The sequence below is a fragment of the Chiloscyllium plagiosum genome, unplaced genomic scaffold (genome assembly GCF_037043375.1).
Source record: "Chiloscyllium plagiosum isolate Xiang-an unplaced genomic scaffold, Cpla_swu_hap1 HiC_scaffold_35, whole genome shotgun sequence".
In the NCBI taxonomy this organism is placed as follows: Eukaryota; Metazoa; Chordata; class Chondrichthyes; order Orectolobiformes; family Hemiscylliidae; genus Chiloscyllium; species Chiloscyllium plagiosum.
In genome coordinates this window covers 64442139-64511063 of record NW_028270173.1, presented here as the reverse complement: position 1 = coordinate 64511063, position 68925 = coordinate 64442139, and the positions used below count along the sequence as shown (strand labels likewise).

Genomic DNA, 68925 nt, shown 5'->3' with positions numbered 1-68925 from the left:
TTGGGATCCTTGAGGGGGAGGGGGAGCAGCCCCAAGTCGTGGTCCACATTGACACCAACGACATAGGTCGGAAGAGAGATGGGGACTTGAGACAGAAATTCAGGGAGATAGGATGGAAGCTTAGAGATCGGACAAACAGAGTTGTTTTCTCTGGTTTGCTGCCCGTGCCATGTGCTAGTGAGGTGAGGAATAGGGAGAGAAAGGAGTTGAACATGTGGCTATTGGGATGGTGCAGGAGGGAGGGTTTCGGGTTTTTGGATAATTGGAGCTCTTTCTGGGGTAGATGGGACCTCTACAAGCAGGATGGTCTTCATCTAAACCAGAGGGGTACCAATATCCTGGGGGGGGAATTCGCTAAAGCTATTAAGGTGGATTGAAACTAATACAGCAGGGGGATGGGAACCAAAATGGAAGGACAGGTACAGAGAGGATGAGAATAGGGAGTTCCCAAATCAAGTATCTGACACTGGCAAGCGAGAACCTGGTTTGAAGTGTGTGTACTTCAACGCAAGGAGCATCCGAAATAAAGTGGGTGAACTGGCAGCGTGGGTTGGTACCTGGGACTTCGATGTTGTGGCCATTACGGAGACATGGATAGAGCGGGGACAGGAATGGCTGTTGCAGGTTCCAGGGTTCAGATGTTTCAGTAAGAACAGAGAAGGTGGTAAAAGAGGGGGAGGTGTGGCATTGTTGATCAGGGACAATATTACAGTTGTAGAAAGGATGTTCGGGGACTCGTTAACTGAGGTAGTATGGGCTGAGGTTAGAAACAGGAAAGGAGAAGTCACCATGCTGGGAGTTTTCCATAGGCCTCCGAATAGTCCCAGAGATGTAGAAGGATAGCAAAGATGATTCTCGATAGGAGTGAGAGAGGCAGGGTAGTTGTCATGGGGGACTTCAACTATCCAAATATCGTCTGGGATCACTACAGTACGAGTACTATAGATGAGTCAGTTTTTGTCCAGTGTGTGCAGGGGGGCTTCCTGACACAGTATGTAGACAGGCCTACAAGGGGCGAAGCCACTTTAGATTTAATACTGGCTAATGAGCCTGGCCAGGTGTTAGATTTGGAAGTAGGTGAGCACTTTGGAGACAGCGATCGCTATTCTGTCAGGTTTACTTTAGTGATGGAAAGGGGTAGGTGTACTCCACCGAGCAAGAGTTACAGCTGGGGGAAGGGAAACTATGATGCAATTAGGAAAGATTTAGGAAGTGTAGATTGGGGGAGGAAACTGCAGGGGATGAGCACATTAAAAATGTGGAGCTTATTCAAGGAAAAGCTCCAGTGTGTCCTAGATAAGTGTTAGACAGGGCGGACATTAGGCTGGGACATCGGAGGCTGAGGGGTGACCTTATAGAGGTTTACAAAATTATGAGAGGCATGGACAGGGTAAATAGGCAAAGTCTTTCCCTGGGGTCAGGGAGTCCAGGACTAGAGGGCATAGGTTTAGGGTGAGAGGGGAAAGATATAAAAGAGAGCTAAGGGGCAACTTTTTCACACAGAGGGTGGTACGTGTATGGAATGAGCTGCGAAGATGTGATGGAGGCTGGTACAATTTTAACATTTAAGAGGCATTTGGATGGGTATATGAATAGGAAGGGTTTGGAGGGATATGGGCCGGGTGCTGGCAGGTGGGACTAGATTGGGTTGGGATATCTGGTCGGCATGGACAGGTTGGACCGAAGGGTCTATTTCCGTGCTGTATATCTCTATGACTGTATGATTCTATAGAACGCATGAGCCGTGGTTTACTAAGAAAGTGGAATCTATGTTCAAGAAGAAGAAGGCGGCTTATGATAGGGCAAAATGTGATAACTCAGATAGAGCTTGAGGGTGACAAGGAAGCCAGGAAAGACCTAAAAAGGGAGCTCAGAAGAGCCAGGAGACATGAGAAGTTGTTGACAGATAGGATCTGGGTTAATCCTAAGGCTTTCCATAGGTATGTCAGGAATAAAAGAATGACGAGAGTTAAATTAGAGTCAATCAAGGATAGTAGTGGGAAGTTGTGTGTGGAGGCAGAGGAGATAGGGGAAGCACTAAATAAATATTTTTCAACAGTGTTCAACATAGAAAATGACAATGTTGGCGAGGAAGATACAGAGATACTTTCAGAGACTAGAAGAAATTGAGGTTCATAAGGAAGAGGTATTGGAATTATTACAGAATGTGAAGATAGACAAGTCCCCTGGGCCAGATGGGATTATCCTTCCCAGAATCCTCTGGGAAGCAAGGGAAGAGATTGCCGAGCCTTTGGCATTGATCTTCAAATCATCATTATCTACAGGAATAGTGCCTGAGGACTGGAGGATAGCAAATGTGGTTCCCTTGTTCAAAAAGGGTAGTAAAGACAACGCTGGTAATTACAGACCAGTGAGTCTCACTTCAGTTGTTGGTAAAGTGTTGGAAAAGGTTATAAGAGATAGGATTTATAACCATCTAGAAAAGAATAATCTGATCAGGGACAGTCAGCACGGTTTTGTGAAGGGTAGGTCGTGCCTAATGAATCTTATTGAGTTTTTTTGACAAAGTGACCAAATAGGTAGATGAGCGTAAACCGGTTGATGTGGTGTATATGGATTTCAGCAAGGCATTCAATAAGGTTCTCCACAGTAGGCTATTATACAAAATGCGGAGGAATGGGATTGTGGGAGACATAGCAGTTTGGATCAGTAATTGGCTTACTGAAAGAAAACAGAGGGTTGTAGTTGATGGAACATGTTCATCTTGGTGTCCAGTTACTAGTGGCATACCACATCAGTGTTAGGGTCAGTGTTAGGTCCACTGCTATTCGTCATTTTATAAATGACCTGGATGAGGGCATAGAAGGGTGGGTTAGCAAATTTGCAGACGACACTAAGGTAGGTGGAGTTGTGGATAGTGATGAAGGATGTAGTAGGTTGCAGAGAGACATAGATAGGATGCAGAGCTGGGCTGAGAGGTGGCAAATGGAATTTAACGTGAACAAGTGTGAGGTGATACACTTTGGACAGAGTAATCGGAATGCAAAGTACTGGGCTAATGGTAGGACTCTAGGGAGTGCACATGAGCAGAGGGATCTCTTTGTCCATGTACACAGATCCCTGAAAGTTGCCCCCCAGATTGACAGGGTTGTGAAGAAGGCATACGGTGTTTATTAGCTTTTATTAATAAAGGGATTGAGTTCCGGAACCAGGAGCTTATGCTGCAGCTGTACAAAGCTCTGGTACGGCCACACTTGGAGTACTGTGTACAGTTCTGGTCACTGCATTATAAGAAGGATATTGAAGCTTTGGAAAGGGTGCAGAGCAGATTTACTAGGATGTTGCCTGGTATGGAGGGAATGTCTTACGAGGAATGGCTGAGGGCCTTGAGGCTGTTCTCGCTAGAGAGAAGAAGGTTGAGAGGTGACTTAATAGAGACGGACAAGATAATCAGAGGGTTAGATAAGGTGGACAGGGAGAGCCTTTTTCCAAGTATGGTGACGGCAAACACGAGGGGATGCAACTTTAAAGTGAGGGGAGATAGGTATAAGACAGATGTCAGAGGTCGTTTCTTTACTCAGAGAGTCATAAGGATATGAAATGCATTGCCTGCAACGGTAGCAGATTCGCCAAGTTTAAGTGCATTTAAGTCGTCATTGGACAGGCATATGGACGTATATGGAATAGTGTCGGTGGGATGGGCTTCAGATTGGTATGACAGGGCGGCGCAACATCGAGGGCCGAAGGGCCTGAACTGCGCTGTTATGTTCTATGTTCTATGTCGCCAGCACACAGTCTTGGACCTTGGAATGTGCTAGTCTGCAACACCCAACCCAAGGACAAGTCTTGGCACTGATCGACTCAGGCTAAGCAAAGATCATTGTTCACCAGATTTTATTGAAGTTAAAATTAACTTCATTTCACTTTCAAATCTCTGACACATACAGGAGCAAATCAGCCAGCTACTGGGTGGGTAATCATGAGAGAAATGAAAAACCAGAAAATCTTGGGGGAATGCAGCAGCTCTGTGGAGAGACAAAGTTAACATTCCAAGTCCAGCGACCCTAATTCAACACTGATGGGTTTCGATTTGGAGATGCCGGTGTTGGACTGGGGTGTACAAAGTTAAAAATCACACAACACCAGGTTATAGTCCAACAGGTTTAATTGGAAGCACTAGCTTTCGGAGCGACGCTCCTTCATCAGGTGATAGTGGAGGGCTCGATCGTAACACAGAATTTATAGCAAAAATTTACAGTGTGATGTAACTGAAATTATACAATGATAAATTGATTGTTTGTTAAGCCTTTCATCTGTTAGAATACAGTGATAGTTTCACTTCTTTCATGTGTAAATCACAAAACCCTTTTTTTAAAAATTGCATTCTCGGGTTAGCTGATAACAATGGTGATAGCTAGACAATATGTTGAAATAAAAAGTGAGATAACAGAGTTTTACATAAATTCATGCAGTTCTGAGCTCAAAAACTGCATGAATTTATGTTATCTCACTTTTTAGATTGGAATCAATCTAAACATCAGGTCATAGACAGGGAACACAGGGGGCTAACACCTTCAACATGTTGTCTAGCTATCACCATTGTTAACAGCTAACCCGAGAATGCAACTTTATAAAAAGGGTTTTGTGATTTACACATGAAAGAAGTGAAACTATCACTGTATTCTAACAGATGAAAGGCTTAACAGACAATCAATTTTTCAATATATAATTTCAGTTACATCACACTGCAAATTTTTGCTATAAACTCTGTGTTAGGATTGAGCCCTCCACTACCACCTGATGAAGGAGCGTCGCTCCGAAAGCTAGTGTGCTTCCAATTAAACCTGTTGGACTATAACCTGGTGTTGTGTGATTTTTAACTGATGGGTTTGACATGATTAGATAATGAGGCAGGGTGAGATGAAACAAAAGGGAAAGTCAGGAATTTTGTGGGAGATAAGAAATCAAAGGTGCTATAGAACACGAGCCAAAAGGATTGGGAGTGGGTGCGGATTGCTCAGGTTACTGGGTAGTTGATGAGTGATGCCAAAACCAAGGGTTCAATTCCTGCACTGGCTGAGATTACCCTGAAGGTTTCTCTTTCTTATCCTCCCCTGAGGTGTGATAACACTCTGATTAAATGTGATTTATTGGTGAAACTGGCTGGTAAGCTGTGGGAGACACTTTGAAACGTATCATTGATTCTTAAATGTGAATGCAATTTGGTGCGGAGAGTCAGGGTGACTGTCCAATCTGTCCTTTATCCCTAATACTGAGGAGAATAGGCAAAAGCTATTCATTGGCTCACTTCTCAGGGCAATGCCTTGACTGATCCTGTGTATAAATGAACTTAATCAAAACTGAAAGAACTGTGGATGCTGTAGATAGAAATTGCTGGAAAAGCACAGCAGGCCTGTCAGCATCCGTGGAGAGAAATCAGAGTTAACGTTTTGGATTGAGTGATCTTTCCTCACAACTGAATGAACTTGTGCATGGTACTTGTTAGACCGCAGCTGGAGGGTGGTGTACAGTTGTGGGTGCCACACTATAAGAAGGATGTGAATACAGTGGAGAGGGAGGACAGAAGAGGTCTACGCGCATGGCTCCAGGGATGAGAAACTTCAGCGAGGAGGCAAGATTGAAGAAGTTGGGAGTTTTCTCCACGGAGAGACGAAAGCTGATTGGAGGCTTGATCGAGGTTTTCAAAACCATGAGCGTGATGGACAGAGTGGGGAAGAGAAACTGCTCATAAAAAGGAACATGAACACGGGGACTTAGATTTAAGGTTATATACAAATGAAGCAAAGCTGATGTGAGAAATGAAGGTTTTCCCACAGCAAAGAGTTAGGGTATGGAATGCACTGACTGGAAATGTGGAGGAGTCAGGTTTGACGAAGATATTCAAGAGGGCATCGATTAGTTATTTGAATACAAATGGGAAGAGGGCACTTGGTAATCGTGCTCATTTAATGAGCTGGTGCAGAGACACAATGGGCCAAATGGCTTCCTTCTGTGCCATAACAATCATGTGATTCTGTGAAAATAGAGTCAACTTGCCTGGTTTAAAATATAAACAAAGCTTGGTTGTTAACTGTCAGTCATCATTAACAGGTGTATTCTTCAGGGCAACACCTCTATCAATCAGAGTCCAATGGCCAACCAATCAGCACTGTCCTCTCAGTCAGTGTAGTTAGTAGCTTGATCTTCGAATTGGTCCTGATGAGTTTGAGTCGAAGAGTTCTGACACAGTGCGTCTTTTTCCAGCAATACTCACGTTCAGTACCACCAGGCGGTTGGTTATATCGAACACTGTAAACAAGTGGAATACTTTGATCTTGAGAACATCACCCAAGTCAGTCCTGTCTTGGCTCATCTACTGCTGAAGCCTTCATTTCGCGACCTCTGCACCTGACTATTCCCGCTGGCCTCCCACATGCTACCCTCTGTCACCTGGAGGTCATCCGAAACTCTGCTTCCCATGTCCTAACTCGCAGGAGATCCCAATTCCCAATGCCCCCTGTACTTGATTATCTACAATACAGCTCCCTCCCTCCTGGCGTAGGAAAAGAATCCTGACAGTGGGGAAACAGGCCCTTCGGCCGCACGACTCCACACCGACCCTCTGAAGAGTATCCCACCCAAACCCATTCCTCTACCCTATGATTCTACATTTTCCCCTGACTAATGCACACAACTCCGAACACTATGGGGCAATCTAGCATGGCCAATCCACCTGACCGGCACATCTTTGGACTGTGGGAGGAAACCGGAGCACCCGGAGGAAACCCACGCAGACACGGGGAGAACGTGCAAACTCCACACAGTCAGTCGCATGAGGCGGGAATTGAATCCAGGTCCCTGGCGCTGTGAGGCAGCAGTGCTAACCACTGTGCCATTGTACTGCCCCAGATTTTAAAATTCTCTTCCTTGTTTTCCAATTCTGGGATGCGGAGGTGAGGGAGAGAATGTCAGTAACATGGAGAACAGGCTTAACAATAACAATTTCGGCAATTATCGAACTCGGCATTGATACCCCAAGGATGATAAAGAGTCAAAGCAGAAAATGAGGTGTTGCTCCTCAAGTTGGGTTGTATTTCATTGTGACAATGCAGCAGGGCCAGGATACAAGATGGTGGCTGATAGGTGCTAATGATTGGGGGCATTAGCGGCACCAAGCAGCAGTGACACAGCCATGGCCAGGCTGGACAACTGCTTCCTGTTGGTGGACTGTATCCATGACAGACGTGGAGGTGGGGAAGGGTTGGGGATGGTTTGTCCATCACGTCCCTGAGGAGGAATGCGAGGATGGTCCCGTCCCACAGGGGATTTGATTGGGGCCTGGCCCCACACTGGCCTGGATCCACGGATAGCACCAGCTAGGGCAGAGCGGCCTCAGGAACAGCGTCGGCAGAGGAGGATCCCAGAACCAAGATGCAGTGAGATGTCCAGCAGTGGCAGGATGAGCATCAAGTAAGGAACAAGGAAAGGGAAAGGCCGGAATGGGGTATGTGAGGAGTGGGGTGTGTGAGGAGTGGGCGGTGTGTGGAGTGGGGTGTGTGAGGAGTGGGGTGTGTGAGGAGTGGGGTGTGTGAGGAATGGGGGATGTGTGGAGTGGGGTATGAGGAGTGGGGTGTGTGAGGAGTGGGGGTTGAGGAGTGGGGTGTGTGAGGAGTGGGGGGTGTGAGGAGTGGGGGGTGTGAGGAGTGGGGTGTGTGAGGAGTGGGGGTGCGAGGAGTGGGGTGTGTGAGGAGTGGGGGGTGAGGAGTGGGGTGTGTGAGGAGTGGGTGTGTGAGGAGTGGGGTGTGTGAGGAGTGGGGTGTGTGAGGAGTGGGGCGGTGTGTGGAGTGGGGTGTGTGAGGAGTGGGGTGTGTGAGGAGTGGGGTGTGTGAGGAGTGGGGGGTGTGAGGAGTGGGGTGTGTGAGGAGTGGGGTGTGTGAGGAATGGGGTGTGTGAGGAGTGGGGGGTGTGAGGAGTGGGGTGTGTGAGGAGTGGGGGTGTGAGGAGTGGGGTGTGTGAGGAGTGGGGGATGTGAGGAGTGGGGTGTGTGAGGAGTGGGGGCTGTGAGGAGTGGGGTGTGTGAGGAGTGGGGTGTCTGAGGAGTGGGGGGTGTGAGGAGTGTGGTGTGTGAGGAGTGGGGTGGGTGAGGAGTGGGGTGTGTGAGGAGTGGGGGTGTGAGGAGTGGGGTGTGAGGAGTGGGGGGGTGTGAGGAGTGGGGTGTGTGAGGAGTGGGGTGTGTGAGCAGTGGGGTGTGTGAGGAGTGGGGGGTGTGAGGAGTGGGGGGTGTGAGGAGTGTGGTGTGTGAGGAGTGGGGGATGTGAGGAGTCCGGGGTGTGAGGAGTGGGGGGTGTGAGGAGTGGGGTGTGTGAGGAGTGGGGTGTGTGAGGAGTGGGGGGTGTGAGGAGTGGGGGGTGTGAGGCGTGGGGAGTGTGAGGAGTGGGGGGTGTGAGGAGTGGGGGATGTGAGGAGTGGGGGTGTGTGAGGAGTGGGGGGTGTGAGGAGTGGGGTGTGTGAGGAGTGGGGGATGTGAGGAGTGGGGTGTGTGAGGAGTGGGGGGTGTGAGGAGTGGGGGATGTGAGGAGTGGGGGTGTGTGAGGAGTGGGGGGTGTGAGGAGTGGGGTGTGTGAGGAGTGGGGGTGTGAGGAGTGGGGGTGTGTAAGGAGTGGGGGGTGTGAGGAGTGGGGGATGTGAGGAGTGGGGGTGTGTGAGGAGTGGGGGGTGTGAGGAGTGGGGTGTGTGAGGAGTGGGGGTGTGAGGAGTGGGGGTGTGTAAGGAGTGGGGGGTGTGAGGAGTGGGGGATGTGAGGAGTGGGGTGTGTGAGGAGTGGGGGGTGTGAGGAGTGGGGGTGTGTGAGGAGTGGGGGGTGTGAGGAGTGGGGTGTGTGAGGGTTGCAGATAGCTGGGCGATCGGGAACTGAACCATTGGATACTGGAAAAAAACAACCCCCAGCTTTGCAGTTAATTTAAACAGAGTTCCAAATGTTGTCAGAGTGCGGCAACTCTGCAAATAGTGAACAAAACAACACTTTTCACTGTGTTTTGATCCATCTGATCGTAAATCAAGAACACGTCAGCATGAGAGCAAGGCAGTGTAATGGAACAAAGTTAAAAATCACACAACACCAGGTTATAGTCCAATAGGTTTAATTGGAAGCACACTAGCTTTCGAAGCGATGCTCCTTCATCAGATGATCACTAATGTACTTCCAATTAAACCTGTTGGACTATAACCTGGTGTTGTGTGATTTTTAACTTTGTACACCCCAGTCCAACACCGGCATCTCCAAATCATGATTGATATGATTTTGATTTCCTCCAATCGGCTGCCTATTCAGACTGCTGCCATGCTTCCTGTATTTAGTTGGTTGCATCTGCAAAACCTCTCGGCAAGCAGTTGATAGATTACCATCAGATTGTGAACTCTTGCATCATGACATTAGAACTACAAACTGGTTTCACTCGTGGCTGATTGTAAACAGTTTAGTTCCGCTTTAACCAAGGAAAGATAGACTGGTATTGGAGGCAGTCAGCTGGTCCTGGGTGGGGAGGGACTGTCTGATGAGGAGAGGTTGAGTAGATTGGAATCGATTCTGGGGTAGGGTGCTGGAAAAGCATAGCAGTTCAGGCAGCATCCGAGGAGCAGGAAAATCGACATTTCGGGCAAAAGCTTTTACCTAGATTGGAATTGAGAATTATGAGAGGCTACCTTATTAAAACACACAAGATTCTTGGAGGACTGTACAGACTAGATGTGCAAAGGTTGTTTCCCAGTGTGGAGCATCTAGGACCAGAGGGCATCATCTCAGAATAAGGAGTCACACATTTAAGGCAGAGATGAGGAGGAATTTCTTCTCTCAGAGCGGAGTGAATCTGCAGATTCACTGCAGAGGGCTGTCGAGGCTGGGTAAAGTATATTCAAAGTTGAGGTAGACAGATTTTTTAATCAGGAGGAGAATCGGGTTTTTGAGGATAAGGCAGGCAAATGGGGTTGAAGATGATTAGATGATCTCATTGAATGGTGGAGTAGACTCAATGGGCTGAACGGCCTCCCCCTGCCACCCTGTTTTGACTTTTGGAGTAACAGGCTTTTGGACGGGTGGCATAGCGGCTCAGTTGTTAGCACTGCTGTCTCACAGCAGCAGGGACCCAGGTTTGATTCCAGCCTCAGGCGACTGTCTGTGTAGCGTTTGCACATTCTCCCCGTGTCTGTGTGGGTTTCTTCTGGGTGCTGCAGTTTCCTCCCACAATCTAAAGATGTACAGGTCAGGTGGATTGCCCATAGTGTTCAGGGATGTGTAGGTTCACTGCATTGGTCAGGGGTAAATATAACGTAGGGGAATGGGTCTGGGTAGGTTATTCTTCGGAGGATTGGTGTGGACTTGTTGAGCTGAAGGGCCTATTTTCACATTGAAGGGATTCTATGATTCGATGGTATTGGATTATCCATACATTAACATTTAGGAAGTCATTCTTTTACTAGTATGAATCTTGAATGGGGGCATCAGTATAAGTTGTTTTTGATCCCCTCCTCTCTGTGGCTTTTCTTGCTGTGAAATGGGGTGTGGTTGTCGCAACGTTCTCAGTTGTAGAAATTTTCAAAGCCCTAGATCTTGCACTTTCAGTTTTAGGCTGTTTTTCTTCATGGTAGCCAACAGTCTGTCAGTTGTGGTTAACTGGCAGTCTGAAATCAACAGCAATCCAAAACACCCCAACTTTCCCCCTGAGCCTGTCGTGGTGATTCCCTCCTAAATATATGCTGCTGAAGCTGCTTTTGGGAAAATGACACTGTCCCACGAGTTACTAACCCAGATCATGCCAGTCAGACCCCAGAATGAAACCTGACTTGATAGATCGTAACTTCTGGTTTTCCAGTTTGGCTGCAAACGTGCTCCGTTATGAACAGATTCACATGAAGTTGTCAAAGTCCTTTTTACACAAGAACAACACTTTATCACCTGAAAGAAAGAAAAAGCTATCTATAAACACATACATGTAAGCATATCTGGAAAGATCTGAACATAAGGAGCAAAAAACCTTTTCAACCCTTCCCTCAGCAAGATCATTTACAGATATTCAACCCCAGTGAAATGTCACTCCTTTCTAAACTCTTTAAACCCATAAGACAGAGAAGCAGAAATAGGCCATTCATCCCATTGAGTCTGCTCCTGCAGGCAATGAGATTATGGCTGATCGGATCATCCTCAACACCACTTTCCTGCCTTTTCACCCTAACAATTGATCCCCTTGCAAATTAAAAAAAAACTCACCATCTCAGCCTTCCACAGATTCACTAACCCTCACAGAGAGGCAATTCCTTCTCATCTCTGTCTTAATCGGGCAACCTTTTATTTTGAGATGATGCCCTCTGGTCCAAGACTCCCTCCAATGGGAAACCCCCTCTCCCCACCTCTCCAGTCAAGTTCCCTAAGAATCTTGTGTGTTTCAATTCTCATTCTTCTAGATGCCAATGAGTCCGCACCCAGTCGGCTCAACCTCTCCTCATAGGACAGACCCTCCATACCCAGAATTCATCAGAGTGAACCTTCTTCAATTAGATTAGATTACTTACAGTGTGGAAACAGGCCCTTCAGCCCAACAAGTCCACACCGACCCTCCGAAGAGCAACCCACCCAGACCCATTCCCCTACATTTACCCCTTCACCTAACACTATGGACAATTTAGCATGGCCAATTCACCTAACCTGCACATTTTTGGAAACCGGAGCACCCGGAGGAAACCCACGCAGACACGGGGAGAATGTGCAAACTCCACACAGACAGTTGCCTGAGGTGGGAATTGAACCTGGGTCTCTGGCGCTGTGAGGCAGCAGTGCTAACCACTGTGCCACCGTGCCGCCTGCCTCCGATACCAGTTGATCTTTTCTTGATTAAGGGGACCAAAACTGTTGACAGTACCCCAGCTGTGGTCTGACTGGTGCCTTTTTATACACCATTCCCTTTAAAGAAAGGCAGGAGAATCGACGTTTCGGGCATGAGCCCTTCTTCGGGAATGGCTCCTGAAGAAGGGCTCATGCCCGAAACGTCAATTCTCCTGCTCCTTGGATGCTGCCTGACCTGCTGCGCTTTTCCAGCAACACATTTTCAGCTCTGATCTCCAGCATCTGCAGTCCTCACTTTCTCCTTTAAAGAAAGGCCAACATTCTATTAGTCTTCTGTATTACCCACTGACACTGGATGTTCACTTTATGCGATTCGTAGGTGAGAACTCGCAAATCTCTCTTCTTTCTCCATTTAAATAATAGTCAGGTCCTTCAGTCTTCCCGCTAAAGTGCATAAGCCTCATTTTCCCACATAATATTCCATCTGCTCTGTTTTTACCCACTTGTTTAACCCCCTGCCGACTCACCACTTGCCTTCCACCTACATTCCTGTCAGCCGCAAAGTTGACAATGGTATGTTCACTTTCCTCATCCAAGTCGTTAATATAGGTTGTAAATAATATAAAATTGTAGGCCCAACAGTAATCCCTGTGGCACACATGTTGCCAAGTCTGATGATTCCTCCCCCACTTCCCCCTTCCCTCCACCCTACCTTACCCCCACTCCCCTTGCCTGCCCTACCTCAAACTGTCTGTATTCTATTAGTTAGCCAATCATCTCCCCATGCTATTACATCAATCCCAACACCTTGGGCTGTAACCTAATGTGAGTGACCTTACAAAAGCCTTCTGAAAATCCAAATCCATTACTCCTCTGCTTCCCCCGTATATGTCCTACTTGTCACCTCCTCACAGAATTCGAATAAATTTATCAGAATTTCTTCCTTTACTGACTCTCTCCAGTTTCCTGTCTTGGGGCCCTGAAACAGTTTTAAGAAATCTTTGCTGTTCTGATGGTTTGAACTTGCTTTCAGTTCCAACAGCTTTCAAACCTCGACACACACTTCTCCTCATCGGAGAGTCTAACTTGAGAGGATATAGTCTCAGAACTAATGAGTGCCAAATTCAAGACTGAGATGGGGAGGAATTTCTTGTCTTAGAAGGGTGAGAGTCTTTGGAACCCCCTGCCACAGAGAGAGCTGTGGGGACAGATTCCTTGTGTATATTTAAAGCTGAAACAGATTAATCAGGGAATCGAGGATTACTGGAAAACCACAGGAACGTTGCCAGACGAAATATCAGATAAACCATAAGTCCCGAGCTCGCTGCAGATCATCCTGTGTCCACAGGGAGCGGCAGAGGGTCTCTCTCTCTCTCTCTCTCTGCACGGAGGCTGGAAACAAACCTGATTCCATAGACTCTACCCGGCAACACCTGACATCATAGAACAGCTCTTTATTATGATTGGTCTTCATGAACAGCATTGATAGACAGTGTGTGTGTCAGAATGAGTGTGAGCTGCTCAAATTGTGAGGGAGGGGAGAGTGAGTGTGTCAGGGTGTGTGTGAGCTGGTCAAATTGTGAGGGAGGGCACACTGAGTGTGAACTGCTCACACTGTGATGGAGGGGACAGTGAGTGTGAGCTGCTCATGCTATGAGGAAGGGAATAGTGAGTGTGTCAGGGTGAGTGTGCGCTGTTTACACTGTGAGGGAGGGGGCACTGAGTGTCTCTGTGAGTGTGAGCTGCTCACACTGTGAGAGAGGGGGCAACGAGTTCTGTGAGTGAGCTGCTCACACTATGAGTGAGGGACAGTGTCTTGTCAGGGTGAGTGTGAGCTGCTCACACTGATGGAGGGAACAGTGTCTGTTATCAGGGTGAGTGTGAGCTGCTCACTGTGATAGAGGGGACAGAGTCTGTTATCAGGGTGAGTGTGAGCTGCTCACACTGTGATGGAGGGGACAGTGTCTGTTATCAGGGTGAGTGTTTATTCCAACAATATTCCAACAGTGGTCTAATCAATGTCCTGTACAGCCACAACATGACCTCCCAACTCCTGCACTCAATACTCTGACCAATAAAGGAAAGCATACTAAACGCCTTCTTCACGATCCTATCTACCTGCGACTTCACTTTCAAGGAGCTATGAACCTGCACTCCAAGGTCTCTTTGTTCAGCAACACTCCCTAGGACCTTACCATTAAGTGTATAAGTCCTGCTAAGATTTCCTTTCCCAAAATGCATCACCTTGCATTTATCTGAATTAAACTCCATCTGCCACTTCTCAGCCCATTGGCTCATCTGGTCCAGATCCTGTTGTAATCTGAAGTAACCCTCTTCGCTGTGCACTCACCTACAACTTTGGTGTCATCTGCAAACTTACTAACTGTACCTCTTATGCTTGCATCCAAATCATTTATGTAAATGACAAAAATTAGAGGGCCCAGTACCGATCCTTGTGGCACTCCACTGGTCACAGGCGTCCAGTCTGAAAAACAACCCTCCACCACCACCCTCTGTCTTCTACCTTTGAGCCAGTTCTGTAACCAAATGGCTAGTTCTCCCTGTATTCCATGAGATCTAACCTTGCTAATCAGTCTCTCATGGGGAACCTTGTCGAACGCCTTACTGAAGTCCATAGAGATCACATCTACTGCTCTGCCCTCATCAATCTTCTTTGTTACTTCTTCAAAAAACCCAATCAAGTTTGTGAGACATGATTTCCCACACACAAAGCCATGTTGACTATCCCTAATCAGTCCTTGCCTTTCCAAATACATGTATATCCTGTCCCTCAGGATTCCCTCCAACAACTTGCCCATCACCGATGTCAGGCTCACTGGTCTATAGTTCCCTGGCTTGTCTTTACCACTCTTCTTAAACAGTGGCACCACATTTGCCAACCTCCAGTCTTCCGGCACCTCACCTGTGACTATCGATGATACAAATATCTCAGCAAGAGGCCCAGCAATCACTTCTCTGGCTTCCCACAGAGTTCTCAGGTACACCTGATCAGGTGGATTTATCCACCTTTACCCTTTTCAAGACATCCAGCATTTCCTCCTCGAGAGTGGGACAGTGTGTCAGGTGAGTGTGAGCTGCTCAGATGACCCCCCAAATAACGTTCTGAGTATTTCCATCGAGTCACACAGTATGGGAGCAAACCCTTTGGCCCAAGCTGTTTATGCTGACCCGTTTTCCGAAATAGCTCCATTTGCCTCGAAAGCTTCCCTATCCATGTGTTCCAAAAAGCCTTTTAAATGTTGGAAAGGTAGGGATTCTCTGAGACTGCCCTGTACTGATTGGCAGTCAAAGCAGGAATAAGAAAGAGCGAGTTTGAGAGAAGGGGGATTATGTGATCAAACATAAGGAGGAATATGTGAGAGAGTAAGAGTGTGATTAACACAGAAAGACGAGAGAAGTTGTGCATGTGATGTAAAGGTTTCAGAATGAGGTGTAGTGAGGAGAGACTGAGAAACATGGAGAAAGAACCACAAGCTGAGATATTAGGTTGGTAAGAGAGGTCTGAAGGGAGCGAAGGTTGAAGGGTTAACAGCATCAAGAGAGATCAGAGTCGAGAGTGTGGTGCTGGAAAAGCACAGCAGGTCAGGCAGCAACCGAGGAGCAGGAGAATCGACGTTTCCAGTTTTGCCAGGGCTCCTTGATGCCACACTCAGTCAAGTGTGACCTTGATGTCAAGTGTAGTTCATACTCACTTCACCTTTGAGTTCTGCAGCAAGAGGGATGTGATCAGGAGACTAGTTGCTGCATTGAAGGCTTCAGATTGGGGCTGGGGTGGAAGGAGAAGTAGATTGGTTGTGGAAATGGAAGCAAAGGGTGGAGATTGTTTGGAGGCATGGAGGAGTGAAGTGGGCAGAGCCTGGTGTGCTGGGCTGGTGATGGGGAGTACAGGGATTGAGGCAATAGGCAGTGTCGGTGCTGTCCATTTGTGTTGCTTCTCAGGCTGCTGTCCTTCCAGATCTCTGAGTTCACATATCAATCACGCCCTGGAGAGGGATCTCTGACAGCGTCCATTCTAAAGCAGGGAAGACAGGGCCGGCTTAAGCTGAGAGCTCAGCCAGGTCTCACTAATGGATGAGGACAACACCAGACATGACCTTGCAATAAAGGATGAACACAGAAACATAACACTGTTTCCCCCATAAGGCTGGAAATGTCCCCAAGGCTCCTGTCCCCATCAATGTGAGCCCGGCCTATGGGGCGTGTGATCACCCTGAGCGCCGTGACTAATCTCTTCTCAACAAATACCGAGGATTCACCAGAGAAAGTGAAATTAATTTGTGGTTGTGAAAAACTTCCGTGTGTCCTTAGTGCTTGCAGACCGTTTGATGTTAATGTTGACGGTGTTGGATTGGGAAATGGAGCCTGAGATGCAGGGTCTCCCTGTTTAAACCGGACACTCTTTCTTCAGGTCTGTTGTTACCCAGCAAGGCCAGAAAGCATGGCTGTCACCAATAAGCAGCCACTGACTTGGACACACAGCATGGACATTCAGGATTTTAATTCAAATCAAGGAGGAAAAGGCAAAAAGATAGACATTGGATAGCAGAAGAAGTAAAATTTTGGTAAATGTGAGTGATAGATTGGGAAATTGAATTAGCTTTAATGTCACATGTACTCAGGTGAGGACAGTGAGAGATTTACAAGTCTCAGGCACACATTTCAGGTACAAAGAACCGAGGTACACATTCTTCAGTACAAATTGTTCGGAAAAAATAATTAGAAAAATAATGAAAGAAAAAGGCCAGCATAACAGATCGTAGAAGTGAATGAGGAAATAGGGAAATAAGTAGTTCAGTCTTTCCAGCCCAGGCTATGAAAGCACCTAACCTCCAGTCCATACCAGGCCTTACCTGCTGTCCATACCAGGCCTTACTTCCATTCCAGGCGAGGCTTCATAGTCTTGGAGGTGGAGTGACCCCTCTGGAATCAACTCAAGGCCAGAGGTCCACACTGAGGCCATGCTGTACCAGGCTGGGATCCAGTGGACCAGGAGACCACCACACTAGGCTGGGAGACCACCACGTCAGGCTGGGACACCACCCCACCAGGCTGCGAGATCACCACGCTTGGCTAGGAGACTGCCACAACGGCCAGGAGACTGCTGCACTGGGCCTAGCGACCACCACAACAGGCTATGAGAATGCAGCACTAAGCCGGGTGACCACCGCAGCAGGCCGGGAGACCGCCACACTGGGCCGGGAAACCGCCTCACCAGACTGGGAGATCACCACACTAGGCCAGGAGACTGTCTCACCAAGCCAGGAGACCGTCACACTAGGATGGAAGATTGCCACATTACACCGGGAGACCGCCCCACTAGTCCAGGACCCATCTCGCCAGGCCAGGAGATCACCACACTAGGCCGGAACACCGCCTCACCAGGCCGGGAGATTGCCACACTAGGCCGGAACACCGCCTCACCAGGCCGGGAGATTGCCACACTAGGCCGGAACACCGCCTCACCAGGCCGGGAGATTGCCACACTAGGCCGGAACACCGCCTCACCAGGCCGGGAGATTGCCACACTAGGCCGGGACACCGCCTCACCAGGCCGGGAGATTGCCACACTAGGCCGGAACACCGCCTCACCAGGCCGGGAGATTGCCACACTAGGCCGGAACACCGCCTCACCAGGCCGGGAGATTGCCACAATAGGCCGGAACACCGCCTCACCAGGCCGGGAGATTGCCACACTAGGCCGGGACACCGCCTCACCAAGCTGGGAGATTGCCACACTAGACCGGGACACCGCCTCACCAGGCCGGGAGATTGCCACACTAGACCGGGACACCGCCTCACCAGGCCGGGAGATTGCCACACTAGACCGGGACACCGCCTCACCAGGCCGGGACACCGCCTCACCAGGCCGGGAGATTGCCACACTAGACCGGGACACCGCCTCACCAGGCCGGGACACCGCCTCACCAGGCCGTGAGATTGCCACACTAGGCCGGGAGATTGCCACACTAGACCGGGACACCGCCTCACCAGGCCGGGACACCGCCTCACCAGGCCGTGAGATTGCCACACTAGGCCGGGAGATTGCCACACTAGACCGGGACACCGCCTCACCAGGCCGGGACACCGCCTCACCAGGCCGTGAGATTGCCACACTAGGCCGGGAGATTGCCACACTAGGCTGTGACCCCGCCTCACCAGGCTGGGAGATCGCCACACTATGCCAGGACACCACCTCCCGAAGCCGGGAGAATGCCATACTAGGGAGGGAAATCGCCACACCAGACTGGGATACTGCCTCACTAGGCTGGGAGATCGCCATACTAGACTGGGAGACCGTCACACCAGATTGGTAGACCATCACACGAGACTGGGAGACCGTCGCACTGGGCGGGGTGACCTCCACAGCAGGCCAGGAGACCTCTGTGTCCCTAGACACCAGTCACTGAAAGTGAATGCAAGTGGAGAAGGTGGTGAAGAAAGCAAATGGTACGTTGGCCTTCCTAGCGAGAGGATTGGAGTACAGGAGCAAGGCTGTGGGGAGACCATATCTGGAGCATTGTGTGTAATGTTGATGCCTTTATCTGAGGAAGGATGTTCTGGCAATGGAGGGAGTGCAGCAAATGTTTTCCAGGCTGATCCCTGGGGTGGAAGTGGTGGTCAGCGGCGATGCAGCAGTCAGGGCTGAAGCCTTGTGAGTGGCGGTGAAGCCTGGTGTGTGTGTATGTGTGTCTTGGATCAGCGTGGGGGAAAGGACACCCAGTGTACCAGAGAATGAGCTGTCTTAGAACGTCTGCTGACCCACAGCTTACAAAATGTGATGTTTGACATTTTAACTTTATTTTTCTACTTCTAAGAAACCTGTAGTGGTGAACGTTTTAACCTATTTATTAATTTTTCTATTTCTGTAACTGAGATTTTGCACTGAGGTAATTTGTACCTAAGATGGTGCCATGTGTGGTGACATTCTACATTTCTCACTATACGTTTGTACTCCATACGTGAGCACACATAACAGTAAAACCTAAATCTAAATCTGAAATCTAAAGATTGGTCAGATAGGATTATATTCACTGGAATTCAGAAGAATGCGGGAGGGAGGAGAGAGAGAGAAAGAGAGAGAGAGACCTCATAGAAACCTTATAATTCGAACAGGATTGAAAGGGTAAATGGAGGAAAGATGTTCCAGATGACTAGGTGACTCAGGTCAAGGCTAAATGTTTAAAGGTACAGGGTAAGCCATTTCAGACTGAGGGAAGGAGAAACATCTTCACCCAGAGAATGGTGAGTCTGTGGAATTCCCCTTGTTTTCAAGTTGGCGTTCAGTACAGTTCCTCGAGCTATGGGGATAAAAGAGTATGGGGTGAAAAGTGGGTCCTGTCTTTCAGAGAAAGAGAGAGAGATGATCGAGAGAGGATATTGGAAAGAGGTCAGATCAGGAGAGTAGACAAGATTTCTAAGATTCATTTACACGAAGGGGGGTATCACTGGCAGGGGCAGCATTTATTGTCCATCCCTTATTACCCAGATGGCAGTTAAGAGTCAACCACATTGCTGTGGGTCTGGAGTCACATATAGGCCAGGCCAGGTAAGGATGGCAGTTTCCTTCCCTCAAGAGCATTAGTGAACCACATGGGCATTTCCAACGATTGACAATAGATCCATGGTCAACAATGCTCCAGATATGGTCATCATTAGACCCTTAATTCCAGATTTTTATTGAATTCAAATTCCAATTTGAACCTGTCCCCCCAGAACATTACCTGGGTCTCTGGATTAACAGCCTAGCGATAATACCACAAGGTTATCACCTTGTTTCAATAATGTGACCGCTCATTCTTTCAGATGTCAATGAGTCCGCACCCAGTCTACTCAACCTCTCCTCATAAGTCAGTCCCTCCATACCCTGGATCAGCCCAGGGTACCTTCTCTTGACTGCCTCCAATACCAGTTGATCTTGTTTTTTGATTAAGGGGACCAAAACTCTTGACAGTATTCCAGCTGTGGCCTGACTGGTGCCTTGTGTAGTTTGAGCTAAACCTCCCCATTTTTATACATCATTCCCTTTAAAGTAAAGGCCAACATTCTATTTGTGTCCTGTATTACCCACTGACCCTGGATGTTCACTTTATGTGATTCGTAGATGAGGACTCACAAATCCCTCTTCTTTCTCTATTTAAATAATAGTAAACTCCTTTAGTCTTCCCGCTAAAGTGCATAAGCCTCACATTTTCCCACATTATATGCCATCTGTTCAGTTTTTACCCACTTGTTTAACCCCCTGCTGACTCAACACTTGTCTTCCACCTATGTTCCTGTCAGACACAAACTTGGCGATGGTATGTTCACTTTCCTCATCCAGGTCATTAATCTCGATTGTAAATGATATATAATTGTAGGCCCAGCAGTAATCCTTGTGGCACTCTACATGTTGCCAGTCTGATTTCCCTCCTTAAAGTGTGCCAATTTAAGACTGAGATGGGGAGGAATTTCTTGTCTGAGAGGATTGTGACTCTTTGGATCCTCCTGCCACAGAGAGAGCTGTGGGGGCAGATTCTTTGTGTATAATTAACGCTGAAATATATTCCTGATTAATCAGGAATCGAGGATTACAGGGAAAACACAGGAATGTAGACAGATAAACCATGATCCTATTGACTGCAGAGCAGATCTGGGGGGCTGTGTGGCCTAATCCTCTTCCTGTTTTGTCTGGTCTTACAGTTGCAATTAGAAATTGCACTAATTAACCTGTCCTTCTGTCAGAGTGAAACTGTTCTCCTCAACTAAGGACCTGTTTCTCCTGTTAACATGAAACTGAAACCTGATTTCAGGGAGGAGTGAAATCTCTCTGATTTCAGCAGGGAATTTTGGAGAAACCTCTTCAATCAGAGACTAAGGAGAATTGGGAACTTGGGTCGCACTGTGTTGCGACTGAATTGAAGAAGAGAGCTGCGTTTGAGAGGAAGGTGTGGGGGTAAAGATCAGGGGTATGTTAATGGGATGGCAGGAGAGATGTATAATGAGCTGTGCATGGAATGTAAACACCAACGTCGTTCTCAAAGCGGAGAAAGATACTGCGGAAGCTGGAAATCTGAAATGAAAGCAGAAAACGCGAGAGAAACTCAGCAAGTCCAGCAGCATGTGTGGAGAGAGAAACAGAGTTACCACTTTGAGACCCATTCTGAAGAGGAAGAGATTCACTCTGTTCCTCTCTTTCTCACTCCACTAGTTCACCATCTCAGCTTCTCCTGCACTTTTCCACTTTTATGACACTGCACTGCTCTGTTGAATTGGATTGCCTCTTTCTGTGCTGTACTTTATAAAGGATTCATGGATTTCTGGTTAGGTCCAGGTCAGAGTACTGGGGTCAGCACTGTGATGCAGGGAGGGTCTCTCGGTGGCAGAGAGAATGCAGAAGAGAGTGACCTGAATGAGAGACATCAGCAGCTTGGACATTGGAGGAGCTGAGAGTGCACTCCTCACAACCAGGAGATGATTCCGAAGTGGTTTGATTAAAAATAGAAAGGGGGTGATAGGCTGACAAAGGAGAAAGTTCTCATTGGTCAGAATATCTGGAAACACAAGAGGATAAGGAAACAAGAGAGACATTTCTTTCCATTTAGAGATTGCCTCATATCCAGTTTGCAAAGTCTGAAAGGTTTGTCCAAGCAGATACAATCTATAAAGAACAGTACAGCACAGGACCTGGCCTTTCGGCCCACCACGACTGTGCCTTTCCAAACTGCAAACCTTTTGCCCCTACACAGTCTGTATTCCACTATTCCCTGCCTATTCATATATCTATCAAGATGCCCCTTAAATGCTGCTGTTTTGTATCTATCTCCACTGTCTCCCTTAGCAGCACATACCAGGCACTTAGTACCATCTGTTGAAAAACTCTGCCCCAATAACTCCTTTAAACTTGCCCCCATTTACCACAAAACGGTGTCCCTGAGTATTTGACACTTCTATTCTGTCTATCCACGCCTCTCATAAATTTGTAAATCTCAGGTCGCTCCTTAGCCTTCGAGGTTTTAGTGAAAACCGACCAAGTTTGTCTGATCTTTGCTCATTGCTGACACCCTCCAAACTAGGCCACATCCTGGGAAACCGTTTCTGTATCCTCTCCAAAGGGTCCACATCCCTCTGGCAGTGTGGTGACCTCAGATGTACACAGAATCAGACGTAAAACTCAAACCGGGATGGGATAAAACTGGGGAATATCTCGCAATGTGGGAGAGGTTGGAATGAAATGCACAATTCTAGCACATCATAGATGGACGGAATGGCTAGCTCATGCGACTCTGAGCCTACAGCCCACCCACATCACAGTCACATTCTGTATTTGTAGACCATCATTCAAACCCAGCGCCATCTGCCTTTGTAATGCCCCCCCCCCCCCAACCTTTCTATCTCCTTTCACCACTTCCCGAAACACATTATGGTTCAGTCCGGAGCCTGCTGCAGATCATGCTGTGTCCACAGGGGGCGGCAGAGGGTGTCTCTCTGTCTGTCTCTCTCTCTCTGCACGGAGTCTGGAATCAAACCTGATTCCATAGACTCTACCCGGCAACACCCGACGTCACAGAACAGCTCTTTATTATGATTGGTCTTCATGAACAGCACTGATACAAATTGTGAGGGAGGGCACACTGAGTGTGAATTGCTCACATTGTGAGGGAGGGGACAGTGAGTGTGAGCTGCTCATGCTGTGATGGAGGGTGCAGTGTGTCAGGGTGAGCGTGAGCTGCTCACATGGGGAGGGGTAGTAAGTGTGTCAGAATGAGTGTGAGCTGCTCACACCGGGGAAGGGGAGAGTGAGTGTGTCAGGGTGTGTGTGAGCTGCTCAAATTGTGAGGGAGGGCACACTGAGTGTGAATTGCTCACACTGTGAGGGAGGGGACAGTGAGTGTGAGCTGCTCATGCTGTGATGGAGGGTGCAGTGTGTCAGGGTGAGTGTGAGCTGCTCACATGGGGAATGGGATGAGTGTGAGCCGCTCAGATACCCTTCCAAGTGAAGTTCTGGGTATTTCCATAGAGTCACACAGTACAGGGACAGACCATTCGGCCCAAGTTGTTTATGCTGACCCGGTTTCCTGAATGGCTCCATGTGCCAGTATTTGGCCCATATCCCTCTAAACTTTCCCTATCCATGTGTTCCAAATGTTTATTAAATGTTGGAAAGGTAGGGATACTCTGAGACTGTGCCCTGTACTGATTGGCAGTCAAAGCAGGAATAAAAAAGAGCGAGTTTGAGAGAAGGGGAAATTGTGTGATCAAACAAAAGCAGGAATATGTGAGAGAGTAAGAGTGTGATTAACACAGAAAGACGAGAGAAGTTGTGCATGTGATGTAAAGATTTCAGAATGAGGTGCAGTGAGGAGAGACTGAGAAACATGGAGAAAGAACCACAAGCTGAGATAACAGGTTGGTAAGAGAGGTCTGATGGGAGCGAAGGTTGAAGGGTTCAACAGCATCAAGAGAGATCAGAGTCGAGAGTGTGGTGCTGGAAAAGCACAGCAGGTCAGGCAGCATCCGAGGAGCAGGAGAATCAACGTTTCCAGTTTTGCCAGGGCTCCTTGATGCCACACTCAGTCAAGTGTGACCTTGATGTCAAGTGTAGTTCATACTCACTTCACCTTTGAGTTCTGCAGCAAGAGGGATGTGATCAGGAGACTAGTTGCTGCATTGAAGGCTTCAGATTGGGGCTGGGGTGGAAGGAGAAGTAGATTGGTTGTGGAAAGGGAAGCAAAGGGTGGAGATTGTTTGGAGGCATGGAGGAGTGAAGTGGGCAGAGCCTGGTGTGCTGGGCTGGTGATGGGGAGTACAGGGATTGAGGCAATAGGCAGTGTCGGTGCTGTCCATTTGTGTTGCTCTCTCAGGCTGCTGTCCTTCCAGATCTCTGAGTTCACATATCAATCACGCCCTGGAGAGGGATCTCTGACAGCGTCCATTCTAAAGCAGGGAAGACAGGGCCGGCTTAAGCTGAGAGCTCAGCCAGGTCTCACTAATGGATATGGGCAACACCAGACATGACCTTGCAATAAAGGATGAACACAGAAACATAACACTGTTTCCCCCATAAGGCTGGAAATGTCCCCAAGGCTCCTGTCCCCATCAATGTGAGCCCGGCCTATGGGGCGTGTGATCACCCTGAGCGCCGTGACTCATCTCTTCTCAACAAATACCGAGGATTCACCAGAGAAAGTGAAATTAATTTGTGGTTGTGAAAAACTTCCGTGTGTCCTTAGTGCTTGATGTTGATGTTATTTGATGTTAATGTTGACGGTGTTGGATTGGGAAATGGAGCCTGAGATGCAGGATCTCCCTGTTTAAACTGGACACTCTTTCTTCAAGTCTGTTGTTCCCCAGCAAGGCCAGAAAGCATGGCTGTCACCAATAAGCAGCCACTGACTTGACACTGACTTGGATACAAACCATGGGGCATTCAGAATTTTCATAGAATCCCAACAGTGTGGAAACAGCCCTTGGGCTCAAGAGGTCCACTCCACTCCTCCAAAGCGTAATCCTTCCAGATCCATTCCCCTACATTTATCCTGACTAATGCACCTAACCTACACATCCCTGAACACTATGGGCAATGTAGCATGGCCAATTCACCTAAGCTGCACATCCCTGAACACTATGGGCAATGTAACATAGCCAATTCACCTAAGCTGCACATCCCTGAACACTATGGGCAATGTAACATGGCCAATTCACCTAAGCTGCACATTTGTGGATTGTGTGGCGAAGCCGGAGCGCCCAGAGGACACCCATGCAGACACAGGGAGCATGTGCAAACTTGAAACTCCATTTTAATTCAAATCAAGTAGGAAAAGGCAAAAAGAAAGATTATAGACAACAGAGGAAGTAAAATGTGGATTAATGTGAGTGATAGATTGGGAAACTGAATGAGCTTCATTGTCACATGTACTCAGGTGAGCACAGTAAGAGGTTTACATGTCTCAGGCACACATTTCAGGGACTGTACAAGGTACATAATGTTCAGAACAAATTGTTCAGAAAAAATAATTAGAAAACTAAAGAAATAAAAAGTTCAGCATAACTGATCGTAGGAATAAATTAGAAAATAGGGAAATAAGAAGTTCAGTCCTTCCAGTCCAGGCTATGGAGGCACCTAGCCTCCAGTCCATACCAGGCCTTACCTCCTGTCCATGCCAGGCTTTACCTCCAGTCCAGGCTATGTTTCACCTCAAGGTTCTGGAGGTGGGCTGGCCACTCTGGAATCATCTCAAGGCCAGAAGTTCACAATGAGGCCATGCTGGCATCCAGAGGATGCAGAGATAACCATCCTAGGCTGGGAGACCACACGTCAGGATGGGACACTACCACACCGGGCTGGGAGACTACCACGCTAGGCCGGGTGACTGCTGAACAGGGAGAGTGCCACACTGGACTGGGAGACCTCTGTGTCCTTGTACACCAGCCACTGAACGTGAATGCAAGTGGAGAAGGTTGTGAAGAAGGCAAACATTACGTTGGCCTTCATAGCGGGAGGATTGGAGTACAGGAGCAAGGCTGTGGGGAGACCATATCTGGAGCATTGTGTGACATTTTGATGTCTTTATCTGAGGAAGGATGTTCTGGCAATGGGTGGAGTATAGCAAGTGTTTTCCAGACTGGGGTGGCAGTGTGACTGGGTGACTGGCTAAGAGTTTAAAGGTACAGAGTAAGCCATTTTGGACTGAGGGAACTAGAAATATTTTCACCCAGAGAATGGTGAGTCTGTGGAATTCCCTACTGCACAAAGCAAAAACATTGAATGTTTTCAAGTTGGAATTCGATACAGTTCCTCGAGCTATGAGGATAAAGGGTATGGGGTCGAAAGTGGGAACTGGGTACCCAGTTGGATGATCAGCCATGATCCGAGTGAATGGGGGAGCAGATTCAAGTGGCCTGCTCCTGCTCCTATTCTGTATGTTGCAGTGATGCACAGAAGTGCTACACTGTCCCAGTTACAATGTCAAAAGTGGCAGAGCTCTCAAAATCTTGTCTTTCAGAGAGAGAGAGAGATGAGCGAGAGAGGGTATTTGAAAGAGGGCGGATCAGGACAGTGGACAAGATTTTTTTTAAATTAATTTACAGGATGGGGGTATCACTGGCAGGGGCAGCATTTATCACCCATCCTTAATTACCCAGAGGGCAGTTAACAGTCAACCACATTGCTTTGGGTCTGGAGTCATGCGTAGGCCAGACCAGGTAAGGATGGCAGATTCCTTCCCTAATGAGCATTAGTGAACCACGTGGACTTTTCCAGTGATTGACAATTAATCCGTAGTCATCATTAGACCCTTAATTTCAGATTTTTGTTGAATTCAAATTCCAATGTGAACCTGTCCCCCCCAGCACCTGACCTGGATCTCTGGATTAACAGTCCTGCGATAACACCACTGGGTCATCACCTCCAGTACAACAGACAGAGAAGATAAACTGGATCTAAGGGAGAGAGACTCAGAGAGACACGATCCGAGATTAGGATGAGGGAGAGAGATAATTAAGCATTGAGTTGGACTTTTAAGAGAGAAAAATAATGTTTCTGATCCAGTGACCTTTCATCAATAACATTCCCATGGTTTCTCTCTGCCAGACCTACTGAGTTTCTCCAGCAGTCTCTATCTGTTTTAGATTTCCAGCATCAGCAGTAATTTGCATTTGTAAGACTTGTACAAGGTGTTTTAACCTGCAGATTCCCAACCCGTGGGGTTACACAAACAACTTTTATTGAACAGTATCTACAGTCGAAAAATACACTCAATGCCAAGCATCGAATGACATAACAATTCATGAACAATTTACAACGCGGAGGATTTACAAAACAAAGTGAAGAAGTGGCAGCATGTACAATAATAAAAATGGATTTCCAGTCACCCGACCTGGCCTCTGACTAGGTCTGTCACTGAATGTGAGCTCCATCAGTCTTTGAATTGGTCTGTCATGACTGGCTTCTCTCTGTCTCTGTCTACGTGTCTGCCTGTCTGTCCATATCTCTGTCTCTGGCTATCTGTCTCAATGTGGTGTCATTGTCTGTCTGTCTGTCTCTCTGTCCCTGTTTCTGTCCACCTCTCTGTCTGTTTCTCTGTCCCTATTTGTCTGTAAATATCTCTGTCTGTGTCTCTGTCCATGTCTCTGTCTGTCTCTCTGTGCTGTCGTTGTCTGTCTGTCCACATCCAGTCTCTCTGTCTCCGTCAGTCCCTGTGTACTGTGACCTCCCAGCCTGTCTCCAGCTCCTGGACCTGATGGACTCCCTCAGTTCTTCAATGGCTCAGGCTCTTCCTCTTCCGTAATCTTTCCAAAGCCCTGGAAGTGTTTCTGGAGCAGCCGCTGGTAACAGCCGCCGTTTTCCCGCAGCTCCTGATGTGTGCCCTCCTCCACCACGGTGCCAGCCTCCAACACCACAATGCGGTCAGCCCTCTCGATGGTACTGAGACGGTGAGCAATGACCAACACTGCATGCTGCCCGTTACCATTGTACACAGACTGCAGGACCTGTGGGGGGGAGAGGCAGCGGTTGGTTAGGTACACAGAGAGAATGAGAGAGAGAGAGACAGACGGTGGGGTGGGCGTTAGATACGCAGAGAAAGAGAGATGGGGGTGGTGGTTATATACATGGAGAGAGAGACAGAGACGGGGGGATGGTTAGATACATGGAGAGAGAGAGATGGGGGGATGGTTAGATACATGGAGAGAGAGAGAGAGAGGGAGACGGGGGGATAGTTAGATACATGGAGAGAGAGAGAGAGAGACGGGGGGATGGTTAGATACATGGAGAGAGAGAGAGAGAGACGGGGGGATGGTTAGCTACATGGAGAGAGAGAGAGAGACGGGGGTGGTTATATACATGGAGAGAGAGAGAGAGAGACGGGGGTGGTTATATACATGGAGAGAGAAAGAGAGAGAGGGGTGGTTGTATACATGGGGGGAGAGAGAGAGAGACGGGGACGGTAATATACATGGAGAGAGAGGGGTGGTTGTTTACATGGAGAGAGAGAGATGGGGTAGTTATATACATGGAGAGAGAGAGAGAGACGGGGGTGGTTATATATATGGAGAGGGAGAGAGAGACGGGGGTGGTTATATACATGGAGAGAGAAAGAGAGAGAGAGGGGTGGTTGTATACATGGGGTGAGAGAGAGAGACGGGGACGGTAATATACATGGAGAGAGAGAGAGAGAGGGGTGGTTGTTTACATGGAGAGAGAGAGAGATGGGGTAGTTATATACATGGAGAGAGAGAGAGAGACGGGTGTGGTTATATACATGGAGAGAGAGAGAGAGAGAGAGAGACGGGGGTGGTTATATTCATGGAGAGAGAGAGAGAGAGACAGGGGTGGTTATATAGAACATCGAACAGTACAGCACAGGACAGGCCCTTCAGCCCACGATGTTGTGCCGACCATTGATCCTCAGGTAAGGTAAATCTAATGTACGAACCCTCAAATTTCTGTGACCATATGCATGTCCAGCAGTCCCTTAAATATCCCCAATGACCTCGCTTCCACAACTGCTGCTGGCAACGCATTCCATGCTCTCACAACTCTCTGCGTAAAGAACCCGCCTCTGACATCCCCTCTATACTTTCCGCCAAACAGCTTAAATGTTTGACCCCTCATGTTAACAATTTCTGTCCTGGGAAAAAGTTTCTGGCTATCAACTCTATCTATGCCTCTCATTATCTTGTACACCTCAATTAGGTCCCCTCTCTTCCTTCTTTTCTCCAATGAAAAAAGTCCGAGCTCAGTCAACCTCTCTTCATAAGATAAGCCCTCCATTCCAGGCAGCATCTTGGTAAACCTCCTCTGAACCCTCTCCAAAGCATCCACATCTTTCCTATAATAGGGCAACCAGAACTGATCGCAGTATTCCAAGTGTGGTCTAACCAAAGTTTTATAGAGCTGCAACAAGATCTCACGATTCTTAAACTCAATCCCCCTGTTAATGAAAGCCAAAACACCATATGCTTTCTTAACAACCCTGTCCACTTGGGTGGCAATTTTAAGGGATCTATGTACCTGCACACCAAGATCTCCCTGTTCCTCCACACTGCCAAGAATCCTGTCTTTAATCCTGTACTCAACTTTCAAGTTTGACCTTCCAAAATGCATCACTTCGCATTTATCCAGGTTGAACTCCATCTGCCACTCTCAGCCCATCTCTGCATCCTGTCAATGTCACACTGGAGCCTACAACAGCCCTCTATACTGTGAACGACACCTCCAACCTTTGTGTCGTCTGCATACCTGCTAACCCATCCTTCAATCTCCTCATCCAAGTCATTAATAAAAATTACAAAGAGTAGAGGCCCAAGGACAGAGCCCTGTAAAACATCACTCACCACTGGCTTACAGGCAGAATATTTTCCTTCCACTACCACTCACTGTCTTCTGTCGACCAGCCAATTCTGTATCCAGACAGTTATGTTCCCCTGAATCCCATTCCTCCTGACCTTCTGAACGAGCCTACCATGGGGAACCTTATCAAATGCCCTACTGAAGTCCAAATACACCACATCCACCGCTCAACTCTCATCCACTTGTCTAGTAACATCCTCAAGGAACTCAATACGATTTGTGAGGCATGACCTGCCCCTTACAAAGCCGTGTTGACTGCATTTAATCAAGCCATACTCTTCCAGATGGTTATAAATCCGATCCCTCAGAATCCTTTCTAACACCTTGCAGACGACAGACGTGAGATTGACTGATCTGTAATTGCTGGGGATTTCCCTATTTCCTTTCTTGAAGAGAGGAATTACATTTGCCTCCCTCCAGTCCTCAGGTACGACTCCGGTGGAGAGCAAGGATGCAAAGATCTTCGCAAGCAGCGAAGCAATCACATTTCTCGCTTCCCAAAGCAGCCGAGGACAAATCTGGTCTGGCCCTGGCGACGTGTCAATCTTAATGTTTGTTAAAAGTTTCAGCACATCAGCTTCCTCAATCTCTATCCGTTCCAGCATGCTTACCTGCTCCTCAATGGTTTCATTCACTACAAGGTCCTTTTCTTTAGTGAAGACAGAAGCAAAAAACTCATGTAGGGCTTCCCCTACCTCCTTAGACTCTATACACAAGTTCCCTATGCTATCCCTAATCGGCCCTACTCTTTCTTTGACCATTCTCTTATTCCTCACATACGTGTAAAATGCCTTTGTGTTCTCCCTAATCCTTCCTGCCAAGCCTTTCTCGTGCCCCCTCCTGGCTCTCCTCAGACCACTTATGAGCTCCTTCCTCGCCTGCCTATAATCCTCTAGAGCTGAGCAAGACCCTTGCTTCCTCCACCTTACGTATGCTGCCTTCTTTCTTTTGACAAGAAGCTCCTCCGCTCTCGTCATCCAAGGTTCCTTTATCTTTCCCCTTCTTGCCTGTCTCAGAGGAACACATTTATGCATCACTCACAACAACTGTTCCTTAAGCAGTCTCCACATGTCTATGGTGCCCTTTCCATGGAGCAATTGCTCCCTGTCCATGCTTCCCAACTCACGTCTGATAGCATCATAGTTTCCTTTTCATATACTGAGAGAGAGAGAGAGAGAGAGAGAGGTGGTTGTATACATAGAGAGAGAGAGAGAGAGAGACGGGGGGGTGGTTAGATACATGGGGGGAGAGACAGAGAGACTGAGAGGCAGGGGGTGGTTACATACACGGGGAGAAGGGGAGAGCGTGAGAGAGACAGAGACGAGGGGGGGATGGTTAGATACTCGGAGAGAGAGAGAGAGAGGAAATAGATATAAAGTGAGAAAGACATGGGGGTTAGACCCCAGGAAGAGAGAGAGAGAGACATGGGGGTTAGACATGGGGATGTTGGGGGGGGTGGGGTGTGTGTGTGAGGGGGGAGAGAGAGGATGTGTGTAAAGGAGACAAAGCAAGTGTGAGGGAGGGAAAGGAAGAGAGTGTCTGTGTGTGTGTGTGGGAGTGTGTGGGAGTGAGGTGATGAGAGACAGCGATCAGGAGTAACGGTCCCTCCCACACTCACCGTGTTCTCACTGATTCCGTCCAGGCAGCTGGTAGCATCATCGAGAATCACGACAAGGGGTTGTCGGATCAGAGCTCGGGCAATGGCCACTCGCTGCTTCTGACCCCCGGAGAGCTGTTTGCCCTTCTCACCGACATCTGCAGATTGATGGGAGAGAGAGAGAGAGAGGGGTGAGGGGGCAGCTCAGACAGACAACAAGGTACTGTCCCCAACAGGAGCAATCAGTGCTCACAGCACTCAGGCCCTCACTCCGACACACTGAGGGGGGCACTCAGCAGTAACAGCACCACCCACCCATCCAAAACCTCAGCCTCCCACGGGACTCTGAACCCCCATCACTCTGTGTCTGGTTGCCCCCTACTCTGTGTCTGGTTGCACCCCCCCCAACTCCATGCCCAGTTATCCCTTCGCTCTATGCCAATTGCCATCTTCACTGCTCAGGGCCCAATTGCATTCTGTTCTATGCCCAGTTGACCCCATTCTGTGCCTAGTTGCCCCCACTCCAGGACCAGTTGCCCCCTCCCATGCCCTGTGCCCGGTTGCATTCCACTCTGTGTCCAGTTACCCTTGGCTCCATTGCCCAGTTACCCCCATTCCATGCCCAGCTACCCCGCACTCCATACCCAGTTATCCCTGCACTCCATGCCCAGTTGCCCCCCTGCACTCCGTGCCCAGTTACCCAGCACTCCGTGCCCAGCTATCCCCCCACTCCGTGCCCAGTTTCCCCCGCAGTCCCTGCCCAGGTACCCCTGCACTTCATGCCCAGTTACCCCCACTCCGTGCCCAGTTACCACCGCACTCCATGCCCAGTTACCCCCACTCTGTGCCCAGTTGCCCACACTCCATACCCAGTTACCCCTGCACTCCATGCCCAGTCACCCCCATTCTGTGCCCAGTCACCCCCCCACTCCGTGCCTAGTCGCCCCCCCAGTCCGTGCCCAGTCGCCACTCTCCACTCCATGCCCAGTCGCCCTGCTCACCAGTCTTGTATTGCTCCTGCAGTGTGGTGATGAAGTGGTGAGCATCAGCGCGAGTAGCTGCCTCCTCCAATGTAGACGGCAGTGGCTGCTGGTCCAGGCCATACGCAATGTTCCTCTCCACCGAGCGTGCGAACAGCACCGGCTCCTGACTCACCAGCGCCACCTGGGGACCACGCACAAGCAGCAGCTCAGAAATCCCACCAGCAACAAGATGGGGGAGTCCCAACACACTGTGCAAAGTTCCACATGAAAGGCTTGTGGTCAGAGCCCTGCTCTGGGATGAATAAAGGCTCTGCAGGCTAAGGATTGCTTTCCTGTGCTACTAGACTAGACAGGATTGAGCTACGTAAGGAGGAAGTGTTAGCAATTCTGGAAAGTGTGAAAATAGGTAAGTCCCCAGGGTCGGATGGGATTTATCCTAGGATTCTCTGAGAAGCCAGGGAGGAGATTACCGAGCCTTTGGCTTTGATCTTTATGTTGTCATTATCTACAGGAATAGTACTAGAAGACTGGAGGATAGCACATGTTGATCCATAGTTCAAGAAGGGAAGTAAAGACAACCCTGGTAATTATAGACCTGTGAGCCTTACTTCGGTTGTGCTAAAGTGTGAGGAAAGGTTATAAGAGATAGGAGTTATAATCATTGAGAGAGGAATAAGTTAGTTAGGGATTTGGTTTTGTGAAGGGTAGGTTGTGTCTCACAAACCTTATTGAGTTCTTTGAGAAGGTGACTAAACAGGTGGATGAGGGTAAAGCAGTTGATGTAGTGCATATGGATTTCAGTGAGGTGTTTGATAAGGTTCCCCACGTAGGTTATTGCACAAAATACAGAGGCATGGGATTGAGGGTAATTTATCGGTTTGGATCAGAGGTTGGTGAGCTGAAAGAAGACAGAGGGTGGTGGTTGATGGGAAATGTTCATCCTGGAGTTCAATTACTAGCGGTGTCCTGCAAGGATCGGTTTTGGAGCCACTTTTGCTTGTCATTTTTATAAATGACCTAGGTGAGGGCGTAGAAGGAGGGGTTGGTAAATTTGTGGACGACACCAAGGTTGGTAGAGTTGTAGACAGTGCAGATGGATGCTGCAGGTTACAGAGGGACGTATATAAGCTGCAGGGCTGGGCTGAGAAGTGAAAAATGGAGTTTAATGCGGAAAAGGGTGAGGCGATTCAATTTGGAAGGAGTAACAGGAATACAGAGTACTGGATGAATGGTAAGATTCTTGGTAATATGGATGAGCTGAGAGATCTTGGTGTCCATGTGCATAGATCTCTGAAAGTTGGCACCCAGGTTGATAGGGTTGTTAAGAAGGCATACGGTGTGTTAGCTTTTATTGGTCGAGGAATTGAGTTTCATAGCCATGAGGTCATGTTGCAGCTGTACAAAACTCTGGTGCAGCCGCACTTGGAGTATTGTGTACAGTTCTGGTCACCGCATGTGGAAGCTTTGGAAAGGATTCAGAGGAGATTTACGAGGATGTTGCCTGGTATGAAGGGAAGGTTTTATGAGGAAAGGCTGAGGGACTCGAGGCTGTTTTTATTGGAGAGAAGAAGGTTGAGAGGTGACTTAATTGAGACAGAGAAGATAATCAGAGGGTTAGATAGGGTGGACAGTGTGAGTGTTTTTCCTGGGATGGTGATGGCTAGCATGAGGGGACATAGCTTTCAATTGAGGGGTGATAGATATAGGACAGATATCAGGGGTAGTTTTCTTTACTCAGGCAGTAGAAGGGCGTGGAATGCCTGTGGAGACAGTAGTTGACTCGACAACTTTAAGGGCAGTTAAATGGTCATTGGATAAATATATGGATGAGAATGGAATAGTGTCGGATAGATGGGCTTCAGATTGGTTCCACAGGTCAGCACAACATCGAGGGCCAAAGGGCCTGTACTCCACTATAATGTTCTAGGTTCTATTACCAGGAATTGCAATATAACCCCTGATTATCCCGGGGTACTTTGCACTCCTAGGAGGGGTGTATATGACCCTCTCTCTCTCATACACGTTCTCCCAGGATGGGGTGTGTATATGACTCTCTGTCTCTGTCCCTGGCTAGAGATATATGACCCTCTCACTGCCCCTTACGGGTATGTGACCTTCCCTGTGCTCCTGGGGGTGAGGGTGTAAGTGACCCTCTCTCTCTGCTCCTGGAGGTATATAGTCCTCCCCACCTCCCCTTTTCTCTGCCTGTCACTAGGGGAAGGTATGCGACACATTCCCCTTGGGGGGGTGTGGGGGTGGTTACTAAATGGTACTCTCTCCCTGCCCCTGAGGGACATATGACCCTCTCCCTCTGCTCCTTGGGATACATGAAACAATCACGCTGTCTCTAGATGAAATATGGCACATCCACCCCCTCCCCCATTCTCCCAGGATCAGGGTCTATATTCCATGCTGTGCCTCACCTTGTTGTGGTAATATTTATGTTCATATTCCTCAATGGGTCTGCCATCCAGCAGGATCTGTCCGGACTGAGGTTGATAAAACCTCTCGAGCAGGTTCACACACGTCGTCTTGCCCCCTCCGGAGGGTCCCACCAGGGCCGTGATCTCACCACACTTCAGCTCAAAGGACACGTTCTGAAAATGGGGGCAGACTCAGTCAGATATTGCTCACGGTTTGAATCAGTTTCCCATCTCTCTGTGGCCAGAAACACCAGGAATGGACTCTCGAGTGTGTCCCCTGACGCAATGTAATCATTCCTGACCTGAATGTGTCTTCCCTACTTTCTCATCGCCCTTCATCCCTCATGGGAAACACTATTTCTCAATCTTAGGTCTGACTCGTATGGAAAACAAAGACCATGAAAGCATGGGAAGGGTGAAAGCATGAAGCCCACTGGCAATCTGTGGTCTGTGGAAGGCAGGATGGGATAAGATTAGTGCAATGCTCTTACACCAATTAGCAGAGTAAGGTTAAGGCTGAAAGGGCACTATGGCCAGATGAGATAACACAAGTAATAAAGTAAGTTAAGTATCATTGTGACAAGATTGGGACCATATATATTTGGGACATGACATTAAAATATCTAATTAATAGTAAGTAGAGTCAGCTGGAGACTATTGTAATAGATGGAATAGCTAAATATCTACCGTGACAGGTTAGTCTGGAATTGAAGATCATTGTAGCAGAGTTAGCACTAAATATCTAACTGTGACATTAGAATAACATTAAGCAGAATGTACAACTAAAGAGATAATGGGAACTAACATCATCGGTTTATTGTGTAGCTAGAGTGAGGTATTTTGAATAATATAGTTGGACTTGCTGATAAACTGACAGAAACATGATAAAAAAGATATAAAAATCCACAGACCCTGAGGTTCGGGGGCATTCGAGAATCTGCTTTCTCAGTGTCACGGTTTTTTGTTACAAATAAAAGACCCACTTCTTGAAGAACTCTCTGCGTCTCTATATTTTCTCCACAACACTCGCAGAACCACCGGCCTGTCGTGGGGACAGAGTTTGAGATTCCCGGTTTTGCTCTGTGTGAAACGTTCTCCCTTGCCTCAACCCTTGACAGCCTGGCTCACACGGCAAAGCCCTGCAGCGTTCTTCTGGACAGACCCTGACAGGGAAACAGCCCATCCCCTTCAATATATCACCCCATGGCTTCGACGGTCAAACCCAGCCTGGCTCAACTGGTGAGGGCTGCAGATGCTGGAGAGTCAATGTCAAGAAGGGCAGTGCTGGAAAAGCACAGCCGGTCAGGCTGCATCCGAGGAGCAGGACAGTCGACGTTTTGGGCATAAGCCCTTCCTGATGAAGGGCTACTGTGCTTTTCTAGCGCCACCCTTTTCGACTCTATATCAACTGGCCTCTTATAGACTGCAGGATACAGGAGCAGAATCAGGACATTCGGCCCATTGAGAGTTTGCCTCACTATTTGATCAAGGCTGAGAGATTTCTCAACCCATTCACCTGCTTTCCCCTTGTAACCCATGGTCCCCTTAGTGTATCCATTTCTGTCTTTGATACACTCAATGAGGTGGCCTCTGGGGCAATGGGTGCCACTGATGCCCCACACTCCTCATCTCAGTTCTGAAGGGCTACCCCTTCACTCGGAGGCTGTGCCCTTGGGTCCTAGTGGAAACATTTTCTCCATATCCACTGTATCCACGTTTTTCAGTATCCTACCCTCTAAACGCTATCAAGTACAGACGCAGAGTCCTCAACCACTCTTCATATGACAAGCCCTTCATCCCCAGAATCATTCTTGTGAATTTCCACTGGACTTCCTGCAGGACCAGTAGCCCAACCAGTAGTGGCCCAAAACCGCTCACCATATTTCACATGCAGTCTAACCATGGTCTAATACAGCCTCAGCTGTACATCTCTGGTATTCTAGCTCACTTGAAATGAAAGCTAACATTGTATTTGATTTCCTACTGAACCTACCTGTCAATCTTGAGACAATCCTGAATGAGGACACCCGAGTCATTTTGTATTTCAGAATCTTGAAGCCTTTTCCTGTTTTAGAAAATGGTCTACTCTTCCTACCAAAGGGCACAACCTCACACTTTGCCACATTATATTCACCTCTATTCAACTTCTTTACCATTCCTGCGAGCTTGTCTGAGTCCTCCTACAGCCTCCTCATGTCCTGCCATCAATGTTCGCAACAATGCCCTCAGTTCCTTCATTAGAAAGAATATACAACATGAACCGTTGTAGTTAAAGGCCTTCAGAACTCCAAACAGATCATGTCCACTAGCTCTCCTTGTTCTAACTTCCTTGTTATCTCCTCAATGACTTCTAACAGATTTGTCAGACATGACCTCCCCATGCTGACTCAAGCACTTCCAAATACTCCACAATCTCATCCTTAATAATACACTCTATGATCTGACCAATGACCAAAGTCCGACCAACCGGCCTATAATTTTCTGTCTTCTGCCTCCCTCCCATCTTAAAGAGGGGTGTTACATTAACCATATTCCAGTCCTCTGGGACCCTCCCTGACTCCAGTGATTCCTGAAAGATTACCGCCAATGCCTCCACCATCTCCTCAGCTATCTCCTTCAGAACTCTCGTGTATAGCCATGGAGATGGAGTCATAGAGATGTACAGCACAGAAACAGGCTCTTCTATCTAACTCATCCAGATATCCTAAAGTAATCTAGTCCCATTTGCCAGCACCCGGCCCATATCCCTCTAAACCCTCCTTGCTCATATAACATCCAACATGGAAACAGACCCTTCGGTCCAACCCGTCCATGCCAACCAGATATCTCAACCCAATCTAGTCCCACCTGCCAGCACTCGACCCATATCCCTCCAAGCCCTTCCTATTCATATATCCATCCAAATGCCTCTTAAATGTTGCAATTGTACCAGCCTCCACCACTTTCTCTGGCAGCGTATTCCATACACATACCACCCTCTGCTTGAAAAAGTTGCCCCTTGGGTCTCTTTTATATCTTTCTCCTCTCACCCCACCCCAGGGAAAAGACCTTCCCTATTTATCCTATTCATGCTCCTCATGATTTTGTAAACCTCTATAAGGTCACCCCTCAGCCTCCGACGCTCCAGGGAAAACAGCCCCAGCCTGTTCAACCTCTCCCTGTAGCTCAGATCCTCCAACCCTGGCAACATCCTTGTAAATCTTTTCTGAACCCTTTCAAGTTTCACAACATCTTTCCGAGAGGAAGGAGACCAGAATTGCGCGCAATATTCCAAAAGTGACCTCACCAATGTCCTGCACAGCTGCAACGTGACCTCCCAACTCCTGTACTTTAATTCTCTGACCAATAAAGGAAAGCATACCTTCTTCACTATCCTATCTACCTGCGACTCCGCTTTCAAGGACCTAGGAACCTGCACTCCAAGGTCTCTTTGTTCAGCTACATTCTCCAGGACCTTACCATTAAGTGTATAAGTCCTGCGCTGATTTGCCTTTCCAAAGTGCAGAACCTCGCATTTATTGAAATGAAACTCCATCTGCCACTCGCCCATTGGCCCATCCATCTGGTCTGGGTGATTTATCTAACTTGACACCTTTCAGCTTCCCCAGCACCTTCTCCTCAGTGAAACCCACTACACTCACCCCCTGTTCCCTGACTCTCTTGAAGTTGTGGGAAACTATTGGTATCTTTCAATGTGAAAACTTTTGCCAGGTATCAATTCGGTTCCTCTTCCATTCTTGTGTTCCCTATTACTCCTTCATCCGCCTTCTTTTCCAGCTGTCCAAAGTCCTTTCTTGCCTCTCTCTTCCTTTTAGCAAAAAAGAACTCTTACAATTCATGTTACTTGCTAGCTTAGTCTCATATTTCATCTTGTCTCTCCTTAATTTTTTTTTTGGTTATCATCTGCTGGTTTTGACAGCTTCCGAAACCTCTGGCCTCTCTGTAATCTTTACTGCACTGTATGCTTTTTCTTTGACGCTGTCCCTGATTTCCCTTGTCAGCCATGGTTTCCTATCCCCCCACCTTAGTATGTTTCTTCTTCCTTGGGATGAATTTTGGCCGTGCATCCCAGAATTCCAGCCGTTGCTACTCCACTGTCATCCCTGCTAGGCCCCCTTTTCCTACCAATTCTGATCACCTCCTCCCTCATGCCTTTGCTTGATTATAATACCATTACATCGGATTCAGGCTTCAATCGACTGCAGAGTCAGTTCGATCACATTTTGGTCAATGGACCAGAGGTGTTCCTTCACCATCAGCTCCCTAATCAAGTCTGCCTCATTACACAGCAGCAAATCTAGACATGCTTGTTCCCTCGTCCGCTGGTCCAAACAACCATCGCATAGATATTTCACAAATTCCTTTTTTTCAGATCCACGACTAGTCTGCTTTTCCCAGACCACCCCCATGTTGACAGTCTGCACGAGTATTATCACAGTGCCATTCTTAAAGGCCTTTTCTACTATTGACTTATTTTCTGCTGCATTTTAGCCCAGGAATATGCTGTGGAATCTACACTGCAAAGCTAACTTCTCCTTCCTTCATCTCTCTCGCTCTTCTGTGCCATCCTCTCTCCCTCTCTCTCCCCATCCCTCTGTCTCTGCGTCTTCATGTCTCTGTCTCTCTCTCTTTCTTCCCCTTTCTCTCTCCCCATCTCTCTTTCTCTCCATCTCTTTCATTCTCAAATCTCTTTCCATTTTTCTCTCACCCCTTCCTCCCTCTGTTTTTCTCCCTCTTTTCTTCCTGTGTCTTTCTCTCTCGCCCACTGCTTTTATTTCTCTCTCTCTCCCCCTCCATTTTTCTCTCTCCATATCTCTTTCTGTTTCTCCATATCTCTCTCTCTTTTTCCCTCTGTTTCTCTTTCTTGCCCCCCCTCCCTCTATCACTCTCCTTCCCCCTCTGTTTCTCCTTCTCCTTCCTGTGTCTTCCATCTCTCTGCCTCCCCCTCCCTCTGTCTATCTCCCTGTATTACCCCCTCTCCCTCCCCTCTCTCCCACCATCTCTCTGCCTCCCCCTCCTCTTCCTGCCCAGGCTCTCTCCCACACCCCCACTCCCCCTCTCTCTCCATCTCTCTCTCTCACACAGTGTCCCTCTAGTTGACACTGACTGGTACCTTGCCATCCCACAAGGTCATGTGATGTGAGAGGTAACAGGGTGCCGGTACCTTCAACACAGGTGTGTTCGGTCGTTTCGGGTACGAGAAGGTTACATTCCGGAACTCGACGTGTGCCCGCAGTGACTGTGGTGCCAAGGTGCCCAGTGTAGAGGGATCAGGCGGGTGGTCTATGTACTCAAACACCTTCTCAGATGCCCCAACAGCTTTCTTCACATTGGGATAGACAGAGATCAGCACCTAGGGTCAGATGCACAAGCAGGATCAGAGGTCAGAGTTCAAGGGAGGTCGTGAGAACCAAGGTCAGCGCAGTCGCAGAAACAGAGGTCAGTGGAGGTCATGGGAATGGAGGTCAATGGGGGGGTCACGGAAACCGAGGTCAGCAGGGGGTCACAGGGAATGGTGTGCACTGAATGTTCCTCATCACTCACCTCGATGGCAGTGGTGAACTGTAGCTGGTAGAAGATTATGGAGACGAGAGTGCCACTCGAAACACTGCCTCCTGAGACCAGGCAACCTCCGATGTAGAGCAGGGTGACCTTCAACGCCAGGTCTGACAGCTGAGGTGTAGGAAAAACCATCGAGAGAGAGAGAGACACAAAGAGAGAGAGAGTATGAGAGAGAGGGAGAGTGAGAGAGGGGGCAGGGAAGAGGAAGAGTAGGGAGTGGGACGAGTGAGAAAGAAGGTGGGAGTGAGAGAGAGGCCGAGAGAGAGAAGGAGAGAGAAAGAGAGGGAGGGAAAGAGAGAGGGAGGGAGAAGGGTGATAGAGAGTGAGAGAAAGAGAGACAGTCACCAACAGATATACAAAGGGATTTGGACAATAGCCCCATTCCCATCCCACTGCCTTCTCCCTCACAACCCCTACTCATCCCTCACAACCCCTACCCATCCCTCATAATCCCTACCCATCCCAAACGCTATCCCTCCCTCACAACTCCTACCCATCCCAAACCCTACCCCTCCCTCACAACCCCTCCCCTTCCCTCACAACCCCTACCCATCCCAAGCGCTACCCCTGTCTCACAACCCCCACCCATCCCAAACCCTACCCCTCCCTCACAAACTCTCCCCCTCCCTCACAACCCCCACCCATCCCAAACCCTACCCCTCCCTCACAGCCCCTACCCCTCCCTTACAACCACTACCCCTCCCTCACAACCCCAACCATTCCCTCATAACCCGTACCCCTCCCTCACTCCCTCCCTCACTCCCACTCCTCCTCACTTCCCCTCCCCCTCCACCCTCACTCCCTCTCCCTTCCCTCATCATCACTGCTACGTTAATCGTTAATCCAGTTGTCCCGGTCTCTCTGTAGAAGTTGACACCCTGAGTGAACGGAGGGTCCCCCTGGACTGCCCCTGGGAAAGGGAAGGTCCCTTACGCTGTTGGTCCACATGAAGCCAGCATAGGCTGCTGCCTCCTTCTTGTTGAGGCGGTATGTGTCCTCTAGCCGGTCACTATAGCGACGAGACTCGCCATCCTCATTGGCAAAGCTCCGCACAGTCTTCATTGAGGAGAAGGTTTCCATCGCCACGTCGTTCGCCTTGGCCAGGGATTCCTGAACATCGGCTGCCAATTTCTAGCACACCCGCAAAGAGAGGGGAGAGAGATGGAGAGAGAGTTAGTGAGTTGTTGCAGTTAGTGACTGTTAGAGAGAAAGTTAGTGAATGTGAGGGAGGGAGAGAGAGATAGTGAATGTGAGGGAGAGAGTGAGTGTTAGAGAGATAGAGCCAGTGAGTGTTAAAGAGAGAGAGTTAGCGAGTGTTAGAGAGAGAGTCAGTGAGTGTTAAAGAGAGAGTTAGTGAGTGTTACAGAGAGTTAGTGCATGTTAGAGAGAGACAGTCAGTGAGTGAGTGTGAGAGAGACTGAGAATTAGTGAGTGTTCGAGAGAAAGTTAGTGAGTGTGAGGGAGAGAGAGCTAGTGAGTGTTAGAGAGAGAGAGTTAGTGAGTGTGAGAGAGGCTGAGAATTAGTGAGTGTTAGAGAGTTAGTGTGTGTTAGAGAGAGAAAGAGTTAGTGTGTGTTAGAGAGAGTTAGTGAGTGTAAGAGAGAGAGACAGTTAGTGAATGTAAGAGAGAGAGTTAGTGAGTGTTAGAGAGAGTGAGTGTTAGAGAGAGAGAGTTAGTGAGTGTTAGAGAGTTAGTGAGTGTTAGAGTGCGTCAGTGAGTATTAGAGAGAGAGAGAGAGAGCGAGTGTTAGAGAGAGACAGAGTGTTAGAGCGAGAGAGTCATGAGTGTTAGAGAGAGTCAGTGAGTATTAGAGAGAGAGAGAAATAGAGAGAGTCAGTGAGTGTGAGAGAGAGGGTCAGTAAGTGTTAGGAGTGGTAAGGACTCAGTCAACACAGAACAACTCCAATATTAGACACTGAGGGAGTTTATATTGCGCTTAATGGGGAATGAGTCTGATATTCGACACTGAGGAAGTTTCTACAGTGCTTAATGCGGAATGAGTCTGATATTCGACACTGAGGAAGTTTCTATAATGCTTAATGGGGAATGAGTCTGATATTCGACACTGAGGAAGTTTATATAGTGTTTAATGGAGACTGAGTCTGATATTAGACACTGAGGAAGTTTATATAGTGTTTAATGGAGACTGAGTCTGATATTAGACACTGAGGAAGTTTATATAGTGTTTAATGGAGACTGAGTCTGATATTAGATACTAGGAGAATGTGAGGAATGCAGATGCTGGAGATCAAAGTCAAAGAGTGTGGTGCTGGAAAATCACAGCAGGTCAGGCAGCAACATGTCCTCATTCCTGATGAAGGGCTTATGCTCAAAATGTCGATTCTCCTTCTCCTCAGGTGCTGCCTGACCTGCTGTGATTTTCCAGCACCACACTCTCGACTCTGATATTAGACACTGGCCAGGTGGGCAGATGAGGGCAAAGCTTTTGATGTTGTCTACTTGAACATCAGCAAGGCGTTTGATAAATTCCTGCCTTGGAGACGGATAGCAGAAGTAAAAGCCCATGGGATCAAAGGAAATTTGGCAAACTGACTCCATAGTTTACCCATTGGCAGGAAGCAGATGGTGAATGGCTGAGGGGTGTTTTTCCGACTAGAAGTCTGTATCTAGTGGGGTCCCAAAGGGATCAGTGTAGGGGCCCCTTGCTGTTTGTGGTTTTATCTTGAATGACTTAAACTTGAAAGTTGGAGGGTTGACTCGTAAGCTTGTGGATGACATGCACATTGGTGGGGTGGAAAATAGGAGAAGATCCTTCGATGAGGGGATGATATAGACAGTCTGGCCAAATGCACTGATCATTGGCAAATAGAGTTCAGTCTGGATAAGTGTCAGGTGATGCACTTGGGCAGGTCAAACAAGGTAAGAAAATATACCTGGGAAGCACAGAGGATCAGAAGTTGTGTATAGACAGCCATTACATGAGGTATCAGCACAGGGAAGTAAAGTAGTTAAGAATATACACAAGGTATACTTACATTTATTAACCAAATTTTAAGAGCAGGAAGATGATGCTGGCCACAATGTTTGGCCACAGCAAGGGAATTGTGTGCAGTTCTGGAATCCACATTATAGGAGGGATGTGATTGAACTGGAGAGGGTGCAGAGGAGATCCGGGGCCGGAGAGTTTTGGTTATGAAGGGAGATTAGAAGCACCAGGGCTGTTTGATTCAGAGCAGAGGAGGTCGAGGTGGGGACAGGATTGAGGTGTATACACTCATGACGGACATAGATAGGGGACAGAGGAAGAGAGTTTTCCTGATGGAAGGATCAATGAGCAGGGGGGGGCCATAGATTTAAGGTAAGGGGAAGATTTAAGGTTTAACTTTGAAATATGAGGAAAAACCTTTTCACCCAGAGAGTGGTGGGAATCTGGAACTCACCGCCTCTGAGATTAGTCCAGGCAGAAACCCGCACAATATTGAAGTATTTAAATGTGCATCTTGTGATTCCTAAGGATACAGGACTAAAGGCCAAGTGCTAGATAATGGGATTACAATAGTTAGGCAGTTGGCTAGTGCGGCCCTGATGGGCCTATTCCTGTGCTGTAGGCCTGGCTGACTGGAATGAGAAAGTAGTAAATGTACCTGGTAGTATTTGCCGGTGTACTTCGGGACGATACTGATGATGAACATGCCTATGATGCTGAACAAGGTCAGTTTAAAGGACAGCTTGACCATAAAGACCAGGAGAAAGAAGGCCCGCATCAGGTACCACATCAACAGGCTCAACTTCTCGGTCAGTGACTCGCTCATAGTGTTCGTATCCGTGGTGATCCGGGATGTGATGTCACCTGGGCAACAGGCAGGGAGACAGCATCAAAACCTGCTTCCTCTCTGGAATATAGTATTCCTGAAAGCTCCCAGCTCTCTGTCAAACACTGTCTGTGGTGTTCCTGAGCTCATCATCTGTCGCACAAATTACCATGACTCGGGGCACATCATCTCCTTGCATACTTCTGTACTGAACATCACTGCAGGTCTGAGCCTCTCTCTGTCCACAGCCTGTTTCTCTCTCTCTCTCTCTTTCTCTCTCCCTCTCTATCCTCTCTCTCTGTCCACAGCCTGTTTCTCTCTCCCTCTCTATCCTCTCTCTCTAATCACACCCCATCTCTCTGTCTCTCTCTAATCACTGCTTATTTTTCTCCTTTTTTTATTTAATTTGATTTGTTATTGTCACATGTACATGGATACAGTGAAAAGTTTTGCTTTGTGAGCAGATCATACTACACAATGATCAGAGGGTCATTGAACAGAGCGGGGGATACAAAGTTACGGCTGTACAGAAACAAGGCCTACACTAGATTTGACATTTGAGAGGTCCATTCAGAGGGAAGAAGCTAAAATCAGTGGGTACAATTATTTACATTTTTGCCTGACAATAGCTTGGAAGAGACTAAAACCAGCGTGGGGGTCGTCTTTGATGACAGGGGCTTCTCTCTGTGACTCACACTCTCCCTGCTCTCTCTCTGTGACCCACACTTCCACCCAGTGTCTCTTATTCTCCACACCCTCTCTCTCTCACGCCCCACCCCCTACCCAGGGCCTCTCAATCTCACCCCCCACTTTCTCTCTGTGTTTCTCACTCTCCCTTTTCTCTCTCACTCTCTCTCCCTTTCTTTCCCTCTGTACTTCTCATTCTGCTCCATCTCTCTCTCTGTCTCTCGTTCTCCCTCTCTCTTTGTGACTCTCAATTTCTCCTCTCTCTCTGTACCTCTTACTCTCCTCCCTTTCTGCATTTCATGCCCTCCCCCATCACTCTCACACTCTCCCTGTGCCACTCACTCTGCATCCCATTCTCTCTCTCTCTATTTCTGTGCCTCTCACTCTCCCCATCCCTCTCTATCTGTGCCTCTCACTCTCCCCCCTTTCTCTGTGTGTGTTGCTCCCGCCCCCTTACCTGTGTGCTCAGTGTCAAAGAAACAAATCTTCTGCTTGACCACTGATCGAAACACGGAGCTCTGGATACGTGTGTGGATGCGCGTCATTGTAACATTGTAGACACAGTCACAGATAAACTCTGTCAGAGCACTGTGGGAGAGACAGGGAAACAGGCATCACTGTGGTTAGACAGCATTGTGGGAGAGACAGGGATCACTGCGGTTAGACAGCACTGTGGGAGAGACAGGGATCACTGCGGTTAGACAGCACTGTGGGAGAGACAGGGATCACTGCGGTTAGACAGCACTGTGGGAGAGACAGGGATCACTGCGGTTAGACAGCATTGTGGGAGAGACAGGGATCACTGCGGTTAGACAGCATTGTGGGAGAGACAGGGATCACTGCGGTTAGACAGCACTGTGGGAGAGACAGGGATCACTGCGGTTAGACAGCACTGTGGGAGAGACAGGGATCACTGCGGTTAGACGGCACTGTGGGAGAGACAGGGATCACTGCGGTTAGACAGCACTGTGGGAGAGACAGGGATTACTGCGGTTAGACAGCACTGTGGGAGAGACAGGGATCACTGCGGTTAGACAGCACTGTGGGAGAGACAGGGATCACTGTGGTTAGACAGCACAGTGGGAGAGACAGGGATCACTGCGGTTAGACAGCACTGTGGGAGAGACAGGGAAACAGGCATCACTGTGGTTAGACAGCATTGTGGGAGAGACAGGGATCACTGCGGTTAGACAGCACTGTGGGAGAGACAGGGATCACTGCGGTTAGACAGCACTGTGGGAGAGACAGGGATCACTGCGGTTAGACGGCACTGTGGGAGAGACAGGGATTACTGTGGTTAGACAGCACTGTGGGAGAGACAGGGATCACTGCGGTTAGACGGCACTGTGGGAGAGACAGGGATCACTGCGGTTAGACAGCACTGTGGGAGAGACAGGGATTACTGCGGTTAGACAGCACTGTGGGAGAGACAGGGATCACTGCGGTTAGACAGCACTGTGGGAGAGACAGGGATCACTGTGGTTAGACAGCACAGTGGGAGAGACAGGGATCACTGCGGTTAGACAGCACTGTGGGAGAGACAGGGAAACAGGCATCACTGTGGTTAGACAGCATTGTGGGAGAGACAGGGATCACTGCGGTTAGACAGCACTGTGGGAGAGACAGGGATCACTGCGGTTAGACAGCACTGTGGGAGAGACAGGGATCACTGTGGTTAGACAGCATTGTGGGAGAGACAGGGATCACTGCGGTTAGACAGCACTGTGGGAGAGACAGGGATCACTGTGGTTAGACAGCACTGTGGGAGAGACAGGGATCACTGCGGTTAGACAGCACTGTGGGAGAGACAGGGATCACTGCGGTTAGACAGCACTGTGGGAGAGACAGGGAAACAGGCATCACTGCGGTTAGACAGCACTGTGGGAGAGACAGGGATCACTGTGGTTAGACAGCACTGTGGGAGAGACAGGGATCACTGCGGTTAGACAGCACTGTGGGAGAGACAGGGATTACTGCGGTTAGACAGCACTGTGGGAGAGACAGGGAAACAGGCATCACTGCGGTTAGACAGCACTGTGGGAGAGACAGGGAAACAGGCATCACTGCGGTTAGACAGCACTGTGGGAGAGACAGGGATCACTGCGGTTAGACAGCACTGTGGGAGAGACAGGGATCACTGCAGTTAGACAGCACTGTGGGAGAGACAGGGATCACTGCAGTTAGACAGCACTGTGGGAGAGACAGGGATCACTGCAGTTAGACAGCACTGTGGGAGAGACAGGGATCACTGCGGTTAGACAGCACTGTGGGAGAGACAGGGATCACTGCAGTTAGACAGCACTGTGGGAGAGACAGGGATCACTGCGGTTAGACAGCACTGTGGGAGAGACAGGGATCACTGCGGTTAGACAGCACTGTGGGAGAGACAGGGATCACTGTGGTTAGACAGCACTGTGGGAGAGACAGGGATCACTGCAGTTAGACAGCACTGTGGGAGAGACAGGGATTACTGCGGTTAGACAGCACTGTGGGAGAGACAGGGATCACTGCGGTTAGACAGCACTGTGGGAGAGACAGGGATTACTGCGGTTAGACAGCACTGTGGGAGAGACAGGGATCACTGCAGTTAGACAGCACTGTGGGAGAGACAGGGATTACTGCGGTTAGACAGCACAGTGGGAGAGACAGGGATCACTGCGGTTAGACAGCACTGTGGGAGAGACAGGGATCACTGCGGTTAGACAGCACTGTGGGAGAGACAGGGATTACTGCAGTTAGACAGCACAGTGGGAGAGACAGGGATCACTGCGGTTAGACAGCACTGTGGGAGAGACAGGGATCACTGCGGTTAGACAGCACAGTGGGAGAGACAGGGATCACTGCGGTTAGACAGCACTGTGGGAGAGACAGGGATCACTGCGGTTAGACAGCACAGTGGGAGAGACAGGGATCACTGCGGTTAGACAGCACAGTGGGAGAGACAGGGATCACTGCGGTTAGACAGCACTGTGGGAGAGACAGGGATCACTGCGGTTAGACAGCACTGTGGGAGAGACAGGGATCACTGCGGTTAGACAGCACTGTGGGAGAGACAGGGATCACTGCGGTTAGACAGCATTGTGGGAGAGACTGGGATTACTGCAGTTAGACAGCACTGTGGGAGAGACAGGGATCACTGCAGTTAGACAGCACTGTGGGAGAGACAGGGATCACTGCGGTTAGATAGCACTGTGGGAGAGACAGGGAAACTGGGATCTCTGCGGTTAGACAGCACTGGGAACGCACATCCCGGGAGATTCACATATTGCGCACTAGTTGACAAACAGGAATCACCAGCGATACAGCACTCCAAGTGGGGATGAGTAAAGTGGAGTAATCCCAGTGAGCCAGCATTGCGTGCACGGTGAATCTCCTTACCTTGCGCTGGTGATCAGGGACATTGCAATGATAGAGTTGGTGAACGCTGATGGGTCGTCCTCGTTCATCACCCAGTCGGTCATCCGGCCAGTGTAGTAGGGTATCGCCATCTCCCCTGGGAACACAGGAAGCCAAGTCTGACTAATAATAAGCAGGACTGTTTCCAATCCCCTTCACCAGTCTGAGAAACCATCCATCCCTGACCTTCCCACCCAAACTCACTCCCAACCCCAGACCAGGGACTCTAACTTCAAACATTGCACTTTTTATCATGTCAGTTTAGTACGTGCAGATTAGGATCCATTCAACAAGATCATAGCGAATGTTACCACAACGTCTGCTGCACACATCGAAGGGAATTCACTTTCTTAGTGTCATGTGTACATAATGTTGTGACTCCGCCCTGAAAGTCAGTCTGTAAGTTGTGTATTCACACGCACTCAGGCACACACGCAAGCGCACACAGACTCAAACACACACACGCACACAGACATACACATGCACACACCCACACATCCGCACATACACAGACACGCGCGCACACCCACACATCTGCACATACACAGACACGCTCGCACACCCACACATCTGCACATACACAGACACGCGCGCACACCCACACATCCGCACATACACAGACACGCGCGCACACCCACACAACTGCACATACACAGACACGCGCGCACACCCACACATCCGCACATACACAGACACGCGCGCACACCCACACATCTGCACATACACAGACACGCGCGCACACCCACACATCCGCACATACACAGACACGCGCGCACACCCACACATCTGCACATACACAGACACGCGCGCACACCCACACATCTGCACATACACAGACTCACACACACTCACAGACTCACAGACACACGCACAGACTTACACACACACGCAAACACACGCACAGACTCACACACGCACGCGCACAAACACGTGCACACGCACAGAAATCTGCTGCTTTGATGCAATGGCTGATGTATAACCTGTCATGTGTTTTACGGTTTTAAGTGCACTAACCCACACAGTTAACGACAAGCGACTGATCATTAGACTATCATCATTCCAACATGTCAGCCTCTGGTTCACATGCCAGTCTAAACCCGATAACCAAGCAGTCCCTTGTCAGTCCCTTCATATTCCGACAGACAGATTTCAGGAGGGAATTCCAGAGCTTGGGATCTCGGCAGCATAAGGCACTGCCCCCAGGGGTGGATCAAGAGGCCAGAACTGGAGGAGCACTGTGATTCCGGGCTGGGGAAATGGGAATCAGACTCCAGTGGAAAGGAGAGATCGGGAGGGCTGAGGGGACAGTGGGGTTGGGAAACAAGAGGGAAAACTTTAAAATCAAAGCATAACCAGCCCATGATCGTAAGTACAAATCTACATATACAGGGGGTGAAGGGGAGATGACTCAGTGTGGGCTAAGACGTGGCCAGCAGAGCTTTGGATATTCAGGAAGGGTAAAACGTGGGAGACCAGATGGGAGTGCGTTGGAATAGTCGAGACTGAAGGGAATGAAGGCAGGTTTGAGGCTCTCAACAGCCAATGAGTTTCAGCAATGGCAACATTTGCGAATCTAGATCTGAGTGTTCTTGTACACCAGTCACTGAACGTCAGCGCATTGGTAGAACAGGCCGTGAAGAACGCAAATGATACATTGGCCTTTATAGCAAGAGGATTCGATATGGGAACAGGGATATCTTACTGCAATTCTACAGGGTCTTGGTAAGATCACATCTGGGGTATCGTGTGCAGTTCCGAGTCTCCTTATCTGAGGAAGGATGTTGTGGAAAGGGAGGGAGTGCAGCGAACATTTCTCAAACCGATTCCTGGGATGGCAGGACTGAGGTTATGAAGACAGATTAGATCAGTTAGGAGTAGATTCACCTGAGTTTAGAAGAATGAGGAGGAAATTCTAATGCTGTAGAGTAAACACAGGAAGCATGTTCCCATTGACCAGAGAATCTAGAACCGGGGTCACAGTATCAGGACACCGGGTCAGCCATTTTGGACTGAGATGAAGAGAAGTGTCTTCACTCAGCGAGTGGGGAGCCTGGGGAATTCTCTGCCACAGAAAGTAGTCACAGCCAAAACATTGTACGTTTTCAAGATGGAGTTGGATATCGTTCTTAGGACCAAAGGGATCAAATGGTATCGGGGAGAAAGTGGAACAAAGTACTGAGTTGGATGCTCAGCCGTGATAGTACTGAACAGGGAGATGGGCTTGAAGGGCTGAATGGCCTACTCCTGCACATATTTTCTTTGTTTCTACACAATTTTTGATTATAAACATGGAAATCTGCAGTCATAATAACAGCATGGAGATAATGGTCAGAAGGTCATCTCAGGGTCAAATGTTAGTTTATTCTTATTATCTTCTCATGGGCTGGGCCAGTATTTATTGCCCGTCCCTAGTTGCCCCTTGAGAAGGTGGGGGTGAGATGCCTTCTTCAACTGCTGTTGGTAGACCCACAATGCCCGGAGGGCACTTTGACCCAGCAACACTGAAAGAATGGCGATACATTTCCAAGCCAGGATGGTGAGTGGCTTGGAAGGGAACCAATGACGTTCCCATGGATCCGATGACCTTGTCCTTTTTGCTGGCAGTGGTGGAGGGTTTGGAAGGTGGTTTCTGAGGATGTTTGATGAATTTAAGCCTAAGCATGCAAACTACCTGAACCAACTGCCGCCTGGGAGAGGAATGGGAGTTGATGGCGGTGCCATCTTCGAATGGTTGGCAAACCTATTCTTCTAGCCTGTTGACTGACCTGCCCACCTCGATCCTTATGGCACTACCCGACTCCCATTCCCCTCCCTATTGGCACGCTTGACCCATTCTTCACCCTGCCAATGATACCGAACCTCCTAACCCTGCTCCCTCTTCAGCAGCCCTGTCCATCTCTGGACTCCTGACCCCCCAGGTAACTGCTGCAGATAGCCAATACAGCACCGTGCCCACCAACCCCCCTCCCAACCACCCCCCCCACCCCGCCAAACCATGTTCCCACTGTCCCACGTGACGCTGCCCGGTCAGCGATTCCAGTGTCCATCTTACCCAGTGAAGACAGGACCAGGAACAGAGCCACTAGGAGGAAGTGGCCGATGTTGGGCTTCATACAGGCCAGCAGTCGGGACAGGGTGGCCTTGGAGCCTGCCTCGCCCACGGGCTGCCCTTCGGAGCTGGGGGGCAGGATGTGCCAGCGCAGGAGGAAGACCAGGCCCGTGCTGGCATAGTTGAGGGCCAGGGCGCTCCAGTTGTGCAGCCCGTACAGCATCTCGGCGGAGGGGAGGCCGGCAGCGGCTGTTAGGCTGACGTAGGCCGGAGTGAGCAGGCCGGAAATGAGCAGCATCCAGGAGAGCTCCTGGGGCTGCAGCCAGGCCGGCAGCTTGGACCGGGAAAGCGAGCAGGCCTGCAGCAAGACAGCCAGCAGACCTACACGCAGCAGCGAGAGCAGCCAGAGAGCCAGCACTGGCTCAGCCAGGCCCCAGCGACACAGAGCCAGGTTCAGAGTCCAGGTAGCAATGACATCCAGCAGCGGAACGCAGAGCAAAGGAACACAAAGGGTCATCTTCCTTCACCAGTGTTAGCCCAGAGAGTCTGTAAAAACAGGAGAGAAACCTCCATTAAACACTGTTACTGAGGGTTTAAACTCGGCTAAACACTGTTACTGAGAGTTTAAACTCGGCTAAACACTGTTACTGAGGGTTTAAACTCGGCTAAAGACTGTTACTGAGGGTTTAAACTTGGCTAAATACTGTTACTGAGAGATTAAACTCGGCTAAACACTATTACTGAGAGATTAAACTAGGCTAAATACTGTTACTGAGGGTTTAAACTCGGCTAAACACTATTAGATTAGATTAGATTACATTACAGTGTGGAAACAGGGCCTTCGGCCCAACAAGTCCACACCGACCCGCCAAAGCGCAACCCACCAAAAAATGTGCAGGTTAGGTGAATTGGCCACGCTAAATTGCCCGTAGTGTTAGGTGAAGGGATAAATGTAGGAGAATGGGTCTGGGTTGGTTACGCTTCGGCGGGTCGGTGTGGACTTGTTGGGCCGAAGGGCCTGTTTCCACACTGTAAGTAATCTAATCTCACCCATACCCCTACATTTACCCCTTACCTAACACTACGGGCAATTTAGCATAGCCAATTCACCTGACCTGCACATCTTTGGACTGTGGGTGGAAACCGGGGCACCCGGAGGAAACCCACACAGACACGGGGAGAATGTGCAAACTCCACACAGTCAGTCGCTTGAGGCAGGAATTGAACCCGGGTCTCAGGCGCTGTGAGGCAGCAGTGCTAACCACTGTGCCACCATGCCGCCCACAAACTGAGAGATTAAACCAGGCTAAACACTATGACTGAGAGATTAAACTAGGCTAAACACTGTTACGGGGAGTTTAAACTCGGCTAAGCACTGTCACTGGGAGAAAGTGAGGACTGCAGATGCTGCAGAGTCAGAGTCGAAAACTGTGGCACTGAAAATAGCGTCACACTTTTCGACTCTAAATACTATTACTGACATCTTAAACCCGGTTAAGTCCTATTACTGAGTAAATACCATTACTGAATGCTTAAAACAGGTTAAATACCACCACTGTGAGAATAAGCTCGGTTAAATACCATTGCTGAGTGCTTAAACCAGGTTTAATACCGTTACTGAGAGATTAAACAGGGATATATTCCTTCACTGTGAGATTAAACCAGGTAAAATATTGTCACTCAGTGATTATGCCAGATTAATTGATGTTGCTGAGTGTTTAAACTGGTTGCATCCTGTTACTGAGATCTTAAACCAGATTAAATTCTATTACAGAGTGAATAAACCAGGTTAAATACTATTACTGATTGTTAAACTGATTACACTCTGTTACTGAGATCTTAAACCAAGTTAAATACTATTACTGAGTGATTAAACCAGGTTATATCCTGTAACTGAATATAAAAACTAGGAAGAAGGAGTAGGCCATGCCGGCCCCCTTTAGCCTGCTCCACATTTCATCCAGTCATGGCTGATCTCCTCTCAGCCTCAACTCCACTTTCCTGCCGAGTTCATTTTGTATCTATTCTCAGAATGAAGGCATGTCTGGCTAAGCCAGTGTTTCGTACCCACCTCTAGTTGCCCAGAGTGTAATTAATGGCTAACCAATTTGCTCTGGGTTTGGAGTCAAATGTCGGCCAGGCCAAGTTAGAACGGCAGTTTCCATCCCAAAAGGACAGTAGTGAACGTTCCCCCCCACCCCACCTCCTCCGCTCCCCCAATCCCAGTCAATCAGCAATGAATTTGCTTGGCTTCTTATTCCAGATTTTTATTGAATTCAAATTGCACCATACACCATTGCAAGATTTGAACCCAGGTCCCCAGAACATTACATAGGGTCTCTGGATTAACAATCCAGCAGTAAGATCACTAGGCCATCACCTCCACTTTCCATAATCCTTCAAGCCGTTACTCATTAAAAACCTATCTATCTCCCCCATAAGTATACTTCATGTCCCGGATTCACTGCATTCTGGGGTAGTCAATTTGACAGATTCACAATCCTTTGAGAGGAGTAATTTCTCTGCGTCTCTGTTTTAAACCTGCTGCCCCTTATCCTGAAACTATGACCTCTCATTCTAGACTGGCCCAAGGGGAAACATCCTCTCCATGTCTATTTTGTCAAATCTCATTTCGCATTTTATGTACCTCAGTTACATCGCCTCTCATCGCTCTAAACTCCAGAGACTGTCAGACTAAATTGCTCAACCTTTCTTCACAGACAAACCCCTTATCTCTGGAATCAATCTAGTGAACTTCCACTGACCTGCCTCCAATGAAACTACATCCTTCCACAATTAAGAAAACCAAATGCAGTTACAGTCTCACTAATGCCTTGTGCAGTTACAGCAGGATTTCTCTACTTTCATATTCCATTTTAGCAATAAATGCCAAAATTCGATTTGCCCTCCTCACCTTCTGCATACCAATTTTCTGTGATTCACGCACAAGAACACCCAGCTTACTCTGCACTGAAGCAGTCTTCAAGTTTCTCTCCATTTAGATAATAAATTGCCTTTCTATTCCACTGGCCAAAATGGATAACCTCCTACAAATCTACATTAAGCCCCATTCACCCAAACTATCCATGTCCAGTTCATTGAGGAGTGGACCGAATAAGTATAACAGCACAGACTTTAACCTGGGTTAAAATTATTTTTTGCCTGGGTTATAAATCTAATCTGGGCTACAAATCTAACACTGCACCAACAATTCCTGTTCAACGAGCAAGTCACAGTTAGTGTCTGTTGAATTGAACCATCTATTTGTCTTGGAGCTCTGCCCTCTACAATAATGATTCCCTGCCAAGTGAACACCGGAAACCCAGAACCTACAAATAAAAGCATTGCTGTTCGATAATCTGCACATAAAAATTATCACTGATGCAAACATTATACCAGGATATGCTGCCTGACCTGCTGCGCTTTTCCAGCAACACATTTTCAGCTCTGATCTCCAGCATCTGCAGTTCTCACTTTCTCCTATTTCATGAAACAGTCCAGCATAGGAACAGGCCCACAATGTTGTGTTGAACATGATGTTAAATAAAATCCCTTCTGCCTGCTCAAGGTCCATCTCACTCTATTCCCTGCTTGTTCATGTGCTTATCTAAAAATCCCTTAAATGCCCATGTTGTATCTGCCTCCAACACAACTCCCAGCAGTACGTTCCAAACTCCTACCACTGTCTGTGTTAAAAACTTGCCCTTCACATCTGCTTCGAACTTTTCCCCCAACCTCAAATGCATGCTCTCCAGTATTAGACATTTCAACTCTGACAAAAAAAATTCTGACTGTCAACTCTACTAATTGTTGTTAAACAAAGCAGCTTGTTAGGCCATTAAGGCTCAAGCCCATTGTTGTGGGTCTGGAGTCACGTGTAGGCCAGACCAGGTTAGGACAAAAGATTCTGTTCCCAGAAAGAAATTAGTGAGCCGGATAGGTTTTTTTATGATCAATGACAGTTTTGTGCTCACGGTCACAGAGCTTAACTTTCTATTGGATAACTTTCTAAATGGATTCATCAGGCTTCAGTTCCACCAGCTCCTGTCACCTACACATTGCCAGTCCTGAGACGCTGTCTCTGCATTTTTATCTCCGCATGTATACTCAGCCCTGGAACATGTATACCATCTATACCATACTGGTTTAATGTTTGTACATTATCTCTGGAAGTGTACCAAGCTTTCAGAACAAATATGTTATCTCTGGATACATATATGGATCCAGGGCAAGTATATCGACACAGGGAAAGGATATTACCCCTGGAGATATATGTGGTCCAGAATTATGTATATTACCCCTGGATGTGTATGTAGTCCTGGGTCATATATATTATTCCTGTATGTATACATGGCCCTAGATTGTATATATTATCCCTCGTTGTGTACATAGTCCTGGCTTGTGTGTCTTATCCCTGGATGTGTACATGGTCTTGAATCATATATATTAGCCCTGGATGTGTACATGGTGCTGGGTCATATATATTAGCCCTAGGTGTGTACGTGGTCCTGGGCTGTGTATATTAGTCCTGGGTGTGTACATGGTGCTGGGTCATATATATTTGCCCTAGGTGTATACATGGTTCTGGGCTGTGTATATTAATCCTGGGTGTGCACATGGTCCTGGATCATATATATTAGCCCTAGGTGTGTACATGGTCCTGGGCTGTGTATATTAGTGTTGGGTGTGTACATGGTCCTGGGCTGTGTTTATTAGCCCTGGATGTGTACATGGTCCTGGATCATATATATTAGCCCTGGATGTGTACATGGTCCAGGCTTTTATATATATATATATATGCATGGGGAAAGTGAGGACTGCAGATGCTGGAGGTCAGAGTCGAGAGAGTGGCGCTGGAAAAGCACAGCAGGTCAGGCAGCATCCGAGGAGCAGGAGAACTGACGTTTCAGGCAAAAACTCTTCATCAGGAACCCTGGGTTGTGTATCGTCCCAGGAAAGCAACGTTCCAAAAGTGAGTGGGATCAAAGGGGCCCTGTCTGAGGGACAGAAAGTAGACAGCGCTGGGGATTAAGTGGTGAGAATCCAGGCTTGGACACAATACTGGCTCCTAGCAGTTAGCAACACAGAATGCCTGGAACTCTTCCAGCCCTGAATGGGAGGGCAGCTGTGGCGAGAAACCTCACAACCTCATCGCGCTGGCACCCGACACTGCTGGGGAGCGGTGTGACTCAGTCTCATTGGACTTTTTTTTCGGTTCAAATGACCATCTAATTCCCCCCTCCTGAATGCCTGACTTGGACCTGCCTTCCTTTCCCTTCCTCTTGACGCCGCACAGCCCACCCACGGGGCTGAGTGAGAAAGGTGAGCCCAGCTCCTGTGAAACGGCCGGTTGGATGAATGACCGAGGAGCAAGGCGTCATTTAAAAAAAAAATAAGTGCGTGTTTTCAGCTGAGAATACAGTGATGGTGGCAGAATTCAAAATAATCTGCTGGAAGGGATGCAGATAGCAAACAGAAAACAGCAAAGAGTGAGACAGTATAACGAGAAAAAGGCTGTATTAATTATGATGGGGCCAGATTACAGCGGGGGGGGGGGAGGGAGGAAGGGGGTTGTAAACATTTTGAAAAAGAGTCTAGATGCTCCTGAAAGCCCAAGACCCTTCTCCTCAGACACAAACACAGAGAACAATTCTGTAATCCAGACGCTGAGTCGCTACAATTTCCGGGAAATAGACACTGACCTGTTTCTGCTGGAGGACAGCGACCGGCTCTCTCTCTCTCACACACATACACATACACAGACAGACGCTGCTCAGGAGTTGTAGCTGTCTTCGGGAAAGCAGCAACAAAACAAAAGGCTTGAGATACCGGCCTCTCGGTAAACCTTTCAGCCGGGAATTCCCCCAGCTCCCCCTTACAACGGGTTCGGTACCGCCTCTGTGCACTGGGATAGTGAAAGTGAAACTTCAGTTCAGCTGGGTTCCAGGTCACTACAATGTTCAATACATAAAGTGGTAAATACAGATGGTGTTCTGTTAAGAAAGTGGTTCTCTCTCTCTCTCTCACACACACACACAGGTTAACCGGACATTATAGAAGAGGTCCTTCGGTCCATCGAATCTTCACTGCTAGTAAGTATACACCATCTTCCCACACTCAGCCCATAACCACCTCATCCAAGTACAGTACCTTACTAAAGGTTGTGAGGTTTCTCGCCACAGCTGCCCTCCCATACAGAATATTCCAGACCCCCTGCTACCCTCTGGGTGCAAATGTGTTCCTCCTATCCCCTCTAAACCTCCTGCCTTTCATTTTAAAATGTTGACCTCCTCCCCGCCATTAATGACCCTTCTTCTAAAGGGAACAGTTGCTCTCAATTCACTCATTCCTGATGAAGGGGCTTTTGCCCGAAACGTCGATTTTTCCTGCTCCTCCGATGCTGCCTGACCTGCTGTGCTTTTCCAGCACCACTCTGATCTCTGTTGTCTATTCACCCTAACCCTTCACAGGCCTCTGTCATGTCCCCTCCCAGCCTTCTCTGCTCCAAAGAAAACAACCCGAACTTATCCAGCCTCTCTTCATCACCAAATCACTCCATCCCATGCAACATCCTGATGAATCTCCAATGCACCCCCTCGGTGTAATCACACCCTTCCTATAGTGCGGTGACCAGAACTCCAGGTAGTGGTGGCACCAAAATTCTGGACATCTCCCGACGCTATCTCCTTGCTCACATAGACAATAGGTGCAGGGGTAAGCCATTCTGCCCTTTAAGCCAGCACCATCATTCATTATGATCATGGCTGATCATCCTCAATCAGTATCCTGTTCCTGCCTTATCCCCATAACCCTTGATTCCACTATCCTTAAGAGCTCTATCCAACTCTTTCTTGAAAGTATCCAGAGACTTGGCCTCCACAGCCCTCTGGGGCAGAGCATTCCACACAGCCACCACTCTCTGGGTGAAGAAGTTTCTCCTCAACTCTGTCCTAAATGGTCTACCCTTTATTTTTAAACTGTGTCCTCTGGTTCGGCACTCACCCATCAGCGGAAACATGTTTCCTGCCTCCAGAGTGTCCAATCCTTTAATAATCTTATATGTCTCAATCAGATCCTCTCTCAGTCTTCTAAACTCAAGGGTATACAAGCCCAGTCGCTCCAAGTCTTTCAACATAAGATAGTCCCACCATTCGGGAATTGACCTTGCGAACCTACGCTGCACTCCCTCAATAGCCAGAATGTCTTTCCTCAAATTTGGAGCCCAGAACTGCACACAGTACTCCAGGTGTGGTCTCACCAGGGCCCTATACAGCTGCAGAAGAACCTCTTTGCTTCTATACTCAAGCGGCACGGTAGCACAGTGGTTAGCACTGCTGCCTCACAGCGCCAGGGACCCGGGTTCAATTCCCGCCTCAGGCGACTGACTGTCTGGAGTTTGCACATTCTCCCCGTGTCTGCGTGGGTTTCCTCCGGGTGCTCCGGTTTCCTCCCACAGTCCAAAAACGTGCAGGTCAGGTGAATTGACCATGCTAAATTGCCCGTACTGTTAGGTGCAGGGGTAAATGTAGGGGAATGGGTCTGGGTGGGTTGCGCTTCGGCGAGTCGGTGTGGACTTGTTGGGCCGAAGGGCCTGTTTCCACACTGTAAAGTAATCTAATGTAAAGTAATCTAATCCCTCTTGTTATGAAGGCCAGAATGCTATTAACCTTCTTCACTACCTGCTGTACCTGCATGCTTGCCTTCATTGACTGATGTACAAGAACACCCAGATCTCGTTGTACTGCCCCTTTACCTAACTTGACTCCATTTAGGTAGTAATCTGCCTTCCTGTTCTTGCCATCAAAGTGGATAACCATACATTTATCCACATTAAACTGCATCTGCCATGCATCTGTATGGCATAACGTATGCCATGACTGATAAAGAAAAGTCGAGACTGTGGTGCTGAAAAGGCACAGCAGGTCAGGCAGCATCTGAGGAGCAGGAAAATCCACATTTCAGGCAAAAGCCCTTCATCAGGAATAGAGCTGTGAGCCTGGGGGGCAGGGGGAAGGTGGAGAGATAAATGGGAGGGAGTGGGGCTGGGGAGAAGGTAGCTGAGAGTGCAATAGGTGGATGGAGGTGGGGGTAAAGGTGATAGGTCGGAGGGGAGGGTGGAGCGGCTAGATGGGAAGAAAGATTGGCAGGTAGGACAAGTCATGAGGGTGGTGCTGAGCTGGAAGGTTGGAGCTGGGATAAGGTGGGGGGAGGGGAAATGATGAAACTGGTGAAGTCCACATTGATGCCCTGGGGTTGGAGGGTCCCGAAGTGTCGGGTGGTGAGGGAATGGCGGTGGAGGAGGCCCAGGACATGCATGTCCTCGGCAGAGTGGGAGGGGGAGATGAAATGTTGGGCTACAGGGCGGTGGGGTTGGTTGGTGCGGGTGTCCTAGAGATGTTCCCTAAAGCGTCCAGTCTCCCCAATGTAGAGGAGACCACATTGGAAGCGACAGATATAATAAATGACATTGGTGGATGTGTAGGAGAAATTTTGATGGATGCGGAAGGCTCCTTTAGGGCCTTGGATGGAGGTGAGTGGGGAGGTGTGGGCACAGGTTTTGCAATTCCTGTGGTAGCAGGAGAAGGTGCCAGGACGGGAGGGTAGATTGTTGGGGGGTGGGGGGGGGGGGGGGGGGGGGGGGGGTGGGGTGGGGGGGGGGGGGGGGGAGCGTGGACCTGACCGGGTAATTGCAGAGGGAATGGTCTTTGTGGAAAGCAGATTGGGTTGGGGAGGGAAGTACATGCCTGGTGGGGTCTGTTTGTAGTTGGCAGAAATGCCAGAGGATGATGCAATGTATATGGAGGTTGGTGGAGTGGAAGGTGAGGACTGGGGGGGGGGGGGGGGGGTTTATACTTGTTGCAGTTGCAAGGGTGGGGTTTGAGGGTGGAGGTGTGAGACGTGGATGAGATGCACTGGAGAGCATCATCGACCACATGGGGGGGAAGTTGTGGCCTTTAAAGAAGAAGGCCATGTGATGTGTTCTGTGGTGGAACTGGTCCTCCTGGCAGCAGGTACGGCAGAGGTGGAGAAATTGCGAATACAGGATAGCAGTTTTGCAGGAGGCAGCGAGGGAGGAGGTGTAATCCAGGTAGCTGTGGGAATCCCCCTCCCACTCTGCTGATGACATGCAGGTCCCCCCACCTTATCCCAGCTCCAACCTTCCAGCTCAGCACCACCCTCATGACTTGTCCTACCTGCCAATCTTTCTTCCCATCTAGCCTGGCCCTCCTCCATCTCCACTTCCTTACCACCCGACGCCTGGAGGAAAAACACCTCATCTTCTGCCTCGGGACCCTCCAACCCCAGGGCATCAATATGGACTTCACCAGTTTCCTCATTCCCCCTCCCCCCACCTTACCCCAGTTCCAACCTGCCAGCTCAGCACGATCCTCATGACCCATCCCATCTGTTCATCTTCCTTCCCACTTATCCGCTCCAGTCTCTGCTCTGCCATATCACCCTTACTCCATCCACCTATTGCACTCTTAGCTACCTTCCCCCCAGCCGCACCCTCCTCCCATTTATCTCTCCAACCCTGAGGCTCCCAGCCTCATTCTTGATGAAGGGCCTTTGCCTGAAACGTTGATTTTTCTGCTCCTTGGATGCTGCCTGACCTGCTGTGCTTTTCCAGCACCACACTCTTGACTGTAATCGCCAGCATTTGTAGTAGTCACTTTCACCTGTATGCCTTCTTCACTATCCTAGTGACCTATCCTGTCACCTTCAGGGTTCTGTGGACAAGCATCCAAAGGTTTCTCTAACCGTCTGAGCTTCCTCGTGGCCAACCATTCATTGAGGACTCCTTTGCTCCTACTTCCAAAGTACACCACATAACATTGATAAAGTCATAGAATCCCTACAGTGTGGAAACAGGTCATTTGGCTCAACAAGTCCACACTAACCCTCTCAAAAGTAACCCACCCAGACCCATTACTCTGTATTTATCCCTGACTAATGCAACTAACCTACACATTCCTGAATACAATGGGCAATTTAGCATGCCTAATTCACCTGACCTGCACATCTTTGGACTGTGGGAGGAAACTGGAGCACCCGGAGGAAACCCACAGAGACACAGGGAGAATGTGCAAACTCCACACAGACAGTCACCCTAGGCTGGAATCGAACCCGGGTCCCTGGTACTGTGAGGCAGCAGTGCTAACCACTGAGCCACTATGTCAGAGAGATGTATTGTAACTGGAACTACTCAAAACTCCTCCTCCAGCTTTCTGTCTTCACATACATCACTTTCCCCATCCCTCAAATATCTGCCTGAAAACCCATCAGCACATTGAAAGCACCCAATTCATCCATGCCAACCAGATATCCTAAATTAATCTAGTCCCATTTGCCAGCCCTTAGCCCATATCCATCTAAACCCTTCCTATTCATATACCCATCCAGACTCCTTTTAAATGCTGTAATTGTAACAGCCTTCACCACTTTCGCTGGCAGCTCATTCCATACACGTGCCATCCTCTGCGTGAAAAAGTTACCTCTTGGGTCCCTTTTAAATCCTTCCCCTCTCACCTTTCACAACATCCTTCCAATAACAGGATTAACCTCCATTTACCATTGATCTGCCAATTTGACCAATCCATTTATATCCTCCTTTTACCTATCACCTTCCTCTTCACTGTCAGCCACCCAGTCAATTTTTGTGTCATCCACAAATGGAGTTGTTATTCCCATCCCCGCATCCTCATTGACATGATTTCTGAATATCACAAAAAGTAGGGACCCAGCAGTGATCCCTGTGGTACCCCACTGCACACTGGGCTCCAGTCACGCAAACAGTCTACAACCACCAACCTCTGTCTCCTATAACAAAGTGAATTTTGGATCTATCTTGCTAAGTTGCCATAAGCTTTTCCCACCTTTGTCAGTCTCCCATGTGAGATCTTGGCAAAGGCCTTGCTGGAATCCATATAAACGACATCAATTTGCCTTAATCTCATCGACATCATGGTCACCTCCTCAAAACATTTCACCAGAATTGTTAAGCATGACCTCCCTCTGACAAAGCCAAACTGTCTCTCCCCGATCAAAGCTTGCCTCTTTAAGTGGAGATTAATCTTTTCCTTCACTATTTTCTCCAGTAGTTCCCTCCTACTGATATTAGACTCATTGGTTTACAGTTCCCTAGTCTATCTCTACCACTCTTCTCGTAAAGAGGGACCACATTAGCTGTCCTCCAGTCCTCAGGCCTCTTTCCAGAGAGGAATTAAACATTTGGAACTGGGCCCCTGTGATTTCTTTCCTTGCCTCCCACAGCAGCAATACAGACAGTTTTCAATAAACATTACTTTTAATGCAGTCTTCAATCGGAGAGTTTTCAACAAAAGTTTACAGACGAGTCATAGGACATGAAATGAAAACTCTGTTTCGTTCTCTGCAGCGGTGCTGCCAGTTTCTCCAGGTCATTCTGCTCTGTTTGTTTCAGATCCGCAGCTCTTTGTTTTAATTTCAACCAGGCCATGTTTACTGTACAACAAAGAGACTGGGTGCATTCTCCTGTTGAATGTCGGCTGGTCTGGGATCCCCATGGAAACGGACACCGCAAGTCAATGCACGAGATTCCTGCATGCTGGAAATCAGGGAGTGGGACTGTCTCTCCCACTATTCCTGGACATGGAATTGAATGAGCTGCATTTTCCCAGCCAGTCCAGTCATTCACAAACATTTCCCTGGGCTGCTCTGTGTCTGTTTCCACAGGGACCCCAGACCAGTTTGCAGTCTCTCGAACTGTTTGCAAATCTGCTGATCCTGTATTACTCCAGGTGGTGGAGGAGGAGGGGGCTCTGTGTTGTAAGATGTCCTGGGCAGTGGAGTGAGTCTTACTTTTGCAGATAGAGAAAGTTTCTGTCGAGGCTTGACTCCCAACAGCTATTGGGATTGAAAAGACCAGACATAAGTCTCCACAATTCTCCCCCGTCTTAAGGGGAGGCAATGGCTGCGTGGTATCATCACCGAACTATTATTCCAGAAACTCAGCTAATGTTCTGCTCAGTGCAGGGGAGAGATCAAGCCCAGTGAGGGGGCAAGAGATCGAGCCCTGAATGGGAGAGAGATTGAGCCCAGTGTATGCGTGTGGGTGTGGGGGTGAGGGCAGGGGATCGGGGGTGTGTGTGATGGGAAATTGACTAAGTAAACACAAGGACTGCAGATGCTGGAAATCAGAGTTTAGATCAGAGTGCTGCTGGAAAAGCACAGCAGGTCAGGCAGCATCCAAGGAGCAGGAAAATCAACGTTTCGGGCAAAAGCAGGAATACAGGCAGAGTGCCTGTAGAGTGGAGAGATAAATGAGAGGAGGGTGGGGGTGGGGAGAAAGTAGCATAGAGTACAATAGGTGAGTGGGGGTGGGGATGAAGGTGATAGGTCAGAGAGGAGGTTGCCCTGGGGTTGAAGTGGATGCTGCCTGACCTGCTGTGCTTTTCCAGCACCACTCTGATGGGAGATTGTGCCCAGTGTGAGGGGGAGGAGGTTGAGCCCTGTGTGTCTGTGTGTGTGTGTGTGTTGGGGGGGGGGGTGAGGGGATGGGTGGGGGCAAGGGAGATCGAGCCCAGTGTGGGGGGAAGGATATCAAGCCCAGTGTGGGGGGAGGGAGATCGAGCCCAGGGAGGAGGGAGATCGAGCCCAGTGTGGGAGGAGGGAGATCAAGCCCAGTGTGAGGGGGAGGGAGATCGAGCCCAGTGTGGGGGGAGGGAGATCGAGCCCAGTTCAGGGGGAGGGAGATCGAGCCCAATGTGGGAGGAGGGGGATCGAGCCCAGTGCAGGGGGTGGGAGATCGAGCCCAGTGTGGGGGGAGGGAGATCGAGCCCAGTGCTGGGGGTGGGAGATCGAGCCCAGTTCAGGGGGAGGGAGATCGAGCCCAGTGTGGGGGGAGGGTGATCAAACCCAGTGCAGGAGGAGGGGGATCGAGCCCAGTGTGGGGGGAGGGAGATCGAGCCCAGTGTGGGGGGAGGGAGATCGAGCCCAGTGTGGGGGGAGGGGGATCGAGCCCAGTGCTGGGGGTGGGAGATCGAGCCCAGTGTGGGGGGAAGGATATCAAGCCCAGTGTGGGGGGAGGGAGATCGAGCCCAGGGAGGAGGGAGATCGAGCCCAGTGTGGGAGGAGGGAGATCGAGCCCAGTGTGAGGGGGAGGGAGATCGAGCCCAGTGTGGGGGGAGGGAGATCGAGCCCAGTTCAGGGGGAGGGAGATCGAGCCCAGTGTGGGAGGAGGGGGATCGAGCCCAGTGCAGGGGGTGGGAGATCGAGCCCAGTGTGGGGGGAGGGAGATCGAGCCCAGTGCTGGGGGTGGGAGATCGAGCCCAGTTCAGGGGGAGGGAGATCGAGCCCAGTGTGGGGGGAGGGTGATCAAACCCAGTGCAGGAGGAGGGGGATCGAGCCCAGTGTGGGGGGAGGGAGATCGAGCCCAGTGTGGGGGGAGGGAGATCGAGCCCAGTGTGGGGGGAGGGGGATCGAGCCCAGTGCTGGGGGTGGGAGATCGAGCCCAGTGTGGGGGGAGGGAGATCGAGCCCAGTGTGGGGGGAGGGAGATCGAGCCCAGTGTGGGGAGAGGGAGATCGAGCCCAGTGTGGGGGGAGGGAGATCGAGCCCAGTGAGGGAGGAGGGAGATAAGGCCCAGTGTGGGGGGAGGGAGATCGAGCCCAGTGAGGGAGGGGGGAGATAGAGCCCAGTGTGGGGGGAGGGAGATCGAGCCCAGTTCAGGGGGAGGGAGATCGAGCCCAGTGTGGGGGGAGGGTGATCAAACCCAGTGCAGGAGGAGGGGGATCGAGCCCAGTGTGGGGGGAGGGAGATCGAGCCCAGTGAGGGAGGGGGGAGATAGAGCCCAGTGTGGGAGGGGGGATGTAGAGCCCAGTGAGGGAGGGGGGAGGTAGAGCCCAGTGAGGGAGGGGGGAGATAGAGCCCAGTGTGGGAGGAGGGAGATCGAGCCCAGTGAGGGAGGGGGGAGATAGAGCCCAGTGTGGGAGGGGGGAGGTAGAGCCCAGTGTGGGAGGAGGGAGGTAGAACCCAGTGTGGGAGGAGGGAGATCGAGCCCAGTGAGGGAGGGGGGAGGTAGAGCCCAGTGTGGGAGGAGGGAGATCGAGCCCTATGCAGGGGGAGGAAGATTGAGTCCTTGTGGGGAAAAGCCCAGCGTGGAGTGACTGCAGACCCCTGGTTAAAGAAGGAGTTTTAGCTGTCATTTTTAACTTTATTTCTTATTTACTAGTTTGTACTAAGTAGAATTCTAATGTTGAACTTTTAACTTATTTCTTTTTCTTTTTTTAAACCAAAGATTTTGTACTGTGGTCCCTTGTACCTAAACGGTGCTGTAAATGGTGACAGTATAATTTTTTTCATTGTACTCCTGTATCCCTTACTTGAACATACCTGACTATAAAACCTTATCCTAACTCACATCATTAGAACTAGATATCTTTCCTTCTGAGAATTGAATAAACCTGTTCGAAATGGTGGTAGTCACCACAGTTAATGGAAGTTCCGAGGAGAAAGTGAGGACTGCAGATGCTGGAGATCAGAGCTGAAAATGTGTTGCTGGAAAAGCGCAGCAGGTCAGGCAGCATCCAAGGAACAGGAGAATCGACGTTTCGGGCACGAGATTCCTGAAGAAGGGCTCATGCCTGAAACGTCGATTCTCCTGCTCCTTGGATGCTGCCTGACCTGCTGCGCTTTACCAGCACCACATTTTCAGCTCTGATGGAAGTTCCTACCTTTACAATGAGAAACGTTTGAAAAATAGCTGCAGGAGTAGCTGGCCTTCCTGCACCACCATTCAGTATGATCATGGCTGATCATGCAATTACAATATCCCCTTCCCATTTTCTCTCCATGCCCCTTGACCCTTTAGCCAAAAGGGCCATGCCCAGTTCCCTCTTGGATACATCTAACGAACTGGCCCCAACGGGAGGCTCCTGAAGAAATGCTTTGGAGCAAATTTCCATCCCAAGCTGGGAATTTCAAAAATTGCGTGAAACTTCAAACAGGCGTAAGTGAGGACTGCAGACGCTGGAGATCAGAGTCAAGAGTGTGGTGCTGGAAAAGCACAGCAGGTCAGGCAGCATCCGAGGAGCAGGAAAATCGACGTTTCAGGCATAAGCCCTTCCTGATGAAGCCCAAAACGTTGATTCTCCTATTCCTCGGATGCTGCCTGACCTGCTGTGCTTCTCCATCACCACACTCTTGACTCTGAAACTTCAAACACCTTTCGTCAAATACAGTGACCTATGAGCCCTCATTAGCTACCGCAATGCCAAAGGGCAGTACTTTGCTTAGATAGTGAATTGATGGTGATGTCCGAACAGACATGCTCATTATTTGCCATGTTCTGCAATCCATGATTTTCACTACATTTCATTGTTTTTAGCTGCTATGTTCAAATCATAGAATCCCTACTGTATGGAAAGAAACCATTCTGCCCATCCTTTTCGCACCAACCCCCCAAAGAGCATCCTACCCCGACCCACACTCTATCCCTGCAATGACACATTTGCCATGGCTAATTCACCCACTGGAGATTCTGGCCATCTTTGGTCAGGGGGAGGAAATCAGAGCACCCAGAGGTAACCTGTGCAGATGCGAAGAATGTGCAAACTCTGTTGCCTGAGGCTAGAATTGGACGCCGGTCCCTGGCATAGTGAAGCAGCAGTGCTAACCACGGAGCCACCGTGCCTCCACCCTCAATTCCCTCCACCCCTGAGACTCTCAGATGGTGGCTGATCCTCTCTCTCTCAATGTTACATTCCAATTTTGTCCCCTTGATGCCTCTAAGAACTCAACATTTCTCCATCTCTTTTTCGAATATATACAGTGGCGTGACACCCACTGCCTTCTGTGGTAGAGAATTTCACAGGTTCCCTCCCCTCTGAGGGAAGGAATCATTTGTGTCCTGAATCTCAGTCCTGAATGGTCTATCCTCTATCCTGAGAATGTGTCCCTGGTTCTAGGCTCCTCCAACCAGGGGAAACCTCCTCCCTGTCCGGCCCTGTTAGAATTTTATATGTTTCAATCAGACCCCCTCTCATACTTCTCAACTCTAATAAATACAGGTTCAGAACCAATCTCTCCTTTCAGGGACAATCCTGCTATCTCCTGTAGCAGCCTAGTGAACTTCACTGCACTCACTCCGTGGCAAATCTCTCCTCTCTTAGGCAGGCAAACCAAAACTGTATACAGTTCTCCAGCTCTGGTCTTATTAAGACCCTGTATAACTGCAGGAAATGTTCTTACACTGAAGGCCAATGTACCAGTTGCCTTCCCAATTGCTTGTTGCAACATCCTGTTTACTTTGGTTGAATGGTATACATGGACACCCAGTTCGATATCTGCACCCACACTTCCCAATCTACCAGCATTTAAATAATTCTATTCCTTTCTGTTTTTTTACCACACTAGAATGTATATCCTCACATTTCGCCACATCATTCTGCCTCTACCACATGTATGTCCACTCAGTTGATGTAAAACACCTTGCGTCCTCCTCACAACTCACAATCTCACCCAGGTTTGTATCTTGAGCAAACCTTGGAATGACTATTTGGTTCCTTCATCCAGATTATTGGAGACATATCATGAATTGCTGTGGTCCAAGCACTGATTCTTACGGTATCTCATTCATCACTGCCTGCCATTTGGAAAACGGCCCACTTAATCTCATTCTGTTTTCTGTCTGTCAACCCATTCTCAATCTGTGTATGTGTCTGTGTGTGTGTGTCAGTGTCTGCGTGTGTGTGTGTGTCTGTGTGTGCGTGTGTGTGTCTGTGTGTGCGTGTGTGTGCGTGTCTGTGTGTGTGTGTCTGTGTGTGTGTGTCTTTGTATGTCTGTGTATGTGTGTGTTAGTGTCTGCGTGTGTATGTCTGTGTGTATGCGTGTGTGTATGCGTGTGTGCATGTGTGTGTGTCTGTGTGTATGCATGTGTGTGTCTGTGTGTGTATGCGTGTGTGTGTGTGCATGTGTGTGTGTCTGTGTGTGCGTGTGTGTGCGTATCTGTGTGTGTCTGTGTGTGTGTGTGTGTGCGCGTGTGTGTGAACAAAGCATTCCTGATATCAATGTTCAATTTACATGCTACTGGATTGGATCGATGTTTCATAGAACCAGACACAACTGAAGTGACCCTTCAGCACATCACCGCCATTACTGCTGCCCACAGTTTCCAACACTAGGCCCAGAGCCTTGAATGTTTTGACACTTCAACTACTTTTTAAAAGTTATGAGGTCGACCTCCTCAACCACCCTCCCAGGCAGTGCATTCTAGACCCTCACCACCCTCTGAGTGAAAAAGCTTTTCCTCAAATCCTGTTTCACCTCCTGCTTTTCAGTTTAAAATTATGTCCCTTATTACTGACCCTTCCACTAAGAGGGACTTTTTATCCACCCCATCCACACCCCTCATAATCTTATACAGCTCAATCAGGTCCCCTCTCAGCCATCTCTGCACCAAACAAAACAATCCGAGCTGATCCAGCCCCTCTCCATCGCTAAACTGCTCCATTCCAGACAACATCCTGGGGAACCTCCTCCGCACCCTCTCCAACACAATCACGTGCTTCCTGTAGTGTGGGGATCAGAACTGCACACTGCTGTGGCCTGACCTAGTTCTGTGCGCTCCAACATAACCTCCCTGTTGTTATAACCTATACTGTAACTGCTAAAGGCAAGTGTCCTGTAAGCCTTTTAATCTGTCCTGCCTCCTTCAGGGAGCTGTGGAGAAGAGCTGCAAGATCCCTCTGTTCCTCTGTGTTTCTTTGTGTCCTATCCAGAGACTCCCTTGTCTTGTTCCTTCTTCCAAAGAGCATCACTTCACATTTATCAGAGTTAAATTTCACCTGCCACTGATCCCAACAATCGTGTACATCCCCCTCTAACTGAACACCTTCTTCCTTCCTGTCATCCACCTGGCCAATCCTCATGTCACTCTGCACATCCTTGCTTTATTTTCTGATTAGTTTTAATGAGTATCTGAACTCCTCAGTTGGCGAGATGGCTGATTTTTGGCACAGTGTGATGCCAACAGTTCAATGCCCACACTGGCTAAGGCTATCATGAAGGACTCCCCTTCTCAACCGCTCCCCTTGCCTGAGGTGCCGTGACCCTCAGGTTAAACCACCACTGGCCATCTCACTCTCTAAAGAGGGAGCAGACCTAGGGTCTGATAGGCCAGTGGTGACTTCACCGTTGGGTTACTTTCGACGATCTTCTGGACACTTCCTTCATAGTATGATGTTTCTCCATTTATTCGAACATCTACTTTTACAATAAAATTACAGCACGTTCTGGTATAGCGCGACAGTTACGTTCATCTGCAACCTC

General features: G+C 48.9%; 1 protein-coding gene across 1 annotated transcript; it reads right to left on the bottom strand.

The window, feature by feature from the left end:
* Positions 1 to 26503: 26503 nt before the first annotated feature.
* Positions 26504 to 56517, bottom strand: tap1 (transporter 1, ATP-binding cassette, sub-family B (MDR/TAP)). Its single transcript, XM_087979757.1, has 12 exons — positions 56320 to 56517; positions 50621 to 51163; positions 47551 to 47665; positions 44630 to 44760; positions 43318 to 43523; positions 40646 to 40843; positions 39695 to 39823; positions 39315 to 39503; positions 34151 to 34324; positions 31746 to 31908; positions 30766 to 30902; positions 26504 to 27286 (listed from the first exon to the last, which is right to left on the bottom strand). Exons 2-12 carry the CDS (start codon positions 51132 to 51134, stop codon positions 27047 to 27049), a joined length of 2196 nt encoding a protein of 731 aa, XP_087835883.1. The 5' UTR covers positions 51135 to 51163; positions 56320 to 56517; the 3' UTR covers positions 26504 to 27046.
* Between the last annotated feature and the right edge of the window lie 12408 nt (positions 56518 to 68925).

Coding starts and splice junctions, on each gene's coding strand:
- tap1 (XM_087979757.1), bottom strand. CDS start 51,134: ATGACCCTTTGTGTTCCTTTGCTCTGCGTTCCGCTGCTGGATGTCATT. Junction 43,524..44,629: donor CTTTGACACTGAGCACACAG/GTAAGGGGGCGG, acceptor CCTGTTGCCCAG/GTGACATCACATCCCGGATC. Junction 39,824..40,645: donor GCTTCATGTGGACCAACAGC/GTAAGGGACCTT, acceptor CCTACACCTCAG/CTGTCAGACCTGGCGTTGAA.